This window comes from Sarcophilus harrisii, chromosome 1, assembly GCF_902635505.1.
Source record: "Sarcophilus harrisii chromosome 1, mSarHar1.11, whole genome shotgun sequence".
Classification (NCBI taxonomy): domain Eukaryota; kingdom Metazoa; phylum Chordata; class Mammalia; order Dasyuromorphia; family Dasyuridae; genus Sarcophilus; species Sarcophilus harrisii.
In genome coordinates, this window is record NC_045426.1 from 670,653,381 (window position 1) to 670,717,653 (window position 64,273).

At 39.2% G+C, this 64,273-nt stretch overlaps 1 protein-coding gene across 3 annotated transcripts; it reads left to right on the forward strand.

Annotated features, from left to right (window-relative positions):
- Positions 1-25,974: 25,974 nt before the first annotated feature.
- Positions 25,975-56,511, forward strand: PTBP1 (polypyrimidine tract binding protein 1). 3 transcript variants are annotated; one of them, XM_003760855.4, is made up of 15 exons: positions 25,975-26,307; positions 30,298-30,328; positions 41,092-41,167; positions 42,035-42,207; positions 43,841-43,987; positions 45,285-45,455; positions 45,909-46,019; positions 46,133-46,307; positions 47,016-47,093; positions 48,251-48,399; positions 50,720-50,753; positions 51,235-51,327; positions 51,639-51,855; positions 52,780-52,857; positions 53,301-56,511. In XM_003760855.4, the coding sequence occupies exons 1-15, from the start codon at positions 26,300-26,302 to the stop codon at positions 53,431-53,433; spliced, it is 1,674 nt and encodes a 557-aa protein (XP_003760903.1). In that variant the 5' UTR covers positions 25,975-26,299; the 3' UTR covers positions 53,434-56,511. The 3 variants fall into 3 exon arrangements, with proteins under 3 accessions (XP_003760903.1, XP_012397725.1, XP_012397726.1); XM_012542271.3 differs by lacking the exon at positions 47,016-47,093; XM_012542272.3 differs by lacking the exon at positions 30,298-30,328.
- Positions 56,512-64,273: the final 7,762 nt, after the last annotated feature.

Here is a 64,273-nt window from a genome sequence, read left to right on the forward strand (position 1 = left end):
GGTCAATGCAGCAAAATCGGAGAGCCCAGGCTTCCTTACCAGAACCAGCAGGGTAGCTAGAGATTTGTGTATTCTAGCTAGTTCACACAGGGATGTGGCTAGCACACGGGATGTCAACACACTCAGTGGGGATCATTCTGTCAGATATAACATCCTGATACTGTCCCCGAGGAAGGAGATAGCATAATACAAAGGAAATAGGTCTAAATCTCTGCTCCTTACCTTATGGTGTAATCTTGGACCAACTACTTAACCTCTCATAAAATTAAGGATTTGGACTAGGGGGCTTATAAATTCTCTTCCAACTCTACCAGATTTTCTTTTTCCTTTGGCAATTGGATTTAAGTGACTTGCTCAGAGTCACACAGCTAGTATGCTTTAAGTATCTATATCATTATTACTAGTATAAGGTATTGATCATGAATTTCATAATCAATTTGATGAATTTCCTGGAAGGAAAGGCAGCTAGAAAGGGCCATAGTGCACAGAGCTCAGGAACTGGAGTCCTGAAGACCTGAATTTAAATTTTCTCCCAGACATTGACTAGCTATGTGATCTAGGACAAGTCACCTAATTCTGTCTCTTGTTTCCTCAGCTGTAAAATGAGCTGGAGAAGGCAATGGCAAATCACCATCATTTCTTTGCCAAGAAAACCCAAAATGGGAGAGTTGGATATAACTAAGATGAAAGCCTTTATGGGGCACTTCTAATTCATTTTCCCAGACATATCCCTTTTGGTGGAGAACAGATTTCACTGAGAGGGCTGAAAGAAAGATGAATTGATTACTTAGTTTCATGTGAAAGATGCACTTGGTAGAAGCTTAAACTTGTATGCAAACTATATTTGGAATTTCCCTGAGTAAATTTTGGGTAGAGGAAAGAATGAGTGTCTATGACCTGGAGTGAGTTCCAATATCATACCTGGTTCAAAGATGGCAGGTGGGTCACAGGTTGTACTACTTAAGCAAGAGAATGAAATTGCTAAGAGAGAAAAAGCAATTTAAAGCCTTACATTTACAATTCCCTCCCCCGGCTCACATTCTCATCCCCCACCCTCTTATTTGTGCCAGATTCCAAAGATCTGTAACTGGGCTGGGAAGACATTGCTTTGTTTGGGGACACTCAGCTCTATCTCAAAAGTTCCCTTCTTTCCCCTATAATACCTTCTGGAAACAATACAAAATCCCTTCTGCTAGTTCTAAAGATTCCATAGTGATTTAAGGAGAATAGTTTAATAACTTTTAGTTAACTCTCCTTATCTCTGCCTCCAGGCTTCCCTCAGCAAAAATCCCTTCTTTTCCAAGAATCCCCCTGATGGCTTGTGCCTTCCCTCCTGGCTCATCTCCACTATATCCCGGCCCTGTCTTGTTTGTATCATGTCTCTCCAATTAGCATGAGAGCTCTTTGACAGCCAGGACTGCTTTTTGCCTTTCTTTGTATCCTCAGCACTTAATTCCGTGCTTCATCAATATTGATTGATGATCTACAAAGCATTTTGTTCCTAATAACCATGGGAGACATGGACTACACAATAATGATCCCAATTTTATTAACTGTAGGCTCCTTTTCCAGTGTCTTGCTGTGTTGTGTTGAAAGTCCAGGATCTCTGAGGCTTTCCCAGCAGAATTCAAGCTCTAATGGTTCCCACCAAACTGGAAAGGCTTCCAGGTGGAGAACTGAATGCTCATTGCCTGGAGCACCTGACTCCCTAATTTGGGTGGGGCTGAATTCCAGACCATTGGACGCCAGGTATGGCCTCAACCACTGGGGATACCTCTTTTCCTAAGGTGGTGGAGGACTGTAACCTATACTGGTGTCAGAACACTGGTGAAAGTGGGAGATCTGGGATTGCAACCCAGGTGTCCTGATCCCCAGTCCAAGGTTCTCTAAACTGTTCCACATTGACACTAAACTATTGGTATATTGAATCATTAAAAAAAAAATTATGCAAATTGAAAAAGCATCTACAGTGGTGAAGGCAATGTGCTAGATAGGGAATGAAACAAAGGTTTGGTTAAAATAAATAAATAGATAGATAAAACTTCCAGATTGATACCAAATTATTGGCATACTGAATAGTCCTAATCATAAAAAAATTATGCAAATTTTTAAAATTTAAGAGCAAACTGAAGTAGCACCGACACTGAATAAGGTAGGGAATGAAACAAAGATTTGGTTAAAAAAAAAAATGGTTCCTCCAATACATTTCCCTCCATATCTCTGTGCCTAAAATGGACCCTTTAGTATACTCTTTTTTCTACTCATCTCAAGTACCATCTACCCATGCAGCCTTTCTTGATTCCTCCCTACCCACCACCACCACTGTTAGTTAGTACCTTCCTTCCCTTAACTCTACTTGCCTTGTTCTTACAATATGCAGGTGTTGTCTTTTTGAGGATAGGAATTTGTTATTTTATTTCGTCATTTAGTCTCAGTATCTTCCAATGTCTAATGGTAGGCACTGTGATTGGGACATTGGTGTTTGTGGATTGAATGCTTTCAAGAAAATTACTGTGTAATATAGTAAGATAAAAAAAATGTTCACACCCTTTTAGGGACATTCCTAATGTACTTACATTAGAGTCCTGCTCTAGTAGCTGCTATTCCCTTCATGATTTTAGAGTTAATCCTGAAGAACTCCTTTTGCTCTTAGCCCCCACTTGTACTTCCCACTGTAATCATTTACTGTAATTAGTAGACATCATTTAATTCTTTAGCAAAGGACATTTAATAAAAAAAAGTATAGTAAGAACAGTTGGTAAGAAACATTTTCCCCATCCCACTCCCAGGAAAATCCAGGGTATACTTTGCCACAAATACACTTGGCCTGTGAGAGTGACCTCTTAACTATAATGGCCACATGTGGTAAAAGGGTAAACTTAACTCCCGTTTCCTGAAACTAAATGTGTCCTTATTTGTCCTGGGTGTGTATTGCTCTATCCTGAGTAGGATACTTTGTCTACTACTGGTCCAGTCTCTTGTAATGGCAAAGAAACTGAGCAAGACCAAGGTTAGAGACCAATTCAATAGTTTATTAAAAGAAGAGAGATACTGGGACCAGATGGATCTTGGTTACAGGGCTGGACAAGACTATCAAAGAATCCAGCCCCTGAGCACTGGGACAGCAAGCTTTTTTATAGTATAACAAGAACAGTGACATAATGGGGAGGTACCTATATGGGAATAACCTAATGGTGGGGGAGGCCCCTAGGATGACACAATGGAGGGAAGTTACTGATATTCTAATGACATCTAAAATGGACAAACCTTTATCCTCTCAAACATTAAGAAGGAATGTCTATAACCTAAAGATATAAAATCTACATCTCATCAACCCTTTAAGAGGGAATGATTATAGCCTGGGGTTTTGGGGCAGAGCAACTGAGGTGGACCTTTATCTCATCAAACATTAAGAGAGAAAGGTTATAATTTGAAACGGAATAAGTAAATGGGACAATTGGAGAAACTGGGTCATGACATTAAAAAGGGAACTATGGCACAACACTCTGAGGACCTGGTCAATGATGAACCTGATCAATGTAGGGTGAAAATGTTATGCCAAAGTTCCCTTTTAATGGGGTGACCAGTTCCTCCAATTGTCCTATTTCTTAATTCTGCCTTAGATTATGACCGTCCCCTCTTAATGGTTGAGATAAAGGTTTTATAGACATTCCTTAATGTCATTAAAATATCAGTAACCTCCTTCTATGAGGTTATCCCCACCTAGGTCTCCTTCCATTATGTCATTGTTCTTGTTATTCCATAAAAGACTCCCTGCCCCAATATTTGGTTATAGGCTCTTTGAGATGATAGTCTCATCTAGCCCTGGGATCCATTGGTCCCAGTATATCTCTCCATTTAATAAATTATTGAATTGGTCTCATTAATAATCTCTGTCTTACTCAGTTTCTTTAGCATTACATTTGGAGGCCACCCAGCGAGATAATTAGAAAATGAGCAGGATAAGAGATGAGACTTTGGGGTCTCTGCCTTGGGCTGGGGTGACTGCGAATCTGAATCTTGGCCTGGAGAGGTCGGGCCCTCCTGGATTTGTTTCCAGAGCCTCTTGGAAAGAGAGCAGTTTCCAGCCAAAATAGCCTGATGATAGACAACCTCATTTTGGCCACAGGAGAGTAAGTTTGTCTGGGTACCTTTTGGGGTACCATCTGGCTATGTCTTAAGACTTGTTTTGTTTGTTTGGTTTGGTTGATTAGTGAATAACCGGACTAACCTGGACACGGTTGCACGGTTGTATGGTCGTCACTTTTGGGGTGCCCTTGGGGTACCGGTTGGTTTGGTTTATTAGTGAATAACTGGACGTGGGGTCACTTGGGGTGCCCTTTTGGGGGGTGCCATTTGCTTGGTTGATGAGTGGCCTACTGGACGCGGAGGTCGCTACTGGAGTGTGATCGAGACACTGCCGCCTCAAAACTCTTTTCCTGGAGCAGATGCTTTGCTTGAGGAAACTCTTTCTGTCCAACTCTTTTCCAGAGACAAAGGCCCATCCTTTGCATTCTAAGTATATACATTTGAAAATGGAACTTAGTTTCCCTGCTTGGGTCATCCTGTGTTAGTTATAATGCCAGCCCCTCCCGCTTTTGCATGCTCAGGGGGCTATCTACAAAGACTGGGGGTTTTAAAAACGCCATTCGGTTTAGCTTTAATGTTAGTGTCCTACTGAATGTTGTAATTGTGCAGTCTAAGTGTGATCAGTGTTCTGTATGTCTTGTATGTTATTGGACAGTCTAGTTGTGCTCTGTGTTCTATGTGATTTTTGTGAAATTGTTTGTAATTTGTTGTTTTTCGGTAACTTAAGAGCTCTGTTAAGAACAATGATCAAATTTGGGAATTGGTTATTTCAATACTGAACTCCAGCTGGTGAAAACATTTGATTAGGAATTTAAAGATGATTCTAAATTTGGGAAATGAATTGGTTATCCTTAAGTATAAGATCTTAAGGGAACAGTAGCTTGTTAAAGAAGTTCTGTTAACTTGGCCTGAAAGAGGTCATGTGCCTCTAATTTTACCTAAAGTATGTAACAAGGACTTTTCTGAAAGTTTCAAGTATGGCCAAGTTGAGGCTTAGGAGAAGTCCATTGGGAATAATGGCCACCTGGGGCCAGAAAGAGAGAAAGAAACTGTTGTTTTATTATTTGAAATGAGATAGAAATGGATTATATGCTTTAAATCCAGCTCTGTTGGACATGTAGGTTGGGATTCCCCCACCCACCCACTGATTTCTGCTACTTTAAATGTTGGGTGGGGTAGGGATCTTTTGTAAAGGTTTAAACTCGACCCCCACTGCTGCTACTTCAGCTATAGGAGCCATTTAGTTAGCCTGGAGTGAAATTGAGTTCGACTTCACTTCCCACCCTTCCAATCTGGTCATTAGTAATCATTATATCCTAAATACTTGAGCAAATAAGTATTTGGTCTGGTCATCTATTGGTTACTAGATATTGTGTCTGGATATTCAAGTTTTTTTTAAGGTTTTTAACTAATGAAAGGCCACATCTTGTAGCAGTCCTTGTGGACTTTCTATCTCAGACTGTTCTAACTTTTCTTTGTTAGATTTGTTTTTATTTCTAGATTTGGTCAAATTGCAGATATAATGACTTGCTTCTGGGACCTAGTTAAAACCTTTGTTTGTCAGCTCGCCACACTACAGACCCATCCCCCTCGTGTACTGAGCATCATCCCTGTTCAGCTTGAAGAAGCAAATGACAGCCATCGCCCACTTTTCCTGATGTAATTTGGACTGATTGGGGGTGGGGGTGGGAAAGTGATTGACTTGTTAGAATTTTCACTGTTACTACTGTGCTGTGTTTAAGACTTGGAATGGAAATTGTTAAACTTGTGTAACTATTGCTGCTATGTTTGATCTGTTATGTATATGCAAATGTGTATGATTTATATGTGGGATGGAGGGGAGGAAAAGAAATAGGACAATTGGAGGAACTGGTCACCCCATTAAAAGGGAACTTGGGCCTAACAAAAGTGGGTTATATGCTTTCATCACTACCCAATCCTTACTGATATATTTGAAGTTCAGCACAGAATAATGAGATTGGTGTAGGACGACTGTCACCAAATGTTGGCGTTCAGTCATGTGGCAAATTCACAATGGCCATTCTCGGACAAAAAAATAGGTTTATTTGGAAAAGTTACACCCAAAATAAAGAGATACAATCGACACCAAGAATGGTAAAAATGAAATAGATTTGAGAGAGCAATTGGGTTACCAAGGAAAGGAGTTTGGAAGAATCCATTAAAGGAATATACCATGAGGTGGGAGTATGCCATTGACTAATTAGTTAAATCAATGATGGGATTTACTACCCTAAAAGAGTTCGTTAGTTATAAGAAGGAAAAAGGTACCATGAAGTTTAGTGGGGGGATGAGAGGAAAGATACCAGGAGCTGTGGGGGCAGAGAGAGGAGAAAGACTCTGGAGGCAGAACACCTATGGCAATCCAACCCAAAAAGGATTCAGCCAAGATGGACACAATTATAGGGGAAATTTAACCTCAGGGGTTTGACATAACTTGGATTTCTGAATGGACGCAGCAAAGTGGGGCTACCTAAGACCTCCATAGGGGATGAGATCATTAGGTTGAACTAATCCCCATCAGTGCCCTTCTAGACTTGTCTCAAGTAGAAATTTTATCAGTATTTTAAGGCTTTCTTGGCCAATTCCACCTAATAACTCAGGACTTCATCACTAAACACTTGTAAAGCATTTACTTCTCTGGCTCCCAGCTAAAATCCCACTTTCTATAAGAGGCCTTTTCTCAAACATTCTTAATATTATCATCTCCCTCTTGATGATTATCATCAATTTATCCTGTCTATATTTTGTCTGTACATAGTTCTTTGCATATTGTTTCTCCTATTAGAATGTGAGCTCCTTGAAAGCAGGACTGCTGTTTTGTTGTTATTATTTTTGTTGTTTTATTTCTGCCTTTCTTTGAATTCTCAGGCTAAGTCAAGGGCTGACACCTAGTAGAGTTTAATCAAACGTTAATTTAATAATTGATTTGTAATTAAATTAAATTAAATGCTTGTTGATTTCATTTAAATGCTTGAGTTCATCAAGGACTCAGGAAGTTTTCACCTTTTCCCCATCTTTTTTATTTTATTTTATTTTATTTTTTTGGTGAGAACAGCTGGTGGGGGATAGGGCTCACCCACCCACCTAAAAGAAATCAGTGGCTGGCTGATTTTATTATTATAGGATGGGGCCAGATTGGGAAAGACTTTAGATGTCAAACTAAGAAGTTTTTATTTTAACCTAAAGGTAATAGAGAATAGCTAAAGTTTCTTTTTTCTTCTTTTTTTGGTTTTTGCTGAGGTAGTTGGGGTGAAGTGACTTGTCAGGGTCACCCAGCTAGGAAGTGTTAAGTATCTGAGGCTGAACTTGAACTCAAGTCCTCCTGACTTCAGAGCCGAAGTTCTTTTCACTATTCCTAACTACCCCCTGAAGTTTCCAAGTAAGGGAAGTTACAAGGATAAAATAGTGAAGAACTGTATTAGAGACTTTAGCAACTTTTTAGTCTTCCCCACTGCTAGTACCTTCTATGTGAGATTACCTTCCATTTTCCCTTTGTCTTGTGAGGTATATGTGAGGGAAGTCCAGTACTTCCTGTGTGAAGGCTTTGCTGAGCTCTTTTCAAGGCTGCTCATTTATCTTTAGTATTTACTTTCACACAACTCTCACCTGGGATTCCAAGAAGCTGTAGTTTGTGCAGTGGACACACGCTGGTAAAACATCTCAGCAGATGGGCTAAAGCAGGTAGAGGGTAATCAAGAGATTTTTTTTTAAATTTTTCTTTCCATTTAATAATATTTTATTTTCCCAATTACACGTCAAGACAGTTTTCCACATTCATTTTTGTAAGATTTTGAATTTCAAATTTTTTTCTTCCTTCCTCTCTTCTCTCCTCTCTTCCCAAGATAGCAAAAAAGCTGATATACATGTACAATCATTTTAAATGTTTTCATATTAATCATGTTGGGAAAGAAAAATCAGAACAAAAGGGGAAAATTATGACCCCTTTCCACCCAAGAAATTTTTACATGACGCCAAGTATATGGTATATAAATAAAACATTTACTATTAATAAATTTATTTAAAAACAATTCTTCCGTATATATATAATTTTACAAATTTTAATTTAGTAAAATTTCACAAATAGGCAAATTTGCATATTAGTGAGATGGATGCACTTGTTTATTTTTACTTAAAAAAATTTTAAATCTTGGTGAAATATTTGATATTTTTTAGGCTTAAATTTTTCACGACTTCCGACATTCAGTTATGCAACCCCAAATTGTGAGCCACAGTTTAAGAAGCTTTGGACCAAATGAACTCTAAGATCCCTTTTTAGCTTTAAAACCACCATAGGGTTTTAAGGGATTCCTCCTCTGATTAGAGGCTAAGGCAAAATACAGCCCCGATCCTCAAGAAGTTCACTTTCTAAGGAGGGAGCGAGACGTGAAGATAACCAGGTGCATTAGAGTCACTTTCCAGAAGGTGCTGGGGGAGGGGACGGGTCCAACCTGCAAAGGCCCCCAGCAGGAGATGGGAATTTGAGCTGAGCCCAGTTGGAAGCTGGGAAGTCAGAGGCTCAGGCGGGGAGGAAGAGAGAGCATTCCGGGGCAAAGTAAAGAAGTCGGGACCTGGAAGATTAGCAAATTTGTTTCAGGATTAGCAAATAGGGTTGTGTTGCTGGATCACAGAGGGAAAGAGAGCAAAGATAGGAAGAATTTGAATAATAGCAGATTTTATATTTGATCTTGGAAGTAAGAAGGACCCTCTAGAGTCTAGTTAATTGAGTAGGGGGCGAGAACAGCCCCCTACATGGTCAGCCCCGTGCTATATATATTTTTTTAGCCCTGAATTTATTCTTTGATTTATAATAATAAGCATCAAAAGTACAAACGAGTTTCAATGGTGTGGATTTTTGCTCACGCTGCATTGCATAGTCAATAAAATAATCCCTACCCCCTCTCTTTCTCCCTCCCAATCCCGGGAGTTAAATAGCATTTATAGCGCCCTTTAGAATCTGCAGGGAATTTGCACACTTTATCTCGTTTAAAAAACTTTTTTTGGCATTGCTAAAACAGAAAAAAACAAGTTTATTTTGGGGGCTGCCCCCAGTCCCTGAGTCCTAATTTAGAAATAACAAAGTTTGCAAAAACACATTTCGCTGCCCTCCCTTCCCCCCACCCAAGTAAGGTGGGCTGCTGGACTTCCAGATAAAAACATCAAGTCCAAAACAAAAACTCGCTTCCTAGTAGATTGTTTGGGGAACTCCCATTACAAGATTAATCAGTCAAGTCTGGGAGGCTGCCTTTTGGTGTCCTTGTCACATCGCTGACCGGCCACTTTGTTCTGCCGTTTTACCCGGCACCCATTCACACATGCTTTCCCATGTTTCTCTGCACTTCCCCTTTTTGTTGCTTCTTCCAGCCCAATAATATCCCCTTACATTCGTCCGCCACAGTTTGTTCAGCCATTCTCCCAAGCTCGGGCACCGGCTTTGTTTCCAGCGGCAAGCAAGGCTTTATTTACAAAAAGCCCTGCCTAGCTCTGAATGCCAAAAGGACCTTGAACTGCGAGGACTCTGCGAAACCCCGAGCTGGGAAACCTTCGGGCCGGCTCCCGGGAGGGCTCCGAGGGGGCCGGGGCCGGGGGCGCTGGGGCTCCTTGCTGGGAAGCAAGGCCCCCTGGGCAGTGACCCTGGAGATGAATTTATGTTCCCCTCTGCAAGTCCTAACAGAGACATCTTTTCTCAAAAGATGACAGGCTAAGAAAGGAAAGGAAACAGAGCATTAAACGAGTTATTAAGAAGGTTATCGGGGAACTGGGGATGAATATATTTGGAGGATTTAGAGATCCACTCTTTATTTAGGGGGGTATACCTCCGAGAAGGGGTCCAGAGGCTTCCCCAGAGTGCCAACGGGGTCTATTATGTATCCTATTTATTAGGTTTGCTTTAAAAATTAGAGAGGTTTTAATCAGGACTAGGCAGCCTGATAGATTTTGTTTTCTTTGATCGATTAATGGGCAATTGAAGTGGGTTTGAGAGCTGATTTGTCAGCGTAGGTCGATGCTTTCTCTTTTAACTTATTGGTTGTTTTATGCATCATATTGTCCTAGAAGGGGTACTTAGCCACCATTCTCCCTTCTCCTTCCTTTCATAGCTTCCTAGTAGCCTTTTCCTGTTTTTTGTTCATTGTGTATAAAAAGAATCGACAGGTTTAGGGAACCTTATAAGTTGGGCCACCAATTTTTTTCTTTGGCTTCCCTACAGATTTGTAAATTCATTTCGTGGTGATTAAAGCAAAGGGTGAGCAAAGAACTTGGGTTTTCTTCCCTTTCTCTGGAATTGCTTCCCTTCAGGCCTTCAGACAGGCAACAGTCTTGGGACTATGGTCAGCTAGCAGATTTATTTATTACCCATTGATCCCCGCCCACTATGGGGATGCAGTGACCAAAATACACTGCTTCCTCAAGTATACGCTCAGCATTTTATTTTATTATTATCTTTTTATTATAGCTTTTTATTTACAAGATATATGCATCGGTAATTTTTCAGCACTGACAAATGCCAAACTTTTTGTTCCAACTTTTCCCCTTCTTCCCCCCCCCCCAACTCCCTCCCCCAGATGGCAGGTTGACCAATACATGTTAAATATGTTAAAGTATAAATTAAATACAACATATGTATACATGTCCATACAATTGTTTTCCTGCACAAGAAGAATCAGACTCTGAAATATTGTACAATTAGCCTGTGAAGGAAATCAAAAATGCAGGCGGACAAAAATAGAGGGATTGGGAATTCTATGTAGTGGTTCATAGTCATTTCCCAGAGTTCTTTCACTGGGTTGTAGCTGGTTCAGTTCATTACTGCTCTATTGGAACTGATTTGGTTCATCTTATTGCTGAAGAGGACCAGGTCCATCAGATTTGATCATCATATAGTATTGTTGTTGAAGTATATCATGATCTCCTGGTCCTGCTCATTTCACTCAGCATCAGTTCATGTAAGTCTCTCCAGGTCTTTCTGAAATCATCCTGCTGGTCATGAAATCAGCATTTTAAAAGAAGGATTCTGATAGCCCTAATGCTGATAAAATCTCAGATAGAAAGAAACCAGCATTTATTAAGCACCTAATATGTGACCAGGTACTGTCCTATCTAAGTGCTTTACAAGGATTATTTCAATTATCTTATTGAGATATTTCTCTATCTCTTAATCTCAAATATTATATTTTATCATCTCGAATATCTCAAGTATTGTCTCTTATTTTTAACAATATCTCAAATATTATCTCATTAATCTTATCAACTCTTTGGGAGGGAAGTGCTATTATCTCCATTTTGCTGGAGCCAAGATTGAGACAGGGTGGAGATTAAGTGACTTGACCAGGTTCACACACAGCCAGTAATTGTCTGAGGCTGTACTTCAACTCAGATCCTTCTGGTTTCTAGGCCCAGCACTCTATCCACGGTACCACCACGCTGCTTATGAAGTTGGAATGGACCTCTGAATACAGAAAATCAGAACTGGAAACTAAAAACTAGAATATTAGAAATGGAACTCTGAGAAGATGGGCTCTAGGGTCCCTTCCTGCTCTGGGGGATGTTGAAGCTGTAGAGTGGAATGAGATTTCCAAAGGAAGATTCAGAAAGTTCCAGATCAGGTGTGGAGCTAGCTAGGTGACATTAATGGATAAAAACAATGCCTCCAGGGTCAACAGAATCCGAGTTCAAATTTTACCTCATACATTTAATAGTTATGTGACCCTGGGCAAGTCAGTTAAGCCTAAATGCCTCAAAAATAAATAAATATACTGTATTTATACTGAAAGTATACTGAAAGGAAAGGACCTAGCATAGAGGTTCTTGAACCTGGCTATGTTTTTTAATATTTCAATTAACTAATTCAATAATCGGTTTACTTCTGATACATCAGTCCTTTGAAAAGGGGTCCAGAGGTTTCCTCAGAATGTTAAGGGGGTCCACGACACAAGATTGAGAACTGGTCCTGTGGCTCAGAGGGACCTCGGAAGGTAGACTATAGCATGTCAGAGCTGGGAGGAACCTTAGAATAAAGAACATAGAATGTTTGATGGGATAGAACAAGAAGTTATGGAATGCTTACAGTGTGTGTAAGACCAGTAGAGCCTGAGCATACAATACAAAAACAAAAAGGAAAGATGCTCCAAAGAGCTTAAGTACTTTTGAGGGGAGGGTGGTCCATGGACAGGTGAGTATATACAGGATAAATTGAGAAGGCAAGAATCAGGAACAGCAGGGGGTGGGGAGAGAAGCTTCCCCTAGGAGATGACATGGAAGCTCAGATAGGATCCTAGGAGGAGGAGGAGAAGTACTTTAGAGAAGCGGCTTTAGTCTTGGGTGATGGGCCCTGTTTAGGGAACAGGACTTAGACTCTGTTGGCTGGAATGAGAGATGGTGCAGATCAGTAATGTGCACTAACTCTAGAGAAGCGAGGCTGGTGCCAGAAGGGTTATAAATTCCAGAGGAATTTTCACTTTATTTTGCAGGTCAGAGGGAGCCACAAAAGGGGGGAAACACAGTAGGCCTGTGTCTTAGGAGAGGGGAGAGACATGAATCTAGCACTCTGATTAGGAAGCTGGTGCAATAGATTGTATGATTTGGAATTAGGAAGACTTGGATTCAGATATTGCTTCAGAAACTTACTAGGGGTGGAAGTTAGGATAAGTCACTTGATTTCTTTCAACCTTAGTTTCTTTATTTGTAAATAGGGTTACTTATAGTATCTCTCTCCCATAGGGGATTGTATGTGATTTGCAAACCTGCACATATTATGTAGGTACCAGTTATTAGCATCAGTTAGGTGGCACAGTGGTAACAGCACTGGGTCTGAAGTCAGGAAGATTCCTTCCACTTCCAAGTTCAAATCCAGCCTCAGACATGTATTAACTGTGTGACTCTGGGCAAATCGATTTACCCTGTTTGCTTCAGTTTCCTCATCTGTGAAATGAGCTGGAGAAAGGAAATGGCAAACTAGTCCACTATCTTTGCCAAGAAAATGCGAAAAAGGTTGGACGCGATGAACAACAAAGCTATTACTGTCATAGTCCAGGGAATAGACCTGAGCTAAGGTAGTGACTGTGTGAGTAGAGAGAAGGGGACAGATAGGAGATGTTTTAAAGGTAGATCAAGATGTAACATGGTTTAGATATGAAGAATGAAAGGAATTGAGAATGATTCCATAACTGTGAACTTGGGACTAAAAAGATTTTGTCTTGTATCTAGAGAATTTTAGAGGAGGGTGGATTTCTGATAATGAATCCTGTTTTGTTCATATCAAAGGTTGTGTGTGTGTGTGTGTGTGTGTGTGTGTGTGTTTGCCTAAAAGATAGACAATTGGAAAAATCCATCAGTCAGTTGGCAATTTGGATCTAGAGCTCAGAGTAAGAAACCCCAGGAGATAGATTATTAGAACTGAAAGGTCCTTAGCATATTGGATTTGTCTATTTCTACCATGTTTAACATATATGGACTACTTTCCATCTAGGGGAGGAGATAGGGGAAGGGGAAGAAAAATTGGAACATAAGGTTTTACAAGGGTTAATGCTGAAAAATTATTTATACATATGTTTGAAAATAAAAGGCTTTAATAATAATAATAATAGTAAAAAAAAGAATATTGGCTATGGCAGGAACCTTTGTGCCTAGAACATTAAAGAGATAATAGCCAACAAATAGTGAAATAGTCTGGCTGGATGATCCAGTAGCTGGAGCATTGTCTGGTGTCTAGAGTCAGTAAGGACAATGGGGAGTACTTCACCCATGGGCTGTCAACATGTTCAACTGTGTAGGGCCCGAGGGCAGGAGTCCCAGACTGAATGGAATATTTTGCCTGGTTTCTGGCCTGGATTCAGAAAGTTCCTGATTAGATATAGAAGTCTAAATTTCTTGACTGCTGTAGAGGATGCTAATCCAAGCAGGGAGCAGCAGCAGGTCTGTGTTGACCTGGCCTTGGTGGAAGGCTGGATGGTTATGCATTGGTACAAAGATTTGGAAAAGCAACTAAGGATTCTGTAAAGGTGACTAAAGTGTTGCTATTGTATGACCCAAAGATTCTACTGTCAGGCTGCAGTTATTTTTGTCAGTCATGTCTGACTCTTCATTTAAGGTTTTCTTGGTAGAGATACTGGAGTTATTTGCCATTTCCTTTTCCAGCTCATTTCACAGATGAGGAAACTGAGGCAAATAGGATTAAGTGATTTGCCCAGATTCTGGGCACTGTCTGAGGCCAGATTTGAAACAGGTTTTTTTTGTCTCCAGATTGAGCACTCTTTTTCACTGTGCCTATGTAGCTGCCCAAGGAGATCTATAATCAAAAGTGTGACCATATACACCCCAAAATACTTGTAATAGGACTTTTCATGTTTTCAAAGAATTCAAAGAAATTTCAAAGATTCCCCATCCACTGGGGAGCAATTAAACAAGTTATTGTACATGAATGTAATGGAATATTATTGTGTTATAAGAAAAGTGAATATGAAGAACCTGGAGAAACATGAAATAACTTACAAACTTTTTTTAAGTAAGCAGTATGAGAAAAATGCTTCAAAGGGAAGTCTTGGGGTAAGGGCGTGTCAGTAAATGTTTAACAGAGTCTCTGGAAAAAAGTTTTATTCAGGATACATTTGAAAGTTTTATCTGCATTATTAACGTACAATTAAAACAAAGAAAACAAAACAAAATAAAAAACATAAACCAAGCCCTGATTTATAATGTTTGCTGATTTCTGAGACTTAAATACTCACCCTAAGAATTTAAGCTGGTTTCAGCAGGCCCCTGAAGGTTGGCCCTCTCTCTCCAGAGGGCAGACCCATCACCATGTGAGCAAGGGACCTGGTTATCTGTCTATCTCAGCTTTTGTTTTTTTTTCTCTGTAGGTACAGGAGATTAATCTGGAGACTCCAATCTTGTGAGTTTTCAAAGGTCGGGAGATGAACCTCAGGGTGTCTGGGAAACCAGCAGAACAGCCATGGGATTCATACCTGTTTTTTGCAGGGAGCTAGGCTCTAGTCAGTGATATTTTATTTATTTATTTTATTATAGCTTTTTATTTATGAAATGCGTATTTTTCAACATTGACCCTTGCAAAACCTGTTCCAACTTTTCCCCTCCTCCCCACCCCCTCCCTTAGATGGCAGATAGTCCAATATATGATAAATATGTTAAAGTATATGTTAAATACAATATATGCACATATATTTATACAGTTATCTTGTTGTACAAGAAAAATCTGATCTAGAAAGTGAAAAAAACCTGAGAAGGGAAACAAAAATGCAAGCAAACAACAACAGAAAGAGTTAGCTAGTGATATTTTAGAGGACTCTTTTGGCAGCATTTGGATGTGTGCTTGGTGAGACCATTATTATGTAGAAATGCTGCTGTGCCCATTTTTCATAGAGACTAAAAGTTGACAAAGTGGTGCAGTAGATGGAAAAGTTGATCTGGAAGACCTGGATTCAAATTGTGCTTCTGATACTTAAGCTGTATGGTACTGAATTGTTCTCAGCTTCATTTGACTTATCCCAAAATGTAACAAGGAGCTAATAATAATTTCTCATGTCCTTGGGAACAACTGAATTAACATCTATAAAGTATTTTGGGTAACTTAAATACTTGTATAAATGTTAGATTGTTTTTAAATTTAAAACAATATACATAAGGATTATACCAATGTAAATGGGAAAGTATGGAAATTATTAACAGTGGAAACTGAAAGAGTGGAAATTAAAATGACCAAGCTTAGCACCAAAGAAGAAATATGAAAAGGTATCTTCTTCCACTTCTCGCCAGAGTTGGGGACTATGGGTATGCGCTGTTACATATGTAAGATTTTGGGGGGGACTATTTTTAGTTGTGCTGAAATTTTCCCCCCTTTTTTTCTGTATAAGAAATGGTTAGTGCTCCTTAGGAGGTCAGAAGAAACAATATGAGGGCACTCTCAAGGAGTCTCAGAAGAGCTTTGGAATTGATTGCTTGACACAGAAGACACTAATACAAGCCCTCCTGGACTTGTCATCCTCGTAGAAGATGCTGTGTTCTATAAGCAAAGCAGAATTGAAGTAGCCCAAAAGAAACTCAAGATGAACAAATTTGGAGAATTCACCTTAAACATTCACATGGACTATTTGTCCAGCTCATATTGATCTGATCAGCTACAGTTGGCCATATTTTAACTTGACTCATAATGATGTCATTCTGGTCTTCAAAAATGAGGAATTAAAAAAAAAAAGAATAATAACAATCCACCAACTAATAAGGGATGGCTCTCTTGGAGGGAAAGGGGTAGATAGGAATTAAATTTATTTTTTAAAAATGATCAATACTTTTTATTTTTACATCATTACCATCTTTTCCTCCATCTCCCTTCCCCAGACATACATCCTTTGAATAACCAAGGCAATATTCTGGGACATAGAAATGGAACTAGATCTGGGTCACCTATAATGAAATGTGATCTTTGCTAAAGGTTTCACTACTTTGGGATGACTCAGTAAACCTTGGGTAGTCCATTGTTTTCCCCTAATTCCTCTAATCAGTGATGTGTTGAGAGCTGCAAAATTTAAAATTCCAAAACATGCAAAATTTCATCAAAGAGGCTTGACCACTGTTATGCTGTGACAAAGGAAAAAAGAAAGATTGGAAGGGAAATAGAAAAAAGCAAATCATTAAAGTAGAAGGTTCTTCAATATCCTGAACATTTAGACCATTGTCAGGAATAATGTGAACTGGAAAACTCTGCCCAAGTCCATCCCTAGTTTCTCCCTATGTGAATATACATTCCTTGAGGACAGGAGAATAAGTTTCACTCTGTATTTGTATCCACAGTACTTGGCACATGAGAATAGTATTTCATTCATTCTAGAAAAAGGAAAGGAGATAGGTTATGTTTTGTTTCTTACAGTAAAATTATATTCCATTTGCTACACTGTTATTTCACCATTCCTCAACTGATGGGCATCCACTTGGTTTCCTATTATTGTTGTTGTTGTTGTTTTTTTTTTTTTTTGCTACCACAAAAAACTTATGTCATAAATTAAAGGTTTTTTTTTTTCCCCCTTTGATCTTGAACTCTTGGGCTATTTATGCTTCAGCCTTGCTATCTCTGATGCAAAGGATGTGGACAGCTAATGATTTTTTTTGAGTCTAATTCCAAATTATTTTTCCGAATGGTGTTTTGTATTTTATTTTTTTTTTTTTAACATTAGAGAATAGAAGCTTTCAGTACTGGTGAGATAAAAGGCAGGGGGAAAATGATTAACAATAACGATAGAAGGGAGAAAAAAGGCAACATAGAATGGGCAGGCTGGGAAGGCTAATCTTAGCTCTAGGACTAACTTTTTGTGTGTGACCTTGAACAACACAAATCCCTTCTCTGATTCATCTGTAAAATGAGGGAGTTGGACCAGATCATCTCAGTTCCCTGCTCCCTCCGACATCCTGTAATTCAATGGCAGACTCTGTCTAACCATGCTAGGCAATGTTGGGGGGTGGCAAGGAAGCGGTAAAACCCCTCCTACCCTCTGCCATTGGACATTTGTAAGTCAACAAGCCAGACGTGCAAGTAAAAATAACTAAGAAATAAGACAATTGTCCACTGTGTGTTGGCTCATGGTGCAAATATTAAGCCCAAAAATAGTTTAGTGGGAATGCTTCCTATGTGTCAGAGAATTTTAGGATTTCAGAGCTGGGAGGACCCAGCTTTTCATGTACAGAGACAGAAATTGAAGCTGCTCTACCAGAAAGGTTTTTTTGAGGACTCAGGGTCCCTGAGGCTAGGTGGGGGAGGGGGACTGGGGAGAGACTGTTTTCATTTCACTAGGCTGGGCCTCCCAGGCTTCCTGGGGAAGGTGGGAGTTGAATTGGGCCTGGAAAGTGGCAAAAAGCCCCTGAGACTTCATACACAGCTCACTGGACGGCCTGGCGTCTGGGTTAAATTATTTTCCCTGGAACAGCTCCTTATTATAAAAGTGTACTTCTTGCGCAGCGTTTGTCCAGTCTACCGACACATGCATTCCAAAGGGGGTCTCCCAAGGTGGGCCAGATTTCAGAAGAGGCCCAGGAAAGGCTGTCTGAGTCCTGCCATGGCCCGATGGATGGCTCCGGAGCATTATCTCCGCCCAGGACTCAGCACGGGTCTGCCTCCACTGCTTCTCCCTGCTGACTCATTTCCTGTGCTGCAGAAGGCAGAGTTCAGTTTTGCCAGTGAGACTCAGCAACTCTTTTTTTTTTCCTTAGGGATGGAAGAGATGTGGATCTCTGAGACTCTGACTCTATGGGTGTATTCGTGAATGGCTTTAGGGTTGGCAATGGAGAATAAGTAGGTCCTAAGATCCTAAGTTCTGAGGATAGACCAGCCCACAAAATGAGGGAAGAACTGAAGAAATAAAAGAATAGTCATTTGCTCAATGGTTATTAAGAACTTACCTTGACTCACCGCTTAAGGATGAGGATTTTAAAATAAGGAAAAACTTGGTTCCTTTCACCTTCTTGGAACTTATTGCTATGTACATATGAGATTCATATTTAGTGTAACTAGGTAATCTCCAAGGAAAGGTTCTAATTGAGAAAGGCTTCCTGCTGAAGGTAGGGTAGGAACCGAGTCCAGAAGGAAGCTGGGAAAGCCTGGAGGCGCAGATTAGGAGGGAGAGCATCCCAGCCTTGGCAAGGAAGGTGTGTGGTGTGCCAGGAGCGTATAGGAGGCTGGTGTAGTTGGATTTTAGAATCCATCTGTGTGTGGAGTGGAGTAAGGTATAAGGAGACTGGAAAGGAAAGTGGGGCTTTGAGTCTGGAGGTGATGGGGAGTTACTGGAGACCACAGGAGGACCTGTGCTTTGAGAAAATCAGCTTGGCAGTTGAATGGTGGATGGACTTGAGAGTCCTGCACCAAAAGGATGATAGTATCCAAAGAGAGAAGCAGACTTTATGCTGGAGATTTCTCAGAAATAGAAAGGACAGGACTTCTGATTTGCTCTGTGGAGCAAAGTTGCACTGGAAACCCAAACTCAATGTAAATGAATGTAAAAGCATTTATTGACCAATTACTATTTGCCAGGTCCTGATTTAAGTGCTGAGGATACAAATAGCAAATAAATTTAAAGTACAAGCTTGAGTTCAGAGGAGAAATAGACTTCCCTCCTCCCAGTGGTCCCCATCCTCACCCCACCCAAAAACTTATCATTTGCAGAAGTCCAGATCTGTGGGAATCACTGTATGAGTTTTTCTTTTTCACTGTGTTAATAAATTTTGCTGATTTTTTTTTTTCTATTCTTCCTCTTTTTTAAAGATTATTTGCAATAATGGAAGGCTTGGGGAGAATAGAGAACATCTGGATGTTGCAAGAACAATAGACTGTGAGCTTCTGGAGAGCAGAGATTGCTTTTTCTCTACAGCAGATGCTTAATAAAAATCTTAAAAAAAAAACAAAAACAAAAACAAAAAAAAAAAAAAACTCTCTTCAAGGAGTTTACATTCAAAAAGGAGAAGATAGAAATGTAGAGTTGAGGTAATCCCAGAAGGTTGATATTGGGATGATTGACAATTCTTCCCAGTTGTCAAAGGAACTTTAATTCTATTTAAGCTTTCTCTCTTCTACTGTTCTACTTCGTCCATTGGTTCCATTGTCCTCCCAGTCATTAAGGTTTATAATTTCAGAGTTGCTCTATAATCTTCTCCAATACCTAATCAAGTTGCAAAGTCTGATTGAGTCCATGTCCACAAAATTCCTCCTAATAAAGGTTTAAAAATGAATTCAGCTCTATTCCTGTTTCTCCTCTCCAAGACTGTGCTTCTAATCCAGTCATAAGTTTCTCTCATCTTTTCCCCATTTTACAGATAAGAAAACTGATACTCAAGATATATTAAATCAATGACTTGCCCAATGTCACACAAATATAAAGTGACAAGAGCATGGATTTTCTGGGTCTTTTGTTTCCTGAGAGGGAACTCTATACTTTGAGTGCTGTTACCTTCTTACCAATTCTTCAGTAGGCACCTGGAGCTCTCACAATGTGGCTCCCACCTACCTTTGTAATCTCATTTCATTTTTCTCCCCTGTCTCCATTTGAGTCAAACTGTTCCCTGGGTGCTACATTTTATCTCCTGCCATTTTCCCCTCTTTTCTCTCCTCTTCCTCATTTGATTCTCAAGGTTTCTTCAAAGTTTTGCCTCTGGAGCTACCTCTCTCTCCCAATAGGCCTTTCTGCCTTTCTTAAACATCTTCCCAAACCCCCACTTCCTCTTGAAATTTACATTTTATTTCCTTGTGGACTTATGTAAGTCCTCCAGTCAGTCAATTGATAAATATTTAGATAGCCCTACTGTATACCAAGGATAAGAAGACAAAAAAAAAAAATTGTTTCTGCCTTAAAGGAGTTATCTTTCAAGTGAAAATGGGCTCCTTGAGAACAAGGTCTATTTCCTTTTTGCACCATTAGCACTCTGCCTGGCACCTAGTAGGACTTCATGAATACTTAAGAGAAATTTAAGATTTGTTGCATTGAAACATCCTCAAAAAGGAGAAGTCCTGGGTATTTATTTCCCTTTCTCCCTCAAGGTAATGTGTGTCCATCATATTAATCTTCTGGAAGTGAGTTGACTGACTGTGTAGCTAGAAAGCTATCTTTTAAAGCTTATATGCATTAGTAATTATATTTTTGTTATTTCATTGACTAAAGGTACTTCCTTTACAGGCTTTCCTTGCTTTAACAGACAGTTTCATGAGCCTGTATAGCTAAAAATTAAAAATTAAAAAAAAAAAATCACCTGGTGTTTAATTTGCTAGATAAGTCTCTTTTGAATTGAGCTGGTCCTTGGACAATAACTCAGTTACATTGTACCTTGGAGAGGTTGCATGTCATAGTAGCTGAGCTGGGGATCTGAGACATGTTTATGGGTGACCCTGGACAAATCACTTTAACTTCTGCACTGGAGGTGTCACACACAACTCCTCTCACCCTCCTGAGTGCTGTCTGAACTAGAGTAAAATGTAATTCCTATCTCATCTTTATGTGTTGATATAATAAAAAATCTATAAAGGGATGTAGGTTATGAAGTTAACATATGGCCCTCAGAGCCCCGTTTCTATTTGAGCTTAACACTTCTGCTCCAGGCAACTTTCTAAGACTTCTAAGAGAAGGTGCAGCATTCTCATTGGTTAAGGAGGATTTTCTTGCTGCAGCTATTGTGCTGATGAAATCACAATCTGATTTTTAAAATTATATACACACATGGTAAAACACCTAAACATTTAACATGCTTGCACATACAATATATGCACACACATGCATTCATATATACATGTGTATTGTGTGTTTATGTCTCTTTACATCTCATTTGATCACCAAAACAATTCTAGGTTTTTATTATTTTATAAATAAAAGGGGGGGCAGCTAGGTGGTGCAGTGGTTAGAGCACCAGCCCTCAAGTCAGGAGGACCTGCGCTCAAATCTGGCCTCAGACACTATTTCCTATCTGTGTTCCTTAATTAACTTAACTCTAATTGCCTCAGCAAAAAATAAGGACACTGAGAATCAGAGAGATCATGGAGTTTAACAATCACAAAGGTAGACCATTATCTGAGAGAGAATTGGAAATCGGGCCTCTGTCTCCCTTGTTCCCTCCAATACCTGACAATGTCTCCTGACAAGAGTCCCTAACTAGATTTCCTTTCACTGTCTTGAAAGTTTTTCAGTTTGGTATGATCTGGGTTCCTCAAAACACAGGCACAAATAATATAAAATCCAAAATAGGGCAAATGAACGAGAAAAACACACTGCCCTAAATCAGAGGAAGGAAAAAAAAATGGTTTTTGATCCTGTCTCTTAACAGATTCCTCCCTCAGGGTCAAGGGGAGTTGTCAAGGGAGGATTCAAGATCAAAGTCACCTCCCATGGAGACGTGCTCTCTCCTTCCCCCATTTTCCCACTGTTTTCAGGTCTGGGGTCAAGGGCTTCCAGAGTGACAGGATGCCAAGTCAAGCACTCTTATATTGTAGGAGGACCCCTATTCTTCATGAAGTTCTCTTGTCTTCTGCATCTGAAGAGTATCACAATAATACTGTGACAATGTTTACTTTGACACTTGAGATATTGGGTCAGTATAGGATGCTGGACCCAGGGAGAAAGATCCTCAAGGAGACAGAAGTGGCAGACCATCCTTCATAAGGAGGCTCTTTGCAGGAAAGGTAAGAGTCCTTGGCGGAAATACAGATGAATACAGATCTTGGGAGCATCCCTTTTTCCTTCTTCCTCCCAAGAGAAGTCTGTGGCTAGGCTAGTCACTTTTGTCTCTGGGGTCAGATAGTCCTAGATTTAGGGCCAGGAGAGCATTTAGAGACCATCTCTTCCTCCTTCTCCCATTTTACAGATGAAGAAACTGATATCCAGATAGAATAAGCAAACACAGATTCAAACCCGGTCTCCCATTCCTGGGACTTTGCTCTTTCCTTCCTCACCAGTTCCTCAGGCAGGCATTGACTTCCCTCCTCAAAATGTCTTTGAATCACTTTGCAACATTTATTAAAAGGAAGATATTTTGATCCCAACACAGAAATATATAAGCAGAGGTGTCAACGACATACCCATATACCTTGGCCACTCTGGAGGGAGAGGGCAGGAAGGAAGGGAAGGGCCTGTAGAATTTCAAGGCAAACAATCCCTAAAGGGACATGACCCAAAACAGGTAGGGGAAGAAACTGGAGATGGACTGGTCTTCAAGTTGGGCCTGCCTTTTTTTTTCTTTTCTAATACACAGTTAGCATATGGACTGAAAGACCCCCGGGGCATCAGAGATATATCATCGATCATAAATAGTTTATAAAAGGGAATTGGACACTTTTATCTCCACTCTAAAGAGCAAGAGACTCGGGTATCATGCTTCAAACCCCCTGTCTGGGGAAGCCTAATATCTGTAAGCATTAGAATGAAAGTCACATTTGTTTATATTTAAATGTAGGAATAAATTCATTTACTCAAAGGCCCTCATTTTAGAGGTGAATACACTGATACTCAGACTTTGTTGAACATCAATGGCAGAACAAAAAACCTGGGCTTCCTTGTCTGCTCCTGCCTCAACTAAACTTGCCTCAACTTTTCTCCAGGACCAGAGCCACCAACAATGATGGAGTTCAACTTCCGTTTGAGAAGGTGGGGGAGGATCTGCCAAGAGCAGCACCATCCTGGATGAAGGTTCTCAACTGCTCTGCCAGCTCTCCTCTTCTGGGTCTCAATTTCTTTTATGAAATGATGGACTAGAAAGTCTCCGAAGAGTTATTCTACCTCTGACTTTCCATGTTCCCTTAGAGAGGAAGCCTGGCTGGACCAGTGGGTTCAGTACACACACAAACATGGACAAATTAGGGAACCCCTTTGAGCCTCAGTTTCTTTATCTGTAAAATGGATATAGTATTTTACCTATCAGTCAATTCATTGATTAAATGCCTGCTATGAGCCAGGGCATTGTGTTCAACACTAGGAATACAAAGAAAAGCAAAAAGATACTCTCACAGAGTGTGTGTTTGTGCTAGAATTGTCAAGTACGCAGGCCTCAAATAGCCAGGAATACTTCTGAGACCTGAACCAAATTTAAACGTAATTGGGAAATAGTTAACAAAACAAGTAAAATTACAAAACATACTTAATACATTTTAAAGATCACCCACCTCTGTCCCTCAGGGATGTGTATGGATTAGTGGCTCCCGTGTCTCAGCCCTGCTACAGGAGGGATTTTTTGCTGGGAATTTTAGGAAGCCAGGCCAAAAAAATGCCCCGCCAGAGGTGTGGTGTCTTGTTGTGGGGGACATCCAGGAGTTCAGAATCCCTGGACTGAAAAGGATTATAGGGAAGGAGGTGGCAACTAGGTCAGGAAGGGTTTTGATGCTACACAGAACATTTTGTATTTGACTCTGGAGGGAATGAGGGACCCCTGGGAGTTTTTTGAGTTGGGTGTTGGGTGACACGGTCAGGCCATGGTTAAAAAGATCATTTTAGTTGTAGAATGGAGGAGGTGGGTTAGAGAGATTGGAGGCGGGCAGACCCACCTCCAGGCTATTGCCATAGTACAAGGAAGAAGGAAAATGGGTTCAGTAGGAGGTGACTATGTCAGAGGAGAGAAAGGGGAGTAATACAGAGTTTCAGGCTTGGCTATCAGGGATGACTTAGGGGAACACATGGGATTGTTTTCAATGTAAAGTGCTTTGCAACATTAAAGCATTATGTAAATAGTAGTTATTATTAAGGCCCCTCCTGGCCCCGACACCCAGGGATCTAATAAGGGCGCTCCCGGCCCGACACCCAGGGATCTAATTAGGGCGCTCACGGCCCGACACCCAGGGATCTAATAAGGGCGCTCCCGGCCCGACACCCAGGGATCTAATAAGGGCGCTCCCGGCCCGACACCCAGGGATCTAATAAGGGCGCTCCCGGCCCGACACCCAGGGATCTAATAAGGGCGCTCCCGGCCCGACACCCAGGGATCTAATTAGGGCGCCCGGCCCGACACCCAGGGATCTAATTAGGGCGCCTCCGGCCCGACACCAGGGATCTAATAAGGCGCTCCGGCCCGACACCCAGGGATCTAATAAGGGCGCTCCGGCCCGACACCAGGGATCTAATAAGGCGCTCCGGCCGGACACCCAGGGATCTAATAAGGCGCTCGGCCGGACACCCAGAGATCTAATAAGGCGCTCCGGCCCGACACCCAGGGATCTAATAAGGCGCTCCGGCCCGACACCCAGGGATGGGATCTAATAAGGGCCCTCCGGCCTGACACCAGGGATCTAATAAAGGCGCTCCGGCCCGACACCCAGGGATCTAATTAGGCGCTCCCGGCCCGACACCCAGGGATCTAATAAGGGCGCTCCCGGCCCGACACCCAGGGATGGGATCTAATAAGGGCGCTCCGGGCCGGACACCCAGGGATCTAATAAGGGCGCTCCCGGCCCGACACCCAGGGATCTAATTAGGGCGCTCCCGGCCCGACACCCAGGGATCTAATAAGGGCGCTCCCGGCCGGACACCCAGAGATCTAATAAGGGCGCTCCCGGCCGGACACCCAGGGATCTAATAAGAGGCGCTCCGGCCGGACACCAGGATCTAATAAGGCGCTCCGGCCCGACACCCAAGGGATCTAATAAGGGCGCTCGGCCCGACACCCAGGGATCTAATAGGGCGCTCCCGGCCCGACACCCTGAGATCTAATAAGGGCGCTCCCGGCCCGACACCCAGGGATCTAATAAGGGCGCTCCCGGCCCGACACCCAGGGATCTAATTAGGGCGCTCACGGCCCGACACCCAGGGATCTAATAAGGGCGCTCCCGGCCCGACACCCAGGGATCTAATAAGGGCGCTCCCGGCCCGACACCCAGGGATCTAATAAGGGCGCTCCCGGCCCGACACCCAGGGATCTAATAAGGGCGCTCCCGGCCCGACACCCAGGGATCTAATTAGGGCGCTCCTGCCCCAGGCCTCCGCCTCAGTAACGCGGGCAAGAGCCCGGCCCACACGTGTCTCAGCTCGCCTCATCCTTTTTCCTCAGGACAGCTTTTCACCCGTGTCTTACAAATTGTGGGCCCAGGGAAGCAATTTTTCTAACGCCGTAACATAGGGAGGGGATTGATAAGAGTCCAAAATTCTTTTGGGACTGTTTGCCCACAACGATGATGGCCACCTAGGGATCCCTTGCCCACACATAACATGGCCCCTGCACGTAGTAGACACGAGGATTGCTTTCTTAGCACCCAAGATGGGGAACTTTGAGCTTCCTGCCCCTAGACAAGATGGCCGCCCTAACGGGCTCCACGCTTCCCGCTCTCTGAGCCGCCACGTACCCACTCTCAAGATGGCTACCGTTAACCCACAAAACCACACTCAAGATGGCCGTTCAGTGGCTCATGGGCGATCACGTGGGTGGTTCTTTTTTTCATTCCTACAGGCTGTTTCCACTTTGGGAATTGACAGACAGGCATCTGGTCTAATAATTCTCTCGGTTTTCTTTTGGTCCCACCCTCCAGGAGACATAGGAACGAATTGGTAAACCTGGCGGGGGACTGCAAGCATCGCCCCGCCCCCTCCCCTCAGTGGGAGCCAATGGGCAGGGCGCGCGGGGGACGTGGTCGGGGCGTCTCCGCCATTTTGTGAGTCTATAACACGGAGCCGTTGAGTCGGTTCCTGCTATTCCGGCGCCTCCACTCCGTTCCCTTCGGGTCTCCTCGTGTGCCATGGACGGGTAAGTCCTATTTTCTGTCCCCAGAATACTCCTGTCCACTGCTGCCGCGGTCTTGGCTTTCGTCGGGCGCTCCGTTCCCTCAGCCGCCCGACCCGCGGGCGGCGCCGCGGGGGCCTCCTGCTAACTCCTCATGGCCGCTCCTAGTCACGCTCCTGAGGCGGGCCGGGTGCCGCCAGAGTTTGGGACCGGTGCTGTGACCCTGGGGAGGTGGGGATGTGTATGAGAGGGGCGCGGGACGCCTCGCGCCTTTCGGGGTTGGGGGACAAACGGTTCCCCTCCCCCCTCGGGAGCACGAGCCGCGCGTGCGTGGTGTGGCTGCCGGCGCGAGCCCGGGCTTCACTGCGGGCGTCTTGCTTTCCCTCTTCAAGAGTCTCATTTTCGTAGATTTTTTTTTTAAAAAGAAATTCTTGACACCCCCCCTCCCCCTTGCGCGCGCATCTCTTCCCCTCCCTCTCTTCCGGCTGCGGGCTCTTGGCGCCCCTTTTCGCGGCCCCACGCGGTGGCTGCCTCCTCGTGTCTCACCGTGGCCTTTCCCGCCCTCCTTCCGCGCTCTGGGGCCCCTCCCGCCTTCCCGCCCCTGGACTCTGGCCTTCCCCGCCCCCACCCTCCCAGCGTGCGCTTTTCCGGGGTGGAGGCCTCGGCTCCCCGGGCCCGATCGGGTGGGGCTGGGGGCGACCTGCCCCGCCGGGAAGGAGTCGGGACCGGACCGTGGCGGGGCGGGCGAGTCGCTAGCTTAAACTGGGCCTCGAGGCCTCGACTTGGACCCCCCGCTCCCGGATCCCCGGGTGGGGCTGCCGACGTCCCCCTTTACCCCTCCCATTTTCCCCGAGGAGGAAACTGAGTCAGGGAGGAGGGAGTTCCTCCACATTGTGTGATCCGGGGGAGGCCCCGCGACCTTTGTGCTTGGGTACCTTCTCGGCGCTCCCTCTCTGGAGCCTCTCACGGGAAGGCCCAGGCCCGGCGTACCCAGCTCGTTCCTTTCCACCCGGATAACCACATTTTTGAAACTTAGCAAAATTCCATCTGAATGCGAGGGGCGCCTTGAGTTGGAATGTCTCCATTCGTGCAGCTTTGCAGCTTAATCTTTTGTGAGCCACGTTTTGCAACCAAAATAGGAGCTTATTCCCATTTATCTAGGTACTTTTGGGGTAAGAAAAGTTTTGTACAGATTTGCAGAGATCCGAGACAATGCTGCCGCTTGGGACATGGCTCAGCAAGCCGTTTGCACAGCTGTAAATCGAAGGCTTGGGCTAGGATGTCCGAAGTTCCTTAGCCCAGAAAACTTCGTCACGCTCTCTGCAACTTGCTCAGAGTAAAAGCAAGTAATCTGGTACCGCGGAGAAATACCTTGGCTAGGCTTTGGATTGAATTTCATGAACTGGTTCTATGCCGCTTCTCCTGAAGGAGGAAATCCGAAGCCCAGAGAGTTGAGTGTCTTCGCTAAGGTCACTCAGGTCGTGGCTATCTAGAGGCAAAACTAGACTGATTCCTAAAAATATATTTAAATATCTTCTGCCCCTTCTAAATTTGGGGGAATGAGGCAAGGGAAAGGAAAGCAGCTCCGGCTTCATAGAAGTAACTATGAAATCAACTTTAAAAGGTCTTAAGAGGTTGATTTTCATGTCATATCTCTTTGGAAGGAAAATATTCTTATTTTACTCCTGAGCTGGAACTGGAATCCTGGTTTTTATGTAGCCAGTGTAGTATTTCCAGGGACTTCAATAAACCTAATAAAGAAGGGATGATAAAGCAATTGTGTTGTGGGAGACAGTGATATTTTAAATATATTTCTTAAAATCAATCGGATTTAGTTGTCCCCAAGGTTAAAATTGTTACACCATAAATCTGATGGGAATACTAAAAAACGTTGCATTCTTTTTAAAAAGTAAAAAAACTTTTGAATGCATTGTTAAAGAGATCCGCTGATCACAGAAAATAAATTTTGGATAGATAATAGTTTTGAAAAGCTTATCTGTTCATCTTTGCAATCTGAAAGTGTTTTTGGCCCTTCTGTTATTGTACAGGATAGCTTGTAGGTCTGGAGCTCAGCCAGTTTTTGAGTTGCTTAAGTTTTTGCTACACTTTAGCCAGACTAATAGTCTGGCAAGTAACATAAATTAACTGCTACTGAGATTTGACTTAAAAGAATCCTTTATATCATTTGGAAGAAAAAGATAGGTAATTGGCTTTTTTTTTTGGTCTCGTATTTTGTACATTTGCTATGATTGTGAATCCTTGGGGAAAGCCACATAACCCTCACTCTTATGGAACCATATTGCATATCTAATTTATTTTTGATCTATTTAAAACTTTCTTTCCCTCACTTTAGTTTTGAACATTTTAACGCTACTGTTTGGGTATGCATAAAAGTGCTTTATTTTGGGAAATAATATTTCTTGAGAATATTCTGGGGTTAGGGTTAAAGTCCCATAAATCTTTAGCATAAGAAATTTCACAAATTTTTTTCTGGAATAAATGGACTTTCTAAAAAACACAACTGAACATTTTGGAGGGTCCTCAATTTTTTTAATGCCTAAATGTTACGGGAAAAATGCGACTTACTGATTCTCATCATATATGGAAGCATCATCAACTTTATTTTTGTGTTTTGAGTTAATATACTGTATTCTGTGGTTTGTTAACAGGAATCCACAGACAGCAGTTGGGGTGGGGGGTGAGTTTGAAATCTCTTCCTGTTGAAACAATTGGAATATTTTCTATAAAAGCTACTTTATATAAAACATTTCCTGTGTCTGAGGCCCTCCTGTGGAACAGGAAACTGAAAGAAATGGCACTGATAACTTCCAGTGCTCAGGAAACTTGATGCTTCTCATACTTGGGTTTTTCTAGGGCTATTTCTCCGCTAATAGTTCTTTTGAAAACAAAATGAGCTCTTTATGGCAGAACCTTCCTTAACCTTTTTATTAGAGGAGAAAGTGTCCCCAAATTTTTTTGTATTTTTATCGGGGTGGCCCCGAGTTTTCAGAGACCTGTTGATAATTTTTTCAGATGAATGGATCCAATAAGGTTTTAATATGAAGACAAATCTTGCTAAACTTACTAAACTAAACATTTGTTGGAGAAAAAGCAATAATAAAATCATTTAAAGGAGGAAGTTACAGGGGTAGGATGTCTAGCAAGGCCAGACTGTCTTGAGGTATGACCCTTATTTATTTAATAAGGAAAATTTGTCTGTTTGGAGTTTCTGGTTCCAGCTTTGCCAACAACAGGTTGGGGGTACCTGAGATTAGTCACTTTATTCTCATTTCATGTATGTTCCGGTCACTTCCTAACAAATAATAAATGCATGTTGCTGTGTCTCCCTTCTCACATTCTCTATTCTGTTGAAGGGAAGTGATCAAGTGGCCAACATATACTACCTGGAGCCTTTAGTGTGCTAATTAGCTAGTGCTAAGGGCATCTGGTTGAAATCCTTAGTCCCAACCACCTTTGTGACTTTTTGGCAAACTAAAAAAGTTTTGACTGAAATCTTACCATAAGATCATCTGTAATAATAGCCTTTACAAAGTTTGTGAAGTCTTGCTGATGTTAGATAGCATTCTGGGTGAATTAAGGCAATTTTAATTGGGATAAAGCCCTTGTATACTTTAACTGCTTTGAGATCAAATGGTGGTTGGTCAAACTATCATAACTATGACCTTTACCTGCCCTTTCTTTCAACCAAGTTCTGGTGGTTATATTCCTCTACTGTGCTTGGGTACTTATCTCACTTTGTCCTTTACAAAAAAGAAAGGTTCTGCATTAGGTGGGGTGTTCGGATTTCCTTTAGTTTTTGATTCTTGGGTTTCCCCTTCCCCTCACCTAACAATCTGTGATAACGTTTTATGCTCTTGTGTAAATTCTTCTTTGCTCCTTGCGGAGACAACTGTTTACTTTGACTAGCTTTTTTTCCTTACTGCTGTGACTATGCTGATGATTGTGGCAAACCTATCTAACCTTTTTATCCTTTTCTTTCTTTTTTTCCTACAGCATTGTCCCAGATATAACAGTTGGTACAAAGGTAGGCACTTTTCTCACTTTTCTCTCTGTTACACTTGCTGAGCCATCTGATCTAGTTTAGTATTAGCCTTCAATTGAAAAGAATGAGAACTCTTATCTACTTCTTCATTGTTTATGTAGATCTCATTTTATTTTTTAGTCCTAAAGTAGTGTTCCTGCTCTTCAGCAATTTGAATCTGAGAAATTAGGAATTTAATCTTTTAATTTCAAAAAATTGTCAACTGGGCGATAAATAAGCACTACATATTGGAATGTTATTTTTGGGCTGAATTAGATGTCATACAATTTAATGACCGACTGTATGTTGTATTATCTTTACTCCTTTGAAATTCTTTTTTAAGTGTAAATGCTGCAACTTTTATTCTCCAGAGACTGGAGAAGAGTTCCTCAAATTCCAAGTGCTGACAGGAAACTCCTTATGCTTAACATTTTTCTTAACCATAACGGATGAACATTCTACCTTGCAATCTCTTTAAAAATGAGTAACTTCTTAGCCTGTCTGAAAAATGTTGCCATTAGTAGTAGAGGCAGTAGTGAAAAGGTTTACTTAATAAAGGTCCTTGGATTCTTGTCACTTAGTGGGTCATAACTTCTGGGCTTTTATTTTCTCCTGGTTGGGTTAGTTAGAATAGCTTGGTATACTATATAGCCTTAAAGATTTGTTTAGGTGTAACTTATTTGGTTCGGTGTGGGGAGAATCAAGTTTAGGGGTGTCTAGAGGAAAATTTTAATGTAGGGGAGAAACTTTGTCACATTTCCAGCATTTTAATAAAATCCTCAACAGAGGAATTTTGTAAATTGTGCTAGTTCTGAATTGACCAAATAACAGTTTCGCTTAAGTAACAAGGGGAATTATTTACCAGTTTCTTACTCCATAGTTCCATATATATTAAGGAAGGGGTATTTTACAGGTTGGCAACCTGTTCAGGTAATCCTGTTTGGGCTAGTAAAAGAAAGGTCTCCTGCCCCTTCCCAATTCTTCCATGTAATTGAGTAAAAGAAGCTAAAAGCAAGGGAGCTCTGTAATTGTGGCTATTCTGATGATTTTACTGGAATGAAGGATAATCGGCTATTCATTTTTGTCCAGTGCCAAATGTAATTGGAGCCCTCCCCCAAACAGAATTGAGGTGCAATTTTCTGCTTGTTTCATTTCTGGGATTTCTGCTTCTCACCTTATCTTTAAAGATACAGCATATACTTAAAGGTTCTTTAAAAATCACAGATGAAAGAAGCTTGATGTCATAAGTCTAAAGTTTAGATATGTCTTCAGAAATTTAGTCTTACAATAGGCTATAAATTTGGCCTCTCTAAATTTGCGCTCTCTAAAGTAGAGCATCAGAGAAGGCAGGGGTCCTTAGTTTTCCATTTCTATTTGATGGAGAATTTAATAGGGCCTTTAATAGGAATTTACCAGTTACTGAGCTGTTTGGTCCATTTGTGATTTATCTACTTTCACTAATGCTGAAGCAGCTTATTTTAGGCCTTTAGTTGAAAGGATGTCTGAGTTCTACAGAAGTTAATTAAGAAAGCATTCTACAGATGTTCAACCCCATGTTTGTGGTGTTCCCATGTGTGTGTGTGTGTGTGTGTGTGTGTGTGTATATATATATATATATGCAGTAAAATGGTATTTATACTTACTGCTTATTTGAAAATGCAAAATTCTCTTTTGAGTGTGGGAGAAGTAAATTATATTCACTGAAACACCTTCAAGTGGGGTGCTGTAATAGCCTTTAAAAGGCTGCTGTTTGGACTGGGATTAAGCTACTGCTTTGTCCTTAATTGAACTCTAGATTCTTATAGTGACCTGGCCTCTAGTGTTTTTGTAAAGGAACAAGTCTCAATTCTTCTAACTAGCAGAACAACAGTTGGCAAGTCATAAATTGAGCTCATTTGTTAAATGTAATACTTTGGAGAGAAGGGGGGTGTCTTATTGGTTTCAGGGAGTGAAAAACTTTCTGTGAAAAGAAATTAAGTGAGTTACACCGTTTCTGGAATTTGGCCAGATATAAATGGTGGCCACAGTAACAGATACTTTGGTTCACAAAAAAGGTACAGCCAAGGTAAAATTCTCTTTGAGATTGCACTTGGTCTGAGGTGGAGAAATTTCCATTTAGATGGACAGGCCTAGAACATTATTTAGAAAGAGTTATAGCAATTAATCACAGAAGATTTGAATATTTATGGGTGGCCCTGAAAGGCCTAAGGCATAAATTGTAGACATTTGGTAGAGTGAAAGAAAAAATGAATGTTTGGACAAAAGAGCACCTGGATTCTATTCTAGTGCATTGAGAATACAATGGATACTGTAGGTGAGTAATTTTCTGTGTTACCTTTGAATGTGGTGTTGATAATTGATATTGTAGCATGAGATATATATACACATACCTCTGCTTTTATAGGGGGTACTTTTTGACCAAATTTAGGTGGTTTTCTCACTCACTGGACCATGGTGAAACTATTCATAAGGCCTAAGGTTAAATTATGTTCAGCTGCTAAATGAAATTGAAGAATAGGAAAGGGTCCCAAAAGGTCATTTTTGACTCCTTCCAAGAAGGCTGTAGGGTAATGTATTTTTTCTTTTAATCCATAGGAAGAGAACCAGTGAGTACAGAATAGCAGTATGACAAAAAAGAATTGTTAGAACAACCTCGTTTTTACCTTTTTCCTATGGTTACTAGATGATTATTCTTGTGGGCAAAATGTGAGTTGTAACCTGCTTTGAATCCTTCAGAATGAATTGTCTATTCTTCTGGGAGAAGGTCTCATGGTCCATCTTTGTCTGGTTTTGTTCAGCATTTGCTCATCTGGGCAATGGATGGTGACTATATCTAGAAAGAACAGAGTAGAATGTAAAGCTGAATTTCATGCAATGAAATTTTAATGATTGAAATTATTATTTAAAACCAAATAATTTATATTAAATACAGACCAAGGAAGCTGGTCTTTTTTTTCCTTAATTTCGTTAGACAACAAAAATAACCAAATTGCAAGATGGAGTCAGCAATGTAACAGGTCAGACCAAAACTCATTTGAGTTTTATGCTGCTTTAATGCATCAAGGTTTTTTGTGCAAAAACCATTCTTAGTTTGGAGAGAGTGATGTGAGATGAGACATTAAGGTTGAAGGAGTTGGAAATGCTTTGCTTGGGGAAGACAATAAGTTGAAGTACTGTCATGTGGAAAAGTTATTACTGTACATTTAATTTTGCTTGATACTTCCCGCCCTCTAGAGTATTGAATTGTAGTTGCAAGGAAGCAAGCTATTGGCTATGAGTATTTTCAAAATTGGAAGTTAAATTTGCCACTATGCTGTCCAATATAACTTCTGATTTCCTACTCATTCTGAGTCATAACATTAAGAATTACCTGTATGCAAAATAATGTTTTGGTCATGTATACTTATTGTGTATCTAAGTTATATTTTAATATATTTAACATCTACTGGTCATCCTGCCATCTAGGGGAGGGGGTGGGGGGAGGTAAGAGGTGAAAAATTGGAACAAGAGGTTAATGCTGTAGAGTTACCCATGTATATATCCTGTAAATAAAAGACTAACAAAAAAAAGAGAATTACCTGTATGCATTATAGTTAGCAAGTTGGGAAATTCAAAGCTTTTCTAATCATTTAGATCAATTGATTCCTATGCAGAGGACACTGGAAAGCTACAAAGCTACCGATTGTGTCCTTTTGAAGGTTTCTAGTGTAGTAGGAGAGGTTCTAACTAAATCACTTGACTTTGCTACCTGATTGGATTGCCCTTACTTGGGAGTCAGTTTCAGTGGCACAAACTGGTTTTGTCTGGCACCAAGAGAGTACTCCTTCCCACTCCAACTCCTCTTCCCCTCTCCCCACAACCCCCCAAGCTAAAGGGTGCTGCCAGGCTGCTCAAGTAGGATTGAGGGATGGGACAAAGCATTGAATACAACTTTTGGCCTGGGGAAGACTTTAGGGAGATTAAGGTTTTTGAGAAGATTTCCACACAAACCAGTCAGACAGAATTGCATCAATTTAATTTGATTAGAGAAACACTGTCTCATAGATTGGTATAGAAGTGCAATTACATTGCATGTACATTTTTTCTCGTTTATTTAAACGTACTGTAAAATTGGTTCATGGTAGTATCTTATTGCTAACATTTCAATGTAATATTTTTATAATAGTTGAAAGAAAGAAGCTTAGATTATAGTTGAGATTTGTTACATAAAGTCAAACTTTAGGGACTATATGGTAGTCATTAAATGGTATTGGAAGTGTGTGTGATATTACTGTACTATACACTAAATTTGGTTAGAACATCATAAAATGGCTCTTCAAAAACACAAAAGAACCAAGCCACTTCATCCAACTGTGATGTCCCTTAGTTGCATAGAAATGTTTTTTGTGTTTGAGCCAGGATTTTTGCCATGGGAACAGCAATTATGGTTTAAGGCACTTAGCCAAGAATGCTGTGAGGAAATTCCAATTCTTCTCTTCCCCATCCCCCTTTATTGATGTAGTTAGAAGACTGAAACTTTTAAAGCTTGCTGTTGCTGGCATGATCACACATGTATACCACATGTTTAATACAGCTCCTCCCCCTTCTCCAGATAATTGCTAATTGCTTGATTTACATGCAGTAACCTGTTTTGGGGGAGAAAAGGGAGATTTTGAAGAAATTTAGGGACCAGACAAAGGAAATTACTGGCCCAAATTCGGTGATCCTGGGTTTCCTAGTACATTTTTTCTCCTTCACCTTGCTCAGTTTTACTTTGGCAATTCATTTTTGCCACACCTGGCTTTTTATGCTAGTTTTTGAATTGGAAAGAATATTATAGCTCAGCTAATATTGTTTATCAGTGTTTTGTTTTCCTGTATTGTATATTATCTGGGTCTTCCTGGAGTCCGATAGAGAGAAGTGCCTGCTTTTTAAAAGAGCTTTAAATTGTATCATTGTGCCTTAAGAGTGAAAGAGGATAAAATGGCACTTGATTCTCTATGCTTTTAGCTGTAGGCTTGGGTGTATAGTTTAGTGTACAAAGCAGGAAGAACAACTTTGCTTCACTTCTAAGCTCTAGAATTTTCTTGGCAGTTGAGGAACACCACACCTTATATTCATTCATTCTTGTAGCTGGTTTGTTTCATAAGGTTGTTTCCATGGCTTCCAAGGCTTTTTAATTCTAATATTGGAGAGTTAGAATAAATTAGTGAAGCAACAAAACATTTTAAATTGAAGTCTTCATATTGCATTCAGTCCCCTTTTAGCTTTAGTAGATTTAGTCAGTTTTTGATCCCAATTTCTAAATGGATTTACAGAAATTTCAAGTGATTGTTTAGTCTTTTTAATTTAACTGTAAAGTGAGCGCTGGATTCTGTAGAACTCAATGATCCTTAATCATTATGGAAAGGGAAAACTAGATATATAGATAAAAATATATAAATAGATATATTATAGATATAAATAGATATATATATATAGATATAATAGATATATAATAATATATATATATAATAGAATTATATAAAACTAGATAATTATAATGAAAATTAAAATGTTCTTTGCCTCAAGTTTCTAAGTCACTCCACTAAGTTGGAGTGACAAGTCTCCTTGCAATTTTCTGAGTATTTGGTCACCATTTTGTGCTATGTGTATTTCTTTTCCTCCTGATTCTTTGTAAAAAAATTTAAATTAATTTAAATGTTAACACATTAGTCATGTTGTGAAAGAATCAAAAGGAAAAAGCCCTGAGAAACAACTCACCAGAGAAACAGAGGTGAGATGAGATTTTTAAAAATTTTTTTGGGGGGGGGCTGAGGCAGTTGTGGTTAAGTCACTTGCCCAAGGTCACAGCCAGGACTTGTCTGAGGCCAGATTTGAACTCCTCATGACTTGGTGCTCTAGCTAGCACTTAGCTGTTTATAATCTTCAGTGTGGAGAATTAAAGCTAGCTGACCAAAATGGGAATATACTTGTAAAGCATCCAGTCCAGAACGACTTGGGCACACCCCAAGCAAGCAAATACAGAATTGAGAGTGCAATTAGTGTTTTAGCTGTTATCTTCACTTCAAAGGGAAGGCAGAGAGGAGTTAACTTGGTGTTTACAGCTTGGAGATTGGCTCAGGCCCTGCCAGAGGAGGACCTTTAATAGATAGGGGTACCCTCCTTATGTGCTGGATTGTCCTTGACAATTCTATTCCCAGGGTAGTTTTTGGATAGGGATGAAGTCATAAAGGCAAGCACCTGGATACTGTTTTTCTTCTCTCTGTCTTCATTGACTCAATGGTGGTATGTGAAGGGGAGTCAAATTATCTTTGCAAGTCTAATTGCAAAAATGGGAGGGGGCTCATGTGGCCTGCTATCCAGGGCCAGCCTCTCCCCTGCCAAAATTGGTGTTTCTCCGTCTGCATTCTAATTCCATGGTTCTTTTCTCTGGATGTGCATTTTCCATCATGGGTCTTTGGAATTGTCTTTCTTTCATTGCGTTGCTGAGGAGAGCTTAATCTTGATTATCGTTACTTTGATCAGTAGGAAATTTATATCTGGCAATTCTTACAAAGCAAGTTGACCTTGACTTGTAAATCAGTCAGGTGGCCCACTGGATATCTTGATCCAGGCATTAGGAAGATCTGAGTTCCAATGTGTCCTCAAACATGTAGTAGCAGTTTGATCATGGGCAACTCGCATAATAATTTGTGTGTAATTGTGTGTAATCTGTCCAGTGAGGATAATAGCATTACCTCCCAACTTTGTTATAAGGATCAAATGGGATAATTTTTTAATTTAATTTTTTAAATGGCATTTTGTTTTTCCAAATATATGTAACATAACATAATATTCAACATTCATATTTATTTGTAAAACTTTGTTCTAAATTTTTCTCTCTCCATTATAAACCCTCTCCCCAAGACAGCAAGAAATCTGATATAGGTAAAAATATTTGCAATTTTCATGTTTGTTATGGCAAAAAAAAATCCATTTCCATGTTTCTCTAAATGTTTGGTATTTTCTGATATGTTTGAAAAGCTTTAAATACATGGCTTAGTCATAACAGACCATCATATATACGCATTATATATATATATATATAAATAAATCATTGACCAAACAAAATAGAGTAACTTCTAATTCTGGCATGGCATGTGGAATTCTGCTGGATTTGATTAGAGATCAGGATTTGAATCGGAGTTCTGACACTTAAAATATGGCCACTGGTAACAAATGTGTAATTTGGCGTTTTAGGCACTACCTTTCATTAGGGCGGGGGAACTCCATAAATATTTTGAATATTTTATACTTCTCTATTCCCTTTTGTCCATTTGGAAACATGGAAAATTTTGGCCATGAATGAACGCTATATGAATGAAGCCTCAATCCTAGATTACTTCATTCTTTGGTTTTATGGTAGTAGTTTTTGGCTTGTAAAAACAGATACAATAGTTTGTTTCTATGGCACATTATCATCAGTTGTAGAATTCTGAAGCTTAGCTTTGGAAAAAAATGAAATGACATACTGCTAAATTCCCTTGTTTTCCACTAAATAAGGAAATTGATCCAGAGAGATAAAGTGACTTCATAGCAAAAGCTATACAGAAGGGGTTAGATTCAAACATAGATCCTTTAGTCCATTGTACATCAGCGGCAATGAAATGGGAAGTTTAAATAGGAAGGATTAAGATGTTGAGATTGAAAATTAGCTGTGATAGTAAATAGTTGATAGTAAATAACAAAAGTGCATTGAAAACAGTAAAAGGATAAAATTGATAAATTTGAACTTGATAAATCCTGGGGAAGTGCCCTTCAAAATTCAGTTCAATAGTACTTACATTCTCTGGACTGAATATTCTATTCCCAATCTATTTTCTCAACTGAGTAATCTATCAGAATTAATTTTGCTGGTAAATTAATAGGGTTTATCATCTGTAATAGAAATTTAGACATGCTTGCTGGGATTTGTTTTACCATAAATAGAAGCTAATGTCTCCTGTGCTTTTTTAATATCCATTATTAGAATGAGCACCATAGGGGCAGCGAAAACTTAATTAAACAGTATTTTTAGTAGTTCCTCATTCCCTCCCTTTTTTGGGGAGGGGAGATGGGCATTTGGTGCTTCAGGAATTTTAATGAAGCAGTATCTAGAATAGTCTGCAGACTTAAGCCTTTTCATTTCTGATTGGAGGTAGGCCCGAGAGGAAGGGAGTTTTCTACAGAGGAGACCAGGTGGATTTGATCTTAATTTTAATTTATTTTACCATGATTAAAAAGGTGTAAGATCTGATCTTAATTATTCATCTCCTTCTGCTAGTGCTAGTTATGCATTGCTTTAACCGTGGTGATAATGGAAAGTATTAGGTTTGGAGACATAGACTGAAATTATTGATTACTTCTTGGTGAGACTTTGAAAAGAAATCATTTAACCATTCCTTGTCTCATTTTTCTTAGCTGTAAAATAAAGGGATTGTAATAGATAACATCACATGTAAAGGGTTGAAATTTGATTTGATATTAAAAACAGGAGTTGTATATGTGTTCAAATTCTAACCCCCTTTTTAAAGTGAATTTGGTAGATTCTTTCCTCAACTAAGTAAGTTGGATTAGATTTCTCTGGTCCCCTTTGCATTTTTAAATCCAGGATTTTATTCTTACCTTGAAAGTCTTGAATTTGTTGGATCACCCCTCAAGATCAGGTATACATGGCCATTAGCACTTAAAGGATCTATTATTATGCTTGAATTTAGTTATTGATCCTTATCTAAGGATATTTGCATAAAATTACAGAAAAGCTCTATGGTTGGGGCTCTCCCCACAAAAGATCAGTTCCAACCAAAGCCAATGAGGTCGATTTGAATGCAAGAGTTGCCATGAAAAGTTAAGGTTTTCTTGCCCAAATCACTTAACAGAAGATTTTCAGTCATCTTGGGTTACAGTTAGTTGACATTTTTATCTTGTCACTCTGTGATTTTTATTTGAGGAAAATTTAAAAATTTTATATACATATTAAAAGAAGGCTTTAAATAATTCATTTGTAAAGATTTAATTTTGTAGTTGGGGCCTCTAAAGTAGGGCTTTAGGTTTTGCTGTTCTGTAATATAGTGCAGATTTCAGAGTCTAAAAATTAGTTTTGAGTGCAAAGTGGAGTTATATAAGTAAAATGACGGTGAAATTGAAGAAAAATGTGAAGTTGGTCACATGCTTATTTTTGGTTCATTCTGCTTTGTGCTGACTTCCAGATTTGTTGGCCCTGCTTTTGGTTTGTCTAGGGCCTTAAGATGAGTATTATATTCTCATTGCACTATTTTTGTAAACGTGTTACCACAGTTGCCTTGTTTCATAAAATTATGAACTATGGCAGTAATATTTTTTAATTTAAATTTGGCAAACCACACATTTGTGCTTGACTCGCTCTCCTTTTAAAACTTCATTTGATCACACATTTTAATTGCCAAGTAATAATATTGCATGTGTCTACCAATGTAATACTTTTAATTAATAATATAATTTATTTAAATTTAATATTTTTATTTAAATTTTAATATTTTAGCTTAGCTCTTCCCCCCAGTAAAGGCTTGAGTAGACTTCAAAGTAGTTTTAATTTCCAGCATGATTTGGTGGAATGCTCATTATTCCAGATTAATTGAGGAAGAGGGTGGAGGATTTCTTTGCTTTTGTTGAATTTCTATACGGATGCTTTTTTGCTCAGTGTCACTGTCTCAGCCTCAGCTTGTTTTGGTTAAAATTGAAATGGTGAACTTGCATTTTTGTTTTCTACAAATTTAGAGGTAAGGACTTTGTGGTTACTGATGGTAGGGAATCATAGCTAGTTCTTCAGACAATTATATAAGTTGCTGTTTTTTTTTTTTTTTTTTTGACCTAGTTTGTATCCTAGACACTGGAATGACTAAATAAATAGCACTTGTATTTTGAAGTGATACAGTTACACCACTTGTCACTGGATAGTACTTGATAAAAGAGATAGTGTTTCGAGTAATCTCTGAAAGTGTGACAAAGCAGAGGGTATGGTTTCATTGGGGCTGTTGGAAAATAGGACATCTTCCTGTTGGCTGCATTGCAGGGTATGGAAATTAAGGTAGCCAGTGTCCTATTCACAAGGAGTTCTTTGTCACCCATTGGATCATTGAAGTCTAGCTTTTTATATGATAATTCAAGACTGCTAAAATCTAACTTTGAATTTTTAACAGCGTTTTGGTCATAAAGCTCATTCTAACTTTATAATGAGGGACAGAATAGTAAAGAAATTCCAGTAGTAGAAGTGGGATTATTGGGAACATCTGTTGTGTGAGCCCCAAATAAAAGATAGCCTTCAAAAACTGACAACATGGGTACTTGAAGTGAATTTTTAGTTTCCTTCTGCTTTCTTCCCAGTTCCCATTTGGTCACATCCAGGGTAATCTCTTGATTTCCCAGTAATTGCTAGCTAATCTTTGATATTATCTTGTAAATCTTAGGGGAACCTCAAATGTTGTCCACTTCATTATCCTGCTTACTTAAACCTCAAACTTCCAAAGAAATAATCTTAGGAACTTAAAGGAAAATTTTGTCTTTCCTGACTAATTTTCCCTCTCAAGGAACCTGTTACCTCAGTAATATTAGTTGAACACAGGTTTTTAATTCATTGAAGGCAAGGTTTAAGCTAGCACCATAATAAGTGCAGTATCACTTCATCATCTGATTTCAGAATTGTTCTGTTCTCAAAAGTACTTGAAATACAATTTAGTAAATACATTCATTTAGTAAATACATCTCACCCTTTTCCTTTTTTCTTCCAGCGGGGATCTGACGAGCTTTTCTCTACTTGTGTTACTAACGGACCCTTTATCATGAGCAGCAACTCTGCTTCTGCAGGTAAAATTGCTAGCCAAGTTTTAAGAAACCAATGGCCAGATGTTAAGACTTCAGTAGCCTGTTAACTCTTCTCCTGATTTCATCATTCTAATTGGTTTACTGGGAATCTCTTTCTAGTAAATAAGAGCCACCTTCATAAGGCTACATTCATTTGTTCTTAGTGAACTTTGGGAAATGAATTTAGAGCATGCAAATGTTTTAAGAGCCTGCAGTTGATCTAAGGAACTTGGAAAAACTAAAGGAATTGCTCCATAGAGGCATATAATAAAGAACATGGAAATTGATTATTTCAACTTTAAATCACCTTTTCTTTACTCAAAATTCATGGTTTGTACTATGTGGTTTGAGCTGATCTAGGTGTTGTGTATTGAATTAGGGTCTTGAAGCATAAAATTTAAGGAAAGGCTGTGATTTATGATACAATGAGTTTTTAAATGTTACTTAATTCTTGTACTTTTTTCCTCCCTTATATGTGCAGAAAGGGTAATCTTTGAAATTTGATTTGACAAATTGCCTTTTTAAAAATGGATATTAATGGAAATTTTTATATAAGCTGATCTGGGATACCTAGAGCCTGACTGGAATAGTGTAGAATCGCTATGAGAGCTGGTCAGCTGCTTCATTTTAGTCACTAATGGAAAAGGATTCTTGGCATTATGAGGCATGAAAATTTTGAAGTAATATTCTGAAGGCTTGCTTATAAGGAAAAAGAAAAAATGGTGTTAAAAGGTTTCAAATTGACATTGCTGAAAGAACCTGAGTTTTGAGTCCTGGTCTTAGAATGGGCTATTAACAGGAACTTCATGTGAACTGAGAGTTGGTCTTACAATTTAATATTAATATTAATATTAAAATATTTATTTTCAGCTAATGGAAATGACAGCAAGAAATTTAAAGGTGATAACAGAAGCACAGGAGTCCCTTCCCGAGTAATCCATGTGAGAAAACTCCCAGGTGACGTCACAGAAGCTGAGGTTATTTCTCTGGGATTACCATTTGGCAAGGTCACCAATCTTCTCATGCTGAAAGGCAAAAACCAGGTATTCTGTTATATTAATTATGCTGATTAGCCTCAGATTTAAGACTTAGAAAATTGATTAAATAATTTTTCTGGAAAAGCTAGTATTTGGATCTAATAGCACTTTAGATAATGCTATCTTGTCTAGGTAAAGGAATGTGAGGGCAGAAAGTTTCTTTCCCAAAATACAGGCCTTTGAAGTTTTTATTTGTAGTCCTGTGGCAACTATTCTTGAAGAAAACATGTAAGTTCCAGAATCTCTCCCTTTACCCTCATTAAGAAGCCCATGTTAAGTTGTGCAAAACAAAACACCTCAAGAAGTAGAAAAGTTTTGCTTCAACCTGTATACACATAAACTTTATGGTTAGCATTTTTCAAGTCCTTCAGAGTAGTCTTCCATTATTGTTTTGCTAATTCAGTCATTCATAGCTTATCATCCCATAATGTTACTATTAATTTGAACACAGTACATTTTACTTTGCTTGAGTTAATGAAGTACTTTTCTAGGTTTTTGTTTTTGTTTTGGAGAATATCTTAATGCAAAATATCATTGGTCCATAAAAAATAAGATCCAATGATATTTTGCATTAATTTTCCTTTTTCTCTTTTGGGACTACTAGTGGTATTGCTAGGTCAAAGGATAGGCATATTCTTTGGGCTTCAGTTTATTTATCTGAAAAATGGTGGTGATAACTCTTAAAATTTAGGGTTAATGAGAATGTCAACAATAAAATTTCAGTTTAAAAAATTGAAATCTTAAAAATCTTTAAAATTTGACCTTGTTAAAGGAAGGTATCGTTTTATAGGGTTAGAAAATGTAGTTAGATCTTTAGAGAAATCTATTGATTATCCATTTACCCTATTTTTACGAATGCAGAAATAGACTTAGATAAGGTACAGCAAAATAAGGTCAGGTAGTAAGTAGTAAATTCTAACTAAAGTCCTTCTAATTTAGTATTTTTAAGCTTACCTCATTCCTCTTTTGTTCAGAGAGCAGTTTTTTCTAAATGGAACAGTGCTTGATATTAGCAATAGTTGGCATAGTAATGTCAGAAGGGCAGCTAGCAGGACCAGTTTTATAGTCCTGAGTAGATTGTAATTAGGAATTGTAGATGAGCAATTTTTTTCCTTTGTTCCTAGGACTAGTTCAAGTTTAGCAAATCCTGCTTTCCGATATGAAAATCATGATGCTAAGGAAGATAAACCACTTATGACCCACTTTAGTCTGTGATTAAAGGTTTTTTTTTATTTTATATATTTTATATTTATTTTTATATATATTTTTTTATTATTTATATATTTATATTTTATTTTAAGCCCTTTTGACTTTCCTTGTTTGGACAATAGGTAGGTTGCCAGTATGAGTCTGCTGGTGAAATGAGTGCTTTTATGAAGTTGAATGGTACTACACAGTAGCCAGTAAAAGTAAATTTCATACATGTTTTTAATGATTTTATTTTTCAGTGTTAAACATAGTTTAGGTTTATATGAGAATTTTTAGTTTTTTAGTTAAGACTTCTGGGCTTTATTCTGGGGCTCAGAAAATGATCATTTATTTGCCCCTCCTTCCTCCAGTACAAGTTTTATCAGAATTTATTTACTGATAGTAGTACCTTGACCATTAATCAGCTCATCAAAGAATCCTTATTTTTTAGGCTTTCCTTGAAATGAACACAGAAGAGGCATCAAACACTATGGTAAGTTACTATACCACAGTGACTCCTGTTCTTCGAAGCCAGCCTATCTACATTCAATTCTCAAACCACAAGGAGCTCAAAACAGACAACTCTCCAAATCAAGCGGTGAGTATTTATTCTCTACTTTTATTTCTAAATGAGCTGTCCCCTACTTGACCTCTACCATCTCCAGGTCCTGTTTACCACAACCAAAGAATCTTCCAAAAAAGACTAATAGACATATATTGAGGCAATATGTAATGAAAGAAAATTGGTATATTTTACAATATAAGGTTTCTGAGATGTTGATTTGGCTCCTTTTTTTGAGTTAGGCTCTCAAGGATAGGATAGATAGGATTTAGATGATGAAAAACAAGTATAAGTGTTCAAAGGTATTCTTATGAGCTCATCAACTCAAGAACTAGGAGCAGAACAATAAAGAGCAGAAATAGGAAGACTTGTTCTGAAGGGAAAATTGCAATTGGCACAAAAGGTTCAATAAGTTGGTTAGAACCAGGTCATTGAAGACCTTGAAAAGGTAACTAAGCACAAGAGTTTTTCTAACTTGCTTTGTAAGTTTCTGTTGGAAGAGCTTTGAATTATTGAACAATATAGAGAACAGGGACATCCTAACATCTTGATAGGTAAGAGGAAGGGGCAAATCTAGTTGATTGGAATTTTGGTCTTGAGGTCTAGACGCTGACTCTGAGCAAGTTATCAATTGGTTGACTAGCAGCAAAGATGCTGCAAATCTCAGTGAATCTTTAGTAAGTAGGAGGATAGATGGTCATTTTTCTAGGTTCCAGTGTAGTCTCTGGCATGCTGGTTAAAAAGCCAAGAAGATTGGTATTAGGGGAAAGTTAAAGGGGAAATAGAATTCTAAAAGCTCGGGGTAAAGGTGTATTTCATTTAGTTGTCTCACCCTAATTATAAGATAATTAATATTTGCTTTGAATTCTTGAAATTTATTTCATACTAATTTGTATGAATTTTAAATGAATTTCAATATATTCAAGATGAATGTCAAATAAAATTGTATTGGAAATTCTGCAGTGTTGTCCTTTGTCAGGAAATAAACACTGTTATGTTTATGTAATAATGACTGTCCTATATTCAAAGCCTTGGATCAACTCAAGGAAAATGGAAGTGATTATGGGAATAAATTTCATTGTCCTATATCATCTTTGAAGGCATATTGACCCTTTAAAAAGATGAAACTTTGCCACTATATAGACTTAAAATTACATCATGAGAAAATTATTGTACAGTGCAGTTTGCTTTTGAGGACATCCTGTCAAATAAGTAGTAAGTTGTAGTAGCAGTATGCAAATGAAGAATTGGCTACACAAGATGAAATAGTATGAATACCCTGTAGGTTTTGGACAAAGTACAAGTACTAACCAGATGGGAATGTCTTCCACAGCGTGCCCAGGCAGCACTTCAAGCTGTAAACTCTGTTCAGTCAGGAAATTTGGCCCTCTCTGCCTCTGCTGCAGCAGCTGATGCAGGAATGGCAGTGGCTGGCCAGAGTCCAGTTTTGAGGATCATCGTAGAAAATCTCTTCTACCCAGTCACTTTGGATGTACTTCACCAGGTGAGATGAACTATGTGCAACAAGCAAATTGGAGATAACTAAAGATCATAGATTTTGTTTGTGACTAGAGCTCATCCTCTTCATAATCCCTCATAGAGAAGATTTTTGTCATTTTTTGAGGGTGAGGCTGCATCATGGAACCATACAGCCTATATATCCCTTCTAAGAATGTTTATAAATGAGTAAAGGAATTTGTTACAGTTAACATTTTCAGGTTTTCAAGTTTGGACCCCCTGGAGATCTAAAGGGAACTGTGTAGAGAAAGTTGGATTATAGATTTTTGCCCAGAGCATTTATTGATGATCCAGAACATTCATTCTGCTATTTAACCTAATTTCCTTCCTTATTTCTTTTATATTAAGTTTGACTGCAAGTCAATTGGTCATGTATATAGGTATTTCAGCAAATGGTGAGTTTTGAACTATTGGAGAAATTTGTTCACTTTCTTTACAGATTTTCTCTAAGTTTGGCACAGTGTTGAAAATAATAACCTTTACCAAGAACAACCAGTTCCAGGCTCTGTTACAATATTCTGACCCAGTGAGTGCCCAGCATGCTAAGTTGGTGAGTATATCCACTGTTAGTTTGTAGTGCTTCCTTCCCTCTTTCTTTGAAATGGTTTGAACTTGTGATAGGGACTCTTCTGCTTATTCTTTCTCTTTGGGTTCTTTTTCTAGTCTCTTGATGGGCAGAATATCTACAATGCCTGCTGTACATTGCGCATTGACTTCTCTAAACTCACCAGCCTCAATGTGAAATACAACAACGATAAAAGCAGAGACTATACACGCCCAGATCTTCCCTCTGGTGATAGCCAGCCTTCTCTTGACCAGACTATGGCAGCAGCCTTTGGTAAGGATTCTTCCCCATTTTACCAGCTTCTTGATCTAGCCTGGTGGCCACTTTCTGTTCTGAAATGCCAACCTGCTGATTTTTATGTGCTTAAATATGTGAGACAATTTGCTCATTTGTGTCACTGGCTAAAAAGTTCCCTGCTGCACAGCTGAAAGGAATGTTTAATACATACAACAGTAAGCCCTGTGAAGCACTTAAAGCAGAAAAACAACACGCTTCCACTGTCACATTTCCGTTTGGGTCCAAAGATGAAAGATACCTTTAGTCCAGGCAAAGACAGTTTTTGTGCTTTTATGACATCCTGACTTTTTTTGACATTTAACTTAGGAATTAGTGGGGGAAAGAATACTTTTTACACAAAGCAGAGAATTAAAACACCCTAGATGTCTATATCCTATAAATATGACTAGTGATTTTTAAATGCCTTCTCATTTGAGGATACCATAAAACCCCCTTCTAATTAGCTTGTATCCAGTACCCTCAAGAATTTTAAGGATCTTTTTGACTCACTGGTTATTTAAACACATTACACTGGGGGGAAAGCGTATGGAGAACATAAAAAAACGTGCTTTTAAATTCTGAGCCTCTCCCTTTAAAGCAAAGCATGGTGTATATTCAATACAATCTCTTGTTGTTTGGGATTCATTCTGACATTTTCTCCTGGAGGTTTGTGGGTGCGATGATTAGTATTTCGTTTATTTCTAGGTGCACCTGGTATAATCTCTGCCTCTCCATACGCAGGAGCTGGTTTCCCTCCCACCTTTGCAATTCCTCAAGCTGCAGGTATTCATGAATTTTGTGATCCTCACCCGTAGTTTGATTATGCATGCCCATTTCACTGTAAAAGCAAAATAAAAAACAAAAAAATCCCCCCCACACACATACATACCACCAGCACCACTACCAAAACACTAAAAAAAAAAACCCCCAAAAACAAAAAAAACCCAAAACAAAACCATGCCCACGACAGATTCTTTTAAAAAACCGATTTAGAATTTTCCTGATTAAACAGTCCTGAGTGCACAGGTAACTGAGGGAAAGCCAACTTCCTGGGAGGCCTTGTGTAGCAGTACCAGGTTAATTGAAGTTATAGGAATGAAGGTTAACTTTATTTTATTGACATTTATTGATTATTTTAATGACAGTGAGTCAGTAAAAAGATGTTATGTCTGCAGTCTCATGTTGGCGAGAGCTCCCTTTGCGTATCGCCAGATAACTTGATAGTTTCTGTGGTTCTGGTTCCCTTTCAAGCTTCCAGGGGAGATGGCCTGAACTGAATGGTTGAAGTTTATTCATAGTAAATTGAATAAATGGCCTGGTAAGCAAACGGCATACATGAGATTAAGAAGCATGATGACAATGGGCACACCTAAAGACAATTTCATTCAAGTAGTCTGTTTCCGTGTGGCAATTCCTTACGCTTTCTCCCATTCGTCTTTGGAAATCATTCTGGTGCCCTTTGGGTGGTTTATCCATGCTGTTGCCCATAAGAGTGGAAGATTGTTTTACTTACATGACAACAGTGGACCAAGACTAATTGACTCATTTGGCCCCTAGAAGGCCAGTTGCATAATCTGTGTTAATGTACTTGATTATATGCATGGAAGAATGGCGTATTCCGCATGCAGTTGGTCAGTATGATTTACAGACACGCTTTTTTTTTTCCTCCTTCTGTTTTGCACTCATGGACCCAAAGCTTTGTGCTATGTTTGATCGCATGTAGAAATTAAGAGTTCTGAAACTAGAAAGGTTGTGTCTAAAATAGTAAGCATCATTAAGTGTTTTGAAAAGTAATGGATAGTTTTTTATAGGAATGCAGGCTCTTAACCAATATCATTTGCATGGCACAGGGAAGACTTAAAATTTCTTCCCTCAGCTGCAGCCAGGGAACGATAGATTATATTCTGCTTTTATATTGGTTTCTTCTCTTTAATTTCCAGGACTCTCTGTCCCCAATGTCCACGGAGCCCTTGCTCCTCTGGCCATTCCATCAGCAGCAGCAGCTGCTGCAGCAGCTGGGCGAATTGCCATTCCTGGCCTCACCGGGGCAGGGAACTCAGTCTTGCTGGTTAGCAACTTGAACCCAGAGGTTAGTGGAGCTTTGTTATTATCCCCCTTTATTCCAGTCAACTCTTAACTTTCACTTTCTGGAAACTTTCAGAGAATGTTTCCCCTTATCTTAAATTTCATTCCCTTTAAGGAAGCAGCCAAACTAGAAAAGCCAGTAGGGGTTGGTCCTGCTCATCTGAGCAGTAATTTCTTTAGAAATGGGGTAGATCATACAACCCTGGTACATTTCATTTTCATGATTTCCAAATAAGGGAACCTGACCCTTATTCACCCTTATTATTCTCTTTAATTTTCCAACTGGTGATGGTTGGGTTCTCTCAGTTAAAAGTACTTTTTTTGTTTTGTTTTGTCTTTTTTTTAATTTTAATTTTTTTAAATTAAGAGTTAAGAGAGTCTGTTCTGCCTTCTACTCTCTATAAATGTCTATAAACCTTGCCAGCTTGGCTTTTGTGTACTCCTGCCATGTTTTTCCCCCTCTGGCCATTTGCTCACATTTATTTTCCTTTCCAAAGATTGCTTGAAGTTTTCTTATTCTCCCCCTTAACACCTTGAAAATTACATTTAAATTCCATAATTTTACTTGAGTGGAAATATTTTTCACTGAAGGCTATCTTTAAAAAGCAAAATTTAAATAAAACCAAAGAATGCAGTCTGACAACTTTATTTGGTGACTTTTCTGTCCAAATAAAACTTTTTGAATTGGATGTATTAAAATTTTCCATTAGTATGGGGGTGGGGAGAGTAGGGGAGAAGAGACCTGGATTTGATGGTAGTTGAAAGTATAGACTGCATATGAAAGCAAAATGTATTTTTATGTCAGATTGAGATATTGCCTCAAAGAGCTTGGATGAGAGAGTAATGCTCAATATTTTAACACTTTTGATAGGCTTAACATTTAATCAGTATTTCAGACTATTCTTTTCATCTGTCTGACACTTTCTGTAAGGCATGAGATAGGGCAATTGCTCTCTAAAGGACACCCTCCCTTGACTTTGCCCTTTCCCACCTCCAATTGATTCTTTTCTAACTTGGATTAAGATTATCATGGCTTTGTGCACTCTCCATAGATGTAGGAGAAACAATTGGGATCACCAAGATTCCTTATTAAATGATTGAAATCTGTTCCTGGTCTCTTAAATTGTTTAGTGCTAGATTGGATTAAAAATTTTGGTCCATTCTGCTAATAGATTTCAAGCAACGACTTTTTTTGTGAAAGGAACCATTGACTATGTCATGCCTTTTTATATTTTTGAGTTCTTTACTATCCATCCAGCTTATCTTTGAGCTAGAAACACGATACTTGTAGTGAAGCTATAAACTAACAGACTTGTCATTCATTGCTTGTATAATCAATGTTTTTAGAAACTTATCTTTGTAACCAGTTAGTAAGAGACAATGTTTGTGGAGTGAGTTTAATGATATAGGTGAACTTTGTGGGAACCTGCACTGGAAAAAATTAGAATCAGAAAGAGGGCCGGTTACCCCTTCTCCTACCTCCCCCTCTACTCTAACTCAAATTTTGGCTGATCATGGAATTGATTTTGCTTATCCAGTGACTTGTTTAAAACATTGAACTCTAGGGGAAACTAAAGGAAGAAGAGCAAGCTAATGCTTCATTAATCAAAGCTTGCATTGTGCAATTGGTGCATGCAAAATCTTATATGGTGCTGCTGTTTTAAAACGGTACATTCTTTCAGAAGGAAAAAATAAGCAAATGAAGCCAGATTTATAGGAAAAAAATGGGCTTTGGGTCACTTTTATTGGGAAAAACAATTTGGCATTTTTGGAAGTCACTCTGCACCAATATTGTTTCTTGTCTTCTGTGTTATATCGAGTAAATATACTTTTCTTTATCATTGTGTTCCACTAGGAGAAATCTAATAACTTTCTGTAAAAGTATTGTATAGAGTATTCTATATCTTACTGATGGAACACTTACATATTTCCTTATGTATTTACTGACCTATGTTTTTTGCTACTTTTTTTCTTTTCTCCCCTTCCCCTTTCCCAATTTTTTTTCCTTCCCTTGATCCGGAATTTCTTTGCCAACTGACTGCACGGTACTTCTGCTTCCTGTTGTTGCTTGAAACAAACAAAAAACCAAAACAAAACAAAACACACAATAAAAATTCCCCTTCCAAAAAACCCTGCTCTTCGGAAACCAACCTGCCCTTCAATATTAACCATCTTGAAAACTTCATCATCCATCAACCAATTTCGCCATTTCCTGCGGGGACTGCCCTTCCTCGTGGTGGACGATTTGTGCAACCTCCGCTCTCCCCTTCGATTCCTTACCTTCTCCCCTGTCCCTCCGCTGCCTTGCTCTGCTGTCTCTAAAGAGAGTTACACCCCAATGCCTCTTTATTCTTTTCGGTATGTTATTATTCACACTTTTTATTACTTTGTTTTCATTTATTTGAGATTACTTTTGATGCCTCAAATGTCCAGTTTGCAGTTTGCCATTTTGGAATGCATAATTTCATTTTGTATTATCATAGTTTGCCTTTTATATTTATTTTTACTGTGATCCCTTAGATGTGCATGGTTTACTGCTTTGCATGTCTTTAAAAGAAATATATTGGTAGCATGCTAGATTGACAGTTCTTTAGCAATTAGGTTCACATTTTAATTTACTAAAATCCAGTATTTCATGTTTCTGCTATGTATAGGTTTCTTCAACTGGCAGAATAAGTAGTAAAGTTCATTGAAATAATTGAAATTCACACTTCATTGTGAATGGGATTTTCTTTGGGGGGCATTTTTTTCCCTTTTTGGGCTTATTCATAGAAGTTATAATTAGGTTTTCCTAGTCTGCTAATCACCTAAGGATTCTTGTTTCCTGAATTTTTGAAAGGCGTTTATGGCGATGTACAGAGAGTGAAGATCTTATTCAACAAGAAAGAGAATGCCTTGGTTCAGATGGCAGATGGAAACCAAGCCCAGCTTGGTAAGATTGTTTCATTCATTGTCCCTGTAATCTAGAAAACTTCAGAAGTAAATACTACTGTTTCCCCTATAAAGAGAAGGTTGAATTTTAGCCAAGGATGCATAACACGGACCTCATAATGTTTCATATTATTGTGAAGGGCTTTTTCAAAAAGATTTTGAAAAGTTCATGACTTCATAAATTGGATTTTGGTTATTTAAATTATTAATCTGTCACTTCTAGTGATTATCTGTAAAAATTATCCACTAATATGTCCATATTGAAAGCAAAATGAGATGTCCAAACTATTCTTTTATCTTGCCTTTTTTCAGCCATGAGCCATTTAAATGGACAGAAACTTCACGGGAAGCCAATCAGAATCACTCTTTCCAAGCACCAGACAGTTCAGCTTCCCCGTGAAGGACAGGAAGACCAGGGATTGACTAAAGACTATGGAAACTCGCCTCTCCATCGTTTCAAGAAACCAGGCTCCAAAAACTTTCAAAATATCTTTCCTCCTTCTGCTACCCTGCACCTTTCTAATATACCGTAAGTATCACCAACATTTAGAATTAGAGAGATGGTTCACAAAACATTTATATGTATGAGTATTTAAACAATTGGACGTGAAAATGGTGAACTATCATTTATGTAGCATGGCTTTTCTGTTTGGGAAGGAATTCTGTAGTACAAGATGAAGATAGAAATTTAGAAATCTAATTTACTCAACGATCTGAATTGTTGGGGTCACTAGGAATTGTGGTAGAAAAGCAACATGGTAATGGTATTTGGTTTTATACATGATATAATTGACTACTAAACAATCAAGTTTTTTTGGGGGGGAAGGGCTGATATTTGAGTTTTGGTGGTCCTATTATGATAGTGATATTCTCACATTCCAGCAGGAAGGGCTTTGGAGTTGAGCAGAGTGAAGGGTTTGGGTCTGACCAAGCAAAAAAAAAAAAATTTTGTTTTGCTTGAGATTTCTATTTCCACTATGCGAGATGGCTGAAGCCAGGTCTTTCCTTCCATAGAGCCATAGAAAACCAGTATCAAGCCCTGCATAGTGGAGCAGCTAAGGAAATAGATCCAGCCTTTTTTTTTTTTTTTGGATGCATAATTGTGGATAAATTAGCTAATCTCGCAGTATGGGATTGATTATATTTGGGCTTATTTGAAAGACTTTACCATAATAATTCCAAGCCTCGGGCAAAATCTGATTTGTTACCATGAGACAAACATGTGAGTGTGCAGAAATTGGATATAAAGTAAGGAAAGGAGCTTGCTTAACAGACAAGATAAGCCAAAGTATAGTGTGAGGTGGGGGGATTAAGTGAGAAATTGGGCATATGTGAAGTCTCTCTAAGCTGTCTTCAATAGGTTATTTTTCCCCTGTTGGGGAGGGGGGGGGGGAATAGGGGAAGGGATTGAAATAAAGGTAGCATATAGTAAATATTTCCTTTTTCCTCTTAGGCCTTCAATATCTGAAGATGACCTTAAGATGCTATTCTCAAGTAATGGGGGAATGGTCAAAGGATTCAAGTTCTTTCAGTAAGTAAAATAAATATTTCTTCATATTGGAAGTTTGAAAGGGAAGTGCCTGTAGAATGGATGAGGCCCAGATCTGGAGTCTGGAATACCCGAGTTTAAATCCAGTCTCAGAATCTTAACTACAGAATCATACAGCTAATGACCCTTAAAGTCTCTTAATTTCTCTCTACCTCATTAGAGTTGGAAAGGAGAAGGAAATGATAAACTACTCCACTATTTTCCAAGCAAGTCCCAAATGGAGGTCACAAAGAATATCTGTAGAATATCACTAAAGAATAAAAACTTTGGGAATTATAAATGGGATTTATAATAGTTGGAATGACTGTTGGAAGTGTTCACCTGTTTCAGTCACGGTGTTAGATGTAGGAGTAAAGAGGTTCATGAGGAGAATTGATTTATCTTCCCATCATTTTTAATGTAATAATTTTTTTTTGTCTTTACAGAAAGGACCGGAAGATGGCTCTGATCCAGATGGGTTCAGTGGAAGAGGCCATTCAATCCCTAATTGACCTTCATAACCATGACCTTGGAGAAAACCACCACCTTCGTGTGTCCTTCTCAAAGTCTACCATTTAAAATTTGGGAAGGCACAAGACAGAATGAACCTGACTGACGAGAACCCCAGGGTTTCAGCCTGGTCTGTAAAGGCTGAACACCTGGGATCACTTCCATCATTCCAGATTTAAAAAAGCCACTTTAAAAGCAGCTGAAGTGACCTTAAAAGACCAGAGATTTTATTTTTTTAAGTGAATCAGTTTACCTGTTTTTAAAAAAATTAAATCTAATTCACATTGTTAACCTTGCGGTGGTGGGATAACAATCTTGGTGACTGTACAAAAGCTACATGATGAAAAAATCACAAGTTAAGTTTACGCTTTTTTGGAAACTGCTCTGGGAATTTTCTCCCCATCCCCTAAAAAGAATCCTAACACATTTATCAGGTTTCACATTGATGCCTTTTAATTTTCTTTACCCAGTCAAGCCTTTAAAGACCCCAAAACAACTGTGTGATTGATCACTCTTGTCGCCTGAGTCAGGATCTTGCAAAGTATGGGATGGGTCTCCCCATCCAGTCCTTGGTTTTAGGATCATGCTCCTAATCCTGGATTCTGCTATCCTGTGCCTTAAACTTTTTTTTTTCTTTTGGGAGAGTGGGGAAGCAGGGAACGACCATGGTATATCAGCAGAAATATAGATTTTGAGCTTGGAGCATTGAAGGGGATGAAAAACTCGTTCTGCTCAGAGCAGATGAGAAGTTGGCCAAGTGGATAAAGAAAATATTGGGCATTGTCTCTACTGTCCGTGAATTGTCTCATAATCTGCATTAGTATCATGTATCTTTCCAGTGTTTCTCCATTGGTATTCTGTTTCCAGCAGAAGTCAGTGGAGTTGGTTAGAAACATTCAATTGACCAAGCAAATAGGTCTGAGCAAGTCAATTTCCCTTGTCATACATTTTTATTCCAGTGATGACAGCAGTTGAGCCCCTGCCTTCTATGACTTGATCAAGCTTATTATACTTTCATCATTGATTGAACCCTTTTGAAGATGAATCAGCATGAATTTTTCCAAATTTGTAGGTGCATTTAGTGATTCTTGGGATTTCTTTTGTTAGGGTAAAACCCCTAAAGTTAGTGATATGTTAAGCTGAGGTATATTTATGACTCCAGCTTGATTTTTGAGACCAAGTAGTTCCTACCATCGTCCCTGTTGCTTGTCTTCAGCATTTGTTTGAATCCTTGTATTATACTTTTTGATGCAGTTGCTGTCATCTGTGCCTAGCAATATTCCAGTTGACCAAATATTCTAATCTTTTTTTTTCATTTATATGCAAAAGATAGTTTAAGTAACTTTTATAGAAGAGGATTAAAAATGGTATAAGTGTAATCTAAATTACTCTTGTGGTATTACCCTTGTATACTGTGCTTTTATTTTATTCTTTGGTAATTAAGTGAAATTGTAGGGCAGGAATTTAGTTTTGATTTATCAAGCTGCGGTCATGGCTGTGAGGTTGATCAGTAAAGGGAAACTAATTGGATTGGAAGATTGGGCCAAGTAGATGTAAAGGTTCAAAGCGGCAAACAACAGTGGCTTCTGAGAAATTGGATTGAGTGAATGGACCCAGGCTAAAGTTCTTTTTTTAACCCACCCCCTCAGATTCAGAACTTAGGGAAGAAACATCTGTAAATTCTGCAGCAGATGGGTATGTCTAGTGGGCTGAGCCATCTTGTACTATGTTCAGGTGGCCTTAGTGTATGGTCCTTGCTTCTCCGCATGCCATTCTGCCTTCTATTTTTCACAATCCGATGTTGCCTTACATTTTTGTTTAACCTTTAACCTATTTATCTGCAAAACAGATTTCTTTATACATTTTTCAGGGTTTTTTCTGCAAATTGTGGACCAAAGTTTTTTTTTTTGTTTGTTTTTTTTGTTTTTTTGTTTTTTCTTTTTTTAATAGCCTTTTAGTGCTGGTAGTCATGAGATCCCAAAACTCTTCACTGGCCCAGCACTAAAGATTTGAAGTCTTAACCTTTTTTAGTTCCTTAACCTATGTGGGTGTGAACTGTGCTGGTGGATGGATGTGATGGCTGAATGAGTTTGGCTTGACTTGCTGGTATGAAATGTGGTAGTAGTCATTCAGTATCCATATTTCTGATAGGAAGGAGGATATTTTCCATAACTGCAGTATGATTTTTGTGATGTCTTTAAAAAACTTCATTACTCTGATATACCTGGGAGAAAAAGATTTCTCCCATGAGCAGTGGGAAGAAGTGGGAAGTGATTCCTACAGGAATCTGCATTTCAGTTTTATGTTTTAGTTATTGCTTGCACCATTCCCTAATCTACCTTCTCTCTTCCTCTTCTCCCCTCCTTCAGTTCCCTTCAGTTCTTCCTCCCCCACCACTCATAAAATTCTATTTCCTTTCCTCCTTTTCTATATCTGGGATAAAGTATCCTCCCTTGCTAGCATGGAATGGAATATATAGGTTGGCCAGCTCTTCCCTCTTCCTCCCAACCCACAAGTGCACAGCTAGGGACAAGCTCTCATTTGCCTTACAGGATGTTAGTTGGAATGAAACTGAGAAAGTTGGCCTTTATTAGTAAAGATTTTCTTTATATTAAAATAACTAAGCCAGCAATCGGGCACTTTTTTGGTTTTTTCTTTTTGTTTTTTGTTTTGGTTTTTTTTTTTTTTTTTGTTTTGGTTTTTTGTTTTTGCCAGATACTAAGTGAATCTGTTGCAAGCCCAGCACCCAGGCGACTGCGGGTCTGTCTTTTGGATCCCTGTGTTTGCATGTAAAGAATGTGAGTAACAAAGGGTGTACATATTTATAATTTTTTATACCTGTTGTAAGACGTGAGGGGGCAGCAAAACCTAATTTTTTTTTTTATGGTGAACAGATGTATTGTATATTTTGATAACAGCTATTCCAGGTTCAGTATTGTGAAAGTGGGGGGAGGGTGACCACAAACAAATTCCATTGCCTGTTTCAGAGAATGTTTGTAATGCGAAAAGAATTGAATTAAAACTATTTTATAACAACTCTGTACCTTCCTGTAGCTCTGTTATTTACTGTTGGGATTGTAGAAAGCAGTTATTGGCCAGTCTGTACTTTGTGCTTCAATAAATTTCTTCCGTATTCTTTGTTTCTGATTTTCCTATCTTTTTATTGTGCCTGTTTTCCCCCCCCTTTTTTTTTTTTGTTTGTTTTGTTTTTTTGCTACTGTTCTTCCTCTTAAATGTAAATCCAGCTACGTCCTATCTTTAGTGGTTTTAAGAACTATTTTCTTACATTTTACAGTTTTATGTTTATTGGGAACAGTACACATACTCCCTCCTGCATCTACTGCTCAAGTGTCACCGACTTTGCACCACCCTCACATGACACATTAGAGGCTCACTCATGAAATATTTTAACTGTCCTGTCCATCTAACACTTCTTAGCTTTGTAATGTTCATGTCTTTTAGTGTTTAAAAATAAACTAACATTAGTGAACAGTGATTCCAGAGAAAGCATTCTGGGCCTGGCATCACATGACGAACCTAGCATACGCATTTCTGATTCAATTCTTTAGAATTTTAGAGTTTCATTCCTTGCTATGTCTGAAACAAAACCCTATGCAAGGAATGTGGATTGTACTTAACGTTTATTTTGTCCTAAAGTTTCATATTAAAAATAAGTGTTCTGTGAGATGTTTTAATTTTCCCCCACAATGGGCAATTTTCCTTGCTTAGTACCCCTTTCACATTAGGTGTTGGTCTATATCACCTTTTTTGTCTCAATTTTGTCCAAAATTCCATTGTTCTGACTTGCTTCACATGGACACTGACTTGGCATTCATTTATTCAAAGGTGTTTGAAGCTTTCCCCACTAAGGTGGATTTTTCAATGTTTCCTCAAATCTTGATATATTGTTGGAGTATCAGATGAGAACTTTATATAGTACTTCCCCCCCCCCCCCCCCCTTGATCTCTTATGTATTTCTACATAAGAGCTCTCATAATTTTAACAACAAGCACATAGCATTAGCAACAAGACATAGATTAGTCCCCTTTTATGAGGAATATATATACATGTTTATATGAAAATATTATATATATATATATATATGTATTATACTATATATATAGTTAATGTTAACTATATAATGTATATTTTTGCCAGTTGAGCCCTGAACCAGATATTCATGTTCCCATTGATCGTGCCCTTTTGGTTTGGTAATTGGATGACCAAGCAAATATTGTCTCCAGACTCAGTAGTGGGAGCTTTCCATCAGCCTTAGATACTGGCTCCTAATATGGAAGAAGCTTCATGAAATGGTAGAGAAATTAATGGGCCATTGCAACAGATTGAATGTGGCAGGGAATGGGGGCAGAGTTTGGCTTGATATTTGATTGCATTCTAGGTCAGTCTTAGTAAATGGGGAAGTGCCTGAAGCTTTAAGGAATAACAATGAATTCAAAATTGGACACGGTGAATCGATTCCTAGGTATCATCTGAGAATTGTCTGTTCATATCCTTTGACCATTTTTCAATTGGAGAATGGCTTGATTTTTTATAAATTAGAGTTAATTCTCTATATATTTTGGAAATGAGGCCTTTATCAGAACCTTTGACTGTAAAAATATTTTCCCAGTTTATTGCTTCCCTTCTAATCTTGTCTGCATTAGTTTTGTTTGTACAAAAACAGTCAGTTTGGTATAATCGAAATTTTCTATTTTGTGATCAGTAATGATCTCTAGTTCTGCTTTGGTCATAAAGACCTTCCCCTTCCACAGGTCTGAAAGGTAAACTATCCTATGTTCCTCTAATTTATTAATAATTTCATTCTTTATGCCTTGCTCATGAACCCATTTTGACCTTATCTTGGTGTACGGCATTAAGTATGGATCAATGCCTAGTTTCTGAATGGCAAGAGTTTTCAATCTGTCCCTGGGAGGGAAGTTTTATTTCCTCCTTCCACAGTTATGTAGTGATATGGCCCAGGAAGTAGAAATGTAATGGTTAGCTACTTCAATTATACATAAAGAAAAAGCTTAAACTTGAGAAATAGATTTAGGAAACACTTCAATGAAAGGAGCCTGAAAAGGAGAGTGGGAGCGAAGGATTGGCCATCAGCCTTGGGCCTGCCCTTCTGAGCGAGTCTTGCAAAAACAGAATTTGCCCAAACATGCCCTGTAGTGTTGGAGTCTTGATGCTGACAGTCTCATTTCTTTATCTCTTACTGCTTCCATGGTGATTGCTTTGTCCTGCTGTGGCTTTCTTGGTCTCTAAGCTGTTTGGGCTGATTCTTCCCATGCAGTCTTATTCCCACACTGGTCCACTTTAGGCTGGGAGGCTAGTTATCTCGGCTTCTCTCTTCTGTGCCATTATTTTGTTTGGGATAAAATTCCAGAAGTATGAGTGGCATATGTGCTACTGGACCCTATCTCTAATGTCCTATTGTAAGACTCCATAGCTACCAGGTAGCTACAGGCTATATATGACACCTATAGGATTGTTCGAAAGATGTTTAATATAATTTTGTTTCACATCTCTAACAATAAGCAAACTATAAAAAGGGAAACATACTTGCCACATGGCTTTGCAAATAATGGAGGAAAGTGTCTTTGTGGATGACATTGAATTTCTCAAGAACTCATTTGATTTTAACTCCACGCTGGAAAATGTCCATTTTTATAGACTGATATTAAATTGGATGGACAACCCAGAAATACATTGAATTGATCACATTAAGTCCTGGAACATGGCTGAGACACAAATTTCTCAAGAACTCATTTGATTTTAACTCCACGCTGAAAAATGTCCATTTTTATAGACTGATATTCAATTGGATGGACAACCCAGAAATTATTTCTAGTAATGAACAGGTCTCTTAGTACTGCTTAGTACTTCTGACAAATCTCAAGCTTGTGCAGCTGAACCTTACCTTTGAGCACAGGAGTCCCTTGTGTTTGTAGGGAGTAGTTTTGCCTTGCTCTGTTCAGGAAACGGTCTGGTTTCTCAGATTGTCTTCAGAGCTGAAACGGGAGGCTGCCCCACTGATTTGCTCATCTACTGAGCCACAGCTGAGGTTCTCTGTGGCTGATTTGCTGCGATGAAGACTTAGCTGGACTGAACACCCTTTTCACTCTAGTAAAGACTGGCCTTTGTTCAAGTATTTTCAGTCTACTATCTGGAGAGTGGTTTCATTCCATCAAGACTGTTCAGAGGCTTGGTTTCGTGTGTTTTTGAGGGGAACTGAGGTCTCGTGCAATAGAACGTGGATTTTATTCCACTATCTTGGATCCACCCTCCACCCGTGTTCCACGTCACAGAACCCGTGTTCTTTGTCACAGAAACAAATGATCACATTTTAAAAAACGCATTTTTTCTTGATCGCTGTGACTTTTTCAAGGAAACTGAAGCATGAATTTCACATCTAAAGAATGAAAACTGGAGGTAGCCTAAAGGACAATGGAAAGGTCCATGATGGGCAAGAATAGAATGCAACAGGAAGAATTGAACAGTAGTAGCTCCAGCCACACATTGCCAACTACTACACCTATACTATACTATATACTATATATTTTTTCTTTATTCTCCCCCTACTTAATAGTATTTTTTTCCCAGTGAATACAATGATAGTTTTCAACTTCATTTTCACACTGCATTTGACTTCCCTTACCCAAATTCAGTGTTCCTCCACTGAGCAACACTGCCTCCCAATGTAGAAGCATGAGGAATGGATACTAAGAGTATGGTGGGAGCTACTAGTTCTGGGGTATCCATCAATACATTGCAGTTTTGTAGAGCCTGTCAGGTATGTGGGTCATAATCTGAGCAGAGTCGCTTTTTATAGTTTTAACACTTGAAAAATTTTTTTCATTTCTCCCTCTTAAACACTGTGATAAAGGTTTTTACATATATGATCATAATAAACATTTCCATATTAGTCATGTTCTGAAAGAATCGGAACAAAAGAGAAAATCACAAAGAAAAAGCTTCATTAAAACTTGTTATTTCTCCAGATATGGGTAGCATTTTTCATCATGAGTCTTTGTGAATTGTTATAGTTTTCTGGACTTCTTTGGGAGCAGCCTTCTTTTCAGCAGAGTAATCGCTACAAGAATAACCAGGTGATAAAATCCAAAAATCTTTATTGTCTCCTTCCCCTAGTGCTCAGCTAGCTTTCTCGTGGCCTTCAGAGGGGACTTTGTTTCAGTGGAGAAGTGCAGAACAGGCCACACAGGTGTGAGATGAAGCGAGTCTGAGTCCAAGGGTTTGTGCTTAAGCCTCCCCAGCCACCACAAAGGTGGACCATGGAATGAATCTGTCTCTGCCTCTTGGCTGAGTTTGTCCCAGCTTATATGCTCTACACCGAGTATAAACCAATCATTTTATCTCTAGGAAACCATTATTTGTTGTAAGATTAAATTAATCATACTGATCTTTGAGAACTATTAAACACCATGCTCAACTAGACAACCATTGTCTCATCAATTTTACTGACTTAACACCTTGTAAGAATCCTTGTGAGTGTTCTGGCTCGTAGCAAATTGTCTTTATTCTATTGTGAAGAGCTGAGGTTATCATAATCATATAATCTTGCTTTTGCTATTCACAATGTTCTGGTTCTGCTTATGTCACTCGGCATCATACAAGTCCAGAATTTTCTGAAAGCTATCTGCTCTTTTCTTGCAGGACAACAATATTCCGTTACATTTATATACCGCAGCTTGTTCTGCCATTCCCCAGTGTTCCTGAACTTTGCTATTTCTGTCAAGGGGAGGTTAATAGAAATGGGAAAACTCAGGATTTTTCAGAAACAGTATCTCCATATATGGACATTTTATACATTTGAATGCAAAAGTATCCATCTCAAATGTGGATAATAGTATCTACCTCCAAGGGTTGTGAGGATCAAATGAGATTTATAATATGCTTCCTATATGCTAAAACATTATATAATGTATGAATGTGTGGGACAGAGCACTAGTCCCTCTTACCCAAATTGACTACTCGGGAGTCATCTCTAGGTACAACAGAAAATCTTAAATTTTTTTGCAAGAAGCGGGCCAACAACTGCCCATGCTAACCAGGTAGTATAGTAAGCTGAAGCTGGGTATATATGAAATACTCCTCCTTTATCCTGTTGGCAGGAGCAATGCAGATTCAGCTTCATAATGGTCATGTGACTTTTTTGAAACCTGAATCTAAGGGTCTGCTCTAATTTGCCCTACAATCCCTGAGAAATCTTCACTTTTTCACTTTTCACTTCACTTTTCCACTCAGTCCCTGATTTATATATATATAATTTCCTACTTTGAAGATTTCTCACACAAATCGTCAAGCTCATCCCTCTCTTCAGTATCAACTGGAACCCACTCTACTAATTAGAACCAGCATTCCCACATCAGTAGAAGCTTTTATTGACACCATTTTAGCTAAGGAATCTTGATCTATTCTAGTGATTAAGTGCATCATGCAAGGTAAGTAAGTGGGTAATAAGATAATGGTGCTTAAAGCAATGAGCAAGAAGCAGAGATAGCCACTTCTACCAATTGCCACGAAACTGAGACCAGTACTAGGTATTAGAGGGGAATTTCCACATCTGAACGCAACATTTTTTTCTAATATCTTTAGTAATTTCCTTGATCAATTTACCATTGTCATCGATGTTCATCCAACTGTCAGATTTAAACTCCACCTTCCTTAGCTAGGAGGTAATCTAACACCAATTTATATTACAATACTGCTTCTCCACTTTGGGTGGCCTGGTCAGCTAAGTCTAAGGCTTTGGCCATCTAATTGATGATGGCCTCTAACCTTTTCAACCTGTTCAATATATATACAGGTGTCCTATAACTTCAGCTCCCATCTTTTGCCCTTGTAGCTGGTACTTAAGTCTTTGATTCTCTCAGGGGGCCAAGCATTTCCCCTCCCCATTCACATCTATTTGGGTAATGGAAGTGTCTATACTCCTTTTTCTCCCCTTGAGATCATCGTATAAGTGGATTCCTAGATACTTCCCCATTCCAGAAAAAGAACCAGGCTACTGGTTCACAGAGAGGTGGATATACATATCCAATAATGCCATTTCAGGATGGATTGACTGAAATCAAATATAGTAATATAATTTTCTACCTATGGGTAAAAAAACCTATCTATATCCTAGTGGTCCTCCTTCATACCCATCTTTATAATGACAGTCCCACAAAGCAAATTCTCAGATTTTCCCTAGTACTTTGATGTCTCTGACATTGTAATTTGGATCACCCACACAAATGAACAACCTAAGCACAAATACAGTCAATGGAATAAAAAGTGTAAACTAAGGACTAAGCTTCCAACTCCAATTCCTCATTGAGGAGGGGGTGGGGTATCACCTGGTGAAGGGAATGCATCCGAGATACAGGTTCTTCTGGTTCAACAGTCCATTCAACAGGAGGGTCCACTGATCCTTTCACTCTGGTGCAGTGAGTCCAGCCTTGTTGTTGGGTTCTTACTATGGTATCTGAGGTCAGGAGTACTTGACAGACTTGAGTCAGCTTCTCCTTCCACGTCCAGATCTGTATCCAATCTCCCATTTTAAACTTGTGTACAGGAAAGCCTAGTGGGAGTACCTCAGAGATGAGACCTTTAAGCTGTATTTCAGGCAAATGTTTAGCCAAAGCAGCTATATATCCCTTATAAATCTAGCTTTACTTTCTAAGATAGGGTGCCAGTTTTTCTCAGAAAATCTTGGATATGGATACCCATACAAAAGCTCATAGGGAGATAAACCAGTGTCTTTAGGAGTTTTTGTCCTTATTCTGATAAGTGCCAATGGCAGACACTTGGTCCAGGCAACTGGGTCTCAAGAGTTAATTATGTTAACTGTCTTTTTGTCTCCTGGTTCATTCTTTTGACCTTGCCAGAGGAAGGAGGATGTCAAGGAGTATGAAACTCTCAAGAAATTTCTAAGGCTTCTATTAAACATTGGAATATTTTAGCAGTGAAATGCATTCCCTGATCCAAATCTATTCTTTCCATCATCCCATACCTGGAGACTATTTGCTCCAATAGGACTTTGCTAACTGCAGGGACAGTAGCTTGAGACAAGGGGAAAGCTTCCATCCACAATTCAAATGGTCCAGTACAACCAATAGATATTTGAGGCAGCCCAGAAAAGTCTACCTGGATGCTCTGGAAAGGTCTAAACCCTGGAGGTTTCCTCTTGTTGGAGCAGGGCATTGGGCCCGTTGATGTCCTTCAACAAACAAGGCAATCATTTATCACCTGCTGGGCTAAATTTATACAGACCTGGTGACATAAACTGGGTCAGAACCACATCAAACAGGCTTTGGACATCCCAGTGGCTGCCTTGATGCAAGTGTTGCAAGACCTGCCTCATACCTGCTTTAATCAGAATCTCTTGATCAATGGGTTGGACCCATCATCCCTGCTTTTTTTCTGTGCTTTTAGGGTTTTTTTGGAGTACAGGAGAAAACAAACTCAGATGTAAAGTGAGAATCAAAACCTGTATAATCTGCTCAGATTCTTCTTCCCTCGATTTCCTCACTTCCTTATTGACACGGCGATTGCTTCTACCCTCAAAAGAATCTCCTGGCTGGTGTCCCCTCACATGTATAATGGCTATAGACTCCGGCAACAGCACGTTATCTAGAACTTGAGCCAGCAGCGTAGTATGTGCTAATTCTTTTCCTTGACTATTCACTCTTTCTTCCCATATCTTCCCCAAAACATGCACCACTCCAGTCAGTATATAGTTTCCATCCTTCCTACTTAATAACTTTAGAGCGTGATTCAGGGCATACAATACTCAGGTTTGAGCAGATCAGGTTTTTGGCAAGCTGCCTGATTGGATGAGAGAGCTCTTATCCACATCTATAATTGCATCTTCCCATCCACTACTTGTGAGGAACCATCTATA

What these genes read in the sequence shown, in the direction of transcription:
- PTBP1 (XM_003760855.4), top strand. An exon ending in CTTTGGATGTACTTCACCAG is followed by an intron (nt 45,456 to 45,908) that starts GTGAGATGAACT and finishes CTTTCTTTACAG; the next exon opens with ATTTTCTCTAAGTTTGGCAC. An exon ending in TGCAATTCCTCAAGCTGCAG is followed by an intron (nt 47,094 to 48,250) that starts GTATTCATGAAT and finishes TTTAATTTCCAG; the next exon opens with GACTCTCTGTCCCCAATGTC.